Below are 72,089 nucleotides of genomic sequence, written 5' to 3'. Positions count from 1 at the left end.
AATAAGGGCAATTATGAGAGTATGAAAGCCCAACTAGCTAAAGTGGACTGTCAAATTAGATTAAGGGATTTGTCAATAGAGATGCAGTGACAGATGTTTAAAGGGATATTTCGGAATACCCAGAACAGATACATTCCAACGAGAGAAAAATTCCAAGGGGAGGATCACCATCCGTGGTTAACTAAAAAAATTAAAGATAGTATCGAACTTAAAGAAAAAGCATATAATTGCGTAAAGGTGGATGGCAGATCAGAAGATTGGACAGAATATAAAAAAACGGCAAAGAATGACCACAAGATTGATAAGGAAGGAAAAATTAAAGAATGAGAGAAAGCTAGCTAGAAATATAAAAACAGATAGTAAGAGTTTTTATAGACAATTAAAAAAGAAAAGAGTTAACAAAGTGAGCGTTGGTCCTATAGAAAGTGAGTCTGGGGAATTAATAATGGAAAATAAAGAGATGGCAGCTGAATTGAACCTGTATTTTGCATCAGTCTTCACTATAGTGGATACAAATAACATTCCAGAAATAGCTGTAAATCAGGAAATAGAAGGGAGGGAGGAACTTAGGAAAATTACAATCACCAGGGAAGTAGTACTGAGAAAATCTTTGGAGCTGTGGGCTGAAAAGTTCTCAGGTCCTGATGGATTCATCCTAGGGTCATAAAAGAAGTGGCTAGTGAGAGAGTTGATGCATTGGTTTTAATTTTACAAAATTCCTTAGATTCAGGAAAGGTTCCATTAGATTGGAAAATAACAAATGTAACTTCTTTATTCAAACAGGAAGGGAGACAGAAAGCGGGAAACTACAGTCCAAGTTAGCTTAACATCAGTCATAAGGAAAATGTTTGAAGCTATTATTAAATATGTTATAGCAGGGTACTTAGAAAAATTCAAGGCAATCAGGCAGAGTCAACATGGTTTTGTGAAAGGGAAATCGCGTTTGACCAATTTATTGGAGTTCTTTGAAGAAGTAACATATGCTGTGGATAAAGGGGAACTGCTGGGTGTAATATAATTATATTTCAAGTAAGCATTTGATAAAGTGCTACATTAAAGGTTATTGTGAAAAATAAAAGCTCGTGGTGTAGGGGGTAACATATTGGCATGGATAGAAGATTGGATAGCTAACAGGAAACAGAGAGTAGGCATAAATGGATATTTTTCTGGCTGGCAAGATGTAACGAGTGGTGTTCCACAGGGATCTGTGCTGGGCCCTCAACATTTTACAATTTATATAAATGACTTGGATAAAGGGACAGATGGTATGGTTGCTAAATTTGCTGATGACATAGAGGTAGGTAGGATAGTCAGATGTGAAGAGGACACATGAGGGCGACAAAGGGATCTAGATCTGTTGTAGGCAAAGATCTGGCAAATGGACTATAGTGTGTTAAAGTGGGAACTTGTCCATCTTGGCAGGAAAAATAAAAAAAAGAAGCATGTTATCTAAATGGTGAGAGGCTGCAGAGCTCTGAGATGCAGAATGATCTAGTGCATGAATCACAAAAGGCTAGTATGCAGGTATAGTAAATAATTAGGAAAACTAATAGAATGTTATCATTTATTGCAACAGGAATTGAATACAAAAGTAGGGAGGTTATGATTCAGTTATACAGGGCACTAGTGAGACCATATCTGGAGTACTATGTACAGTATTGGACTCATTATTAAGGAAGGATGTAAATGCATTGGAAGCAGTTCAAAGAAGGTTTACTAAATTAATACCTGGAGTGGATGGGTTGTCTTATGAGGAAAGACTGGACAGACTAGGCTTGAATCCACTGGAGTTTAGAAGAGTGAGAGGTGACTTGATTGAAACATATAAGACCCTGAGGGGACTTGACAGGGTGGATGTGGAGAGGATGTTTCCTCTTGTGGGAGGATCTAGAACTAAAAATAAGGGGTTGGCCATTTAGGATAGAGATGAGGAGAATTTTTTTCTCTCAGAGGGTCATGAGTCTTCCGAATTCCCTTCCTCAAGAAGTGGTGGAAGCAGAGTCATTGAATATCTTTAAGGCAGCGTTAGATAGATTCTTGATAAGCAAGGAGGTGAAAGGTTATTGGAGGTATAGGTGAGGTATCAATCAGATCAGCCATGATTTTATTGAATGGTGGAGCAGGCTGAAAGGGCCAAGTGGCCTATTCCTGCCCCAATTCGTGTGTCCGCATGTGTGTTTGACTGTGACCACTGCAGACCCAAATGTATTTAAAGATAAACTCAACAATGCAACAGGTTAGTGTTGAAGAAGAAAGGCAGGAAGGTGTAAGAGGGAAATAAAAAAAATAAAGCAAAGCTCTAAACAGAAAATAGAGAATCTAGTGAATGGTATATTATGCCAATATTATGTTTTCATTGTTAGAACTGAAACATGGTCAGTTTTTATTGCGAAGAGTTGAGCATTATTCTGACTTCTTTGCCAACCGACTATATTCAAGAGATCTGTCTATCCCTCCAGCACAGCAGAAACAGAGGCCGGAATCGTACTAGATTTGCACAAAGTGCGGTACCAGGTGGGAAAAAGAATGTTGTACCCGCCGGCTGCAGTGGTGGGTTTTTCAGGCTGTATTGTCCCATCCCTGGCGCGCTCCGCCTCGTTAATAATTCCCGGGAAACATGCTGGATTGCCTGGTGGGGTGGCCTCTGCTTCACTCGCCTGGCCATCACCTCAGGCTTTCAGTAATACAGGTGCCATATTTAAAGGGCGGCCCTGCACAGAGCTGGCTCTCTCTAAGGCATCGGAAGCTGCTTCAAAGTCATGGCTGCCAAAGGGAGGAAACAAGCTGCTCCCAAATTTAGCCTCCCTCAGGCACCTACTGGAGAGGCCCACCATGAAGTCCTCTACTCCCACTCTGGACTAAGGCCAGCAATCAATATCACCAGTCCAACATGAGCGGTGGTCAGCACCAATGCCCTGCAAAAGTGGACAGCCCCCCAGCGGAGGATGAATGATCTGCTCCGTTCTGCCAGGGTAAGTCACTCTTCTCATCACTCTCAGCTCACACACTCACAAGCCCATCACACACCCACAGGGATCTCACTCACTGCCAGTTCAAGGGACTCCTCCCTTTGATGAGCCAGGCGCCTCCACCATCCTCTTCTTCTTCTTCTCTGCTCTCTGTAAGGTGTGAGGCAGGCTGCTTAAATCACCAGGCCCCATGATCCTGATGTTCTCCTCCTGCAGGATCAAAGAAAGAGGCACGTGGGATAGCAAAGGTGTACTAAAAACCTCCCTTAGTTAAGTCTGAAGGTCCCTTTACGCATGCAGGAAAGTGCTGGCCACCACTTGGATGGCCAGTATGCAGTGCGCTCATTGGCTGTCCAAAACCCCACCCACCTCCGCCCCAATCCTCTTGACTGATTGGCCACTGGACTGCATTCTGTGCTCTCAGCTCAGGCACAGGCATTCTCCTAACCCGCACTGCAAGGCTGCGCTGTTAGTTTAAACCATAATGGATACTGGTCCAAACCTTAATAAAGACATTGCAAGGGGCTGTGAGCGCCTCCCCCAGTGACTTCTCCATGGCCGCCATTTGCAAGGCGATTGTACAACTTGTCCAGTTGGCCAATTGCTCTGCTGGCCCCTAAGATTCACAATAATTTGCAGCCTGTGCCCGAGAGGTTGAAACGTTCTGGAGCATTTGGTGGCACTTTCATGCTTTTGTGTTGCTTGAATGGGCAGAAAAGCTTCAGAGGCCCTGACTCCAACATGTCAATGGAGCTGCAGCTGAATGGTCTCAGCTATGGAAGAATGCTGACTTTTGACAAGCCTTTCCAAGTGCACTTCCCTTCCCTCTCCACCATTGCCCCACCCACCCCGGCACGTGCTTGAGTATTTCCTTCAGTCTGTGCTGCCTTGCCCCTCACTCTCCGGCCTGACCCGCTCTGGAGCCCTTGCCCAAGCACAGCACCGAAAGCCAGCTGGGAGAAAGCGTCTTGCCTGTGCCCCCAGTGAATGTGCGGCGCCTCATGCTCGATGTCCCATGGGCGATGCTTGCGAGGGATGCGCCAGGTTGTGTGCACTCACCTCCGAGTTCCCCTTAAAGTTCAGGTCGCCAGGTGCACGCCTTTTAAAGGGCGCTGTGATTCATGCCGCTCTGAAGTCACGTCAACGTGGGCGGTAAATTTGACATGGGGGATGATTCTGGTCAGCAGAGCTTATAATTAGATGCAAATGTATTAAAGTGATATTACCGACGTCCGGCAGGAGGAGATGCAGCCCGCTATTGATGGGTGGAGTGGAATGGTTTCATGGTGGCGTAAAACCGATTTTTGGCCTTCTCACCATATTGTACCCACCCCCGCCTGCCATATCATCCGATGGGGCTGGAAAATTTCGGCCAGAGCCTTTTTGCGAGACCTGGGCAAAATGGAGGAGGTACATTTGTAGATTGTGTGAAAGAGTTCTTCAGGGTTTGACCTAAACATCTTGAAAGGAAATACCCTGCCCCTCCCACCCTTCCCCACCCCCCCCATTCGTAATGATTTGCTGTTACTCCCGGCACAATAAGAGCACAAAAGATGAGCAGATTCTCCTGGGCACGTTACATTTTCATGCTGAAAATACATTTTCTCAACCTGTTTTATTTGATGTTGAACTCCACTTCCTTCACCTGTCTTCTTCCTCTGCAGGAAAAAGTGATGTGATCATCTACGGATCCTAATTGGTCAGTGTACACAGTTTAAATCAGAGGGTAAAGGAAGCATCAGAATAATGAATTGGAGAGATGCCGATAAATAAAGGAACAATGAAAACCAGTTGTGCTTCATTACATTTTAACTTGTGTATCCCAAGAAACGGTGGGCTGAAATTTAAGGCAGGGGCAGGGTAGGAGATGACGGGGTCGGGAGGGGGGAGGTGTCAGGGTGGGGGGGGGGGGCAAAAAATCGGGAGGGGTGGCGGGGGGAGGGGCGGAGTGCCCATTGGCTTCCCACCCCCGTGGTAATCTGCCAGCGGTGGAGAAAGTGGAGGACACTCTCCTGCTGAGAAGCCGATTGAGTGGCCGGTTAAGGGCCCTTTCTGCCATTGCTGGCATTTTTGTAAGTGGTCGGTAAGGTCTCCGCCATGTGGTAAGACCGCCTGGTGAACTTTGGCAGTCCTCCTGCAGACTTGGGGAGCAGGGGGTTTCCTAATTGGGCACTCTGTGACCCACAGAGGGTCATCGATAGGTTAAATGAGAAGGCAAAAATTTGGCAGATGGTGTATAATGTGGGAAAATTATTTCTCTTGTTCTTTTAAAACGTGAGGTTGTCCATGTTGGCAGGAAGAATGGAAAAGTAGAATATTGTTTAAATGGAGAGAGACTGCAGAATGCTGCAGTGCAAAGAGATCTCGGTGTCCTTGTACACGAATCACAAAACGTTAGCATGGAGAGACAGCAAGTAATTAGGAAGACAAATGAAATGTTGGCAGTTATGCCTATATATAAAAGCACCTCTTCCATAAACATTCATTCCCTCCACCAGTACCAGCAGTGTGTACCATCCACAAGATGCACTGCAGAAACTCAGAAAAGCTCCTTAGACAGCACCTTCCAAACCCATGACCACCACCACCTAGAAGGACAAGGGCAGCAGATGCACAGGAACACCACCACCTGGATGTTCCCCTTCAAGTCACTCACCATCCTGACTTGGAAATATATCGCTTTCCATCACTGCCTCTGGATCAAAATCCTGGAACTCCCTCCCTAACAGCACTGTGGCTGTACCTACACCACATGGACTGCAGCGGTTCAAGAAGGCAGCTCACCACCACCTTCTCAAGGGCAATTTGGAATGGGCAATAAATGCTGACCCAGCCAGTGACATCCACATCCTGTGAATAAATAAACAAAAATAAAATAAGTCTTGCTACAACTATACAGGGCATTGGTGAGACCATAGCTAGAATATTACGTACAGTTTTGGTCTCCTTACTTAAGGAAGGATATACTTACATTGGAAGCAGTTCAGGGAAGGTTCACTAGGCTGATTCCAGGGATGAAAGGTTTGTCTTATGAGGAAAAGTTGAGCGGGACTTATAGTCATTGGAGTTTAGAAGAATGAGAGGTGATCTTATTGAAACAGAAAATATTCTGATGGCACTTGACAGGGTAGATGCAGGGAGGATGTTTCCTCTCATGGGGGAGTCTAGAACTGGGGACACAGTTTCAAAATAAGGGGTATCCCATTACAGACAGAGATGCTGAATAAGTTCTTCTCTCAGAGGGTCATTAGTCTTAGGAATTCTCTTCCCTAGAGAGTAGTGGAAGCTGGGTCATTGAATATAATCAAGGCTGAGTTAGACAGATTTTTGATCCCCAAGGGAGTCAATGGGGGCAGGCAGGAAAGTGGAGTTAAGGCCACAATCAGATCAGCCTTGATCTTCTTAAATGGCAGAGCAGGCCCGAGGGGCCTACTTCTGCTCCTAATTCTTATGGTCTTATGAAAAGTATTGGCTGAAATCCTTTCTCACTATATGCAACATGATGACACCAAACGATTTGCCTGTCTCCAGATTTTCTCAGCAGAAGATTTCAACTGATTTTTAATGTTATTCAATCAAGAACGTGACTTTTTTTGTAGCACATAACAAGCAACAAGAGGTAAAATCTCAAGCAACAGTCTAGAAACAAGACAATCTTGGCGACCATTGAACTTCAAATACCTCAGAACACATGAAACATACACACTGGGTGGACGTGGATCTGATCGCCGCCCGCGATCGGGTCCGCGCCGCCATTTTATGCAGGTGGGCCAATTAAATCCTGCCCAGCGTGAATCGTAGCTCCGGAGGACAGCGGGAGTGGGCGGGCAGCAGCGGGACTGTAATGAGCGCCGGGTCCGATGGCGACCCGGTGGCCTGTTTTAAAAAGCAGCTGCAGCCTTTCCAAGGCTGCGAATTATGGCCAGTGGAAGGGCTTCCCAGGGCGCTGCTGGTGAGCAGGCCAGGCAGGAGGGTAGGGCAGGGAGGGTGGGTGTGCCCCTGGTTTTTCTGATGATTGCCTTGCTGCCCTCCTCCAGGAGGTGGCAGCACAGTGAGAGGTCCTGGTACCCCAGGACGGGAGGAGGAGGCGCCCTCCCCCAGATGACCAAGCGTGCCTGGGAGGAGGTGGTGAAGGTGGTGAACTCCCACGACGTGGTGCGGCACACCTGGGTGCAGTGTCGTAAGCGCTTCAACGACCTGTTGGCATTGGTCACTTAACCCAGCAGGTAGGCTTCCCCCCAGGTTCTGCCCAGCCCCCCCTCAAGTCTGAGTGTAGTGACTGCATTGAATCATTGACGACATGTGTCCTTCGCTGGGTGGGCCAGCAGATATTGCCCATTCTGAGGTCACCCTGCGAGGGTGGTGAAGAGATGGGTTCTACCCCCGCAGCATGTGGCACACTGAGACCCACATGACTGTTTTGGGGGCAACCTGGAGGAGCTGCACCTAGGCGCACAGCTGGAACTCCAGGACATGTCAAAGTCAGGGTGATGAGATGCTGGGAGGGGAGCTTTAAGGTGGCGTTGGCACCAATCGATCTGCTGTCCTCTGCGCTCCACGTGCATGCGCCTCCTTGCTATTGGAAGGTTAGACCGTGTGGTGCCTAATGTGATATAGGCAGCGTTTGGTCAAGGGGGTGGGGAGGTGGGGGAACAGGCCTAGTATCTTTGTGTGATCATTCGACAGCAGCGGGGTGAGGAGGCACTGGAGCCCTGCAATGTCCCACTCTGGTTGGGGTGGGCCGTCCGCGAAGAGAGTCCAGGTACAAGTTGCACTAATCAATGCTCTTCTCTCCTTTCAGGAGAAGAATGCACATAATGCAGCCGAGTGGGTGAGGACTGGCGGAGGGCCAGCCCAGTTAGCGATACTCAGCTGCTTTGAGCAGGAGGCTCTGGATTTGGAGAGGCGCCATGTGCCCAGGTCCACCGGTGTCGGTGAGGCTGGGGTGCCCTGGGCAGGTATGTCTGCCCAGCAGTGAGGTCAGCATTGTTCTCCCAGCAGCCATGGCAGTGCTGAATGTTCAGTGATTGAAGTTTGCAACATGGCTTGACCATTGCTTATGGAAAAATGAGCGCATAATGATCCGGGGGACAGGGATACACATTGTTATTGTCTCCACGTTAACTGATCCAATGTCCGTGTTTTTCCTTTCAGCATCAACAGAGCAGGGCCAGGAGGAGGAGCAGCAGAGGCCCCTCTCACACTTGAGGGTCCCTAAGTCTCACCAGCATCACACCATCTCTGCCAAGCAGGCACCAGCGCAGATACTGGCACCTCGGTGGGAATTAGAATATCGGCTAGTGTCCTGGGGCACAGCAGTGAGGGCACTTCACAGTCGCTGGAGGAGCTGGCAGAGACAGAGTGCCCATGGTGCCAACAGTCGGAGAACTCCTGGGAACCAGGCCCATGTTCAGTTGGTGCCTGATGATGCGCCTCTGGAGTCGTCCGCGATGCAACAAAAGCAGGAAATCCGGCCGGGTGTGCGGGAGCATCTGGTGGAGATACATGATGCTCTGCTTGGCTTGGTGTCCGTGGTGGAGGAGTCTACACAGACTATCGCTGATGCAATGAGCCTCATGGCCGAGCGCCATGCGCCCTCCATGGAGAGAGTGGCGACTCTCATGGAGAGGCACCTCCAGGAGACCCATCAGGGCTTCCTGGGGATGCACTCGGACCTGCAAGCCCTCACATCGGCATTGATCTCAGTTGGTCAGTGCCAGTGTGGGAGATGGCCTGGGCACCAAATTTCCCGGCTCGGTGCCCATCCATTCACGGTGAGCAGGGAGGTCCGAAGCGACCTCACATTGGCGCAGCAGCTGCCTGTCGTCTCTGTGGGCTCCTCTCAGGGCGCTCCGGATGAGGGCAGCAGCTCCTCCGCCCCTCTGTCAGTGACCGTTGCATCTGATGAGGCTGTGGCGACTGGGGAGATGCCAGCTGTGGAACTGGCAGCTCCCTCCCAGGTGGGGCCAGCACAAGCTCCACGGGCCAGAGGTCGGCCGCCAACGTCACCGAGGCCAACAGGACAGCAGAGTCAGCAGGCTGTCTCAGATACCACTCCCAGCGCAGGGCAGCACCAAGACATAGCACCCGGAAATGTAAACATAAGGTACCTTAGGCACACCACGGGTTTATCACTGGTGCTTTTGTGTTGGCCCGAGATGAGGTCTTTATGATTTGCTTTGATTTTGAACATCCTTGTTATTTTGTTTCCTATAGTTTCTTTGCTTGTGATATTAAATTCAGAAATGTCACCATGGCTGAGGGTGCCTCTTTTCTTCTGCAGGTGGGTGGTTTCCAAAACTGTAATGAGTGCTTTGTGGGACATTCAGCTTTATTAACAAGGCCCTTACTTACTGTTCATAATCTGGCAGATTTGGCACTTAGGCATCGATTATGGAGCCCACAGCCCAGGCTTTTCTTGGAGGTCCATCTGTGGTGTTCTAGCTGAAGGTTCATTGGATTAAAGCCTCCCGGGTGTCCCTGCCTCCCTGGAGTATGCCCGGGTCAGCGTCTACCCCCCTCAGCATTTCCCTGTGTGTGCTCATCCTCGGACTCACCGTGTGCAGCCACAGACACTTTGTTGACGTCTTCATCATCCACTGCGTCCGTCCTTTCCAGCACAAGATTGTGGAGAGCACAGCGTGCAACCACTATCACTGAGACATTATCTGGGGGGTACTGGAGTACACCCCCTGAGCGGTCCAGGCATCGGATGCGCATCTTGAGAAGACCGATGGTTCTCTTCACCACAGCCCTTGTGGTGCCGTGGCTCCTATTGTACCGCTGCTCAGCTTCTGTTCTTGGATGGCGGAGTGACGTCATGAGCCACCTTCTGAGGGGATAGCCCTTGTCACCCAGCAGCCATCCATCCAGCCGGGCTGGAGCACTGAAGAGCCCCGGCACTTGGGAGTGACTGAGGATGCAGGCGTCATGGGAGCTGCCTGGGTACCTTGCACAGACTTGTCGAATCAACATCCTGTGGTCACACACTATCTGCACGTTCATGGAGTGGAAGCCCTTCCTGTTGACAAAGGCACCGGGCTCACCTGCTGGTGCCTTGATGGCCACATGTGTACAGTCTATAGCACCATGGACACAGGGGAAGCCAGCAATGGCTGTGAAGCCTCTGGCTCACTGTGTCTGGCTGGCCTGGTCCCAACGGAAGTGGATGAAGGTCAATGCACATCTGAACAGAGCGTCTGTAACCTGCTTGACGCAAGTGTGGACAGCTGACAGGGAGACACTGCAAAGGTCACCCACCGAGCCCTGCAAGGAGCCAGAGGCATAGAAGTGGAGGCTGTGACCTTTAGAGTCACTGGCATGGGGTGTCCGCCCACATAGTTAGCGGAGATCACAGGTCCAATCATCTGACAGATATAGTTGACTGTCTCCCTTGAGAGTCGGAGCCTCCTTCGGCACTGCACCTCAGACATATTGAGGTAACTGTTTCGCCGCCTGTATACCCTGGCAGCAGGATAGTGGCATCTTCTGTGGCCCCTTCCGCCTTGGACTTCCTCTTGGCCCTGCGCCCCTTGTGCCTGCGCCTCCCCTCCCAAAGGTGGCTCCCCTGGATGCTGAATGTGCATTCCTGGCCTCCTCCCCCTTTTAGCCCTCCCTTCCTCCTCAGAGCAGCTGCCTCCAGTGGAGAGTTCAGCTCTCATTCCCAGGCTAAGGGAAGACTTCCTGAAACCTGCAGGCCCCAAAAAGATTCCTCACTGCAGAGTGTTGACCTGAAGGTTAAGAGTCCCGACCAAGCAGCTGGTATGTGTTTTGAAGTATTGCAGATCACACAGGCAAGTATCAGTAACTTTGAAAAATCAATACTTGACTGCACACTCGCGACCCCAGTGAGCCCTCTTATCCCGCCCGTGGATAAGGTTTATACAAATGTGTCCTACCCGCCTGCCCGTTGCACCCGAGCGCCCACCCGAAGATTGCTTGGGTGCCAAAAAATCAGCGTCGATTGGCGCCTCAAGGGCCTTAAGTGGCCCGTTAATTAATGGCGGCGCACATTGGACATCATCGTGCACCCACCCAACAGAAGATCGCGATGGTGCGCGGTGAGGTTGGGACGCTCGCCCAGCATCACCATGCGTCATTATACGCGAGTGTGTGCGGGACCCGACCCCACACGCCAACAGGAAATTTCTGCCCACAGTTCTGCTTTCTTACAATCAGTTTCTTTAAATGCTATCTTCAGGAGTTTATTTTTAAGTATTTTAAATTGGTGTGTCTTATGATCTTAGAAGAAGAAAAGACAGCATACAGTTCAAATGAAGTTTTATAACCCTCATATACGTTGGCATTGATTATTTCGTTTGGTCTGAGATGTCTTGGCATATGAGTTTTAAAAGTTTAACAATAAGTTTAATTGTTAACATTTCTACTTTAGTTCATTATATCATGCATGCCACAACTGAATATAAAGATATTTTATCGTGGAAAAATTTAATATTCATGATAAATAGTCATTTGGTAGTACAGAACTTGAGTATTGCTGAAAAAAGAGACATGTCAAAGCTTTTCATCTTGCACTCATCAGGACACTTCACAAGGATACCAATATAAGGGGAAAACAACAATTTATACTGTATGAGAAGAGAGTGCTGATTGGTTGGCAAGTGGACACTAATTGGTAGAGCTGTTGCCATGGAGAATGCACCAGTGATGATGACTGACAGTTAACTGCCAAGCATTGTTTGAAATTTAAACCAGGCAGCTTGACCCTGATTGGTCAAGGCATTACCCTGAGGAATGAGTCAGTGAGTAGCTGTCACTTATTTTGTTTAGCTTAAACATGCATGTTTCATGAAACATGTTCTTTCTGTCTGCAGAGAACAGGGCCCTGTGTATTAATATATGTAGCTTCCAGTACACACAAATGCACCACATTGCGAGCCTGACTGACAATCTTAAATTGGTTGTCAGCGTTAGTCTAAGCACACTGAGGATTATTTAGCAAATGTTGTCCAATCACGGAATCACATCTAATGTTGGACACTGTGTTTTGAGTTTTGCTGGGTTAGGTATAATCTGTACCCTGCCTGTTACAAACAGCAGCTGGGACATGTTGTTTGATACGATCCGCCAGTCTTTGGGATGTACGGCCTACATACCTAGCATCACACTAGCACTGAAATACACATACCACATTACTCATTTTTGTGATAGGCAGAACGTCTTTTTGGCTTGACGGCAGCGTCCTGTTAGTGGTGAATACCACTCGTGTTGCTACTGAATAGTAGCAGCGTGAAACAGCTAGCTTCACCTGTTGCTCACATTTTCGAGATACCTTGCACCCTTCCAGGGTAATCTAAGGTAGACAGGGCCAAAAGTGACGACCTCAGGCCCGTTCATGAGTTTGGGAGACCCACAGCGCGAAATGATCTGATCAGGGTGGCCATTGTCCTGCAGGGTGCCTTTGATGTGTCCTATTTCAGCATCAAGCTTGCTGCTTTCAGCAATATTCATGATAATTGACATGTGCAGGATAACTGACCTTACAGGTCAACAAAATGTATCATCATTGAAGAAAATGTGAAAAATCACTGTATGCCTCAGCCACAATTACCCCATAGATTATGGATCCATTATAATTGGAGTGAATGGGAAATCATTTGTACTGGATGTAGTTTATTAGGTTAATAGCTATGGAAGTGAGTTAGTGATGTGTATCATGATGTAACAGTGACATCAGCAGTCATGTGCTAGAGACTCTGCAGAACAGATAGAGCAGTCTGCACTCATGAGAGATGTACCTGCTCTGTAGCCCATGTTAAGACAGGAGAGAGACAGACAACCTGCACTGATGTCTTCTTACCACCTGTCGGTAAGCAGAAGGTGTTTTGAATTAGTTCTTAAAAGAATAGGCGATGGCCTGTTTTCCCAATCCCTTTGTTTCTGTGGTCCCAATTTTACTAATAATCCACAACAAACTCGAGTTAGGATTAACTCAGGTTAGTTTATTTTACACATTCAAAACCTGGAAAAAGAGAGGGTTAGCAACATTCCACTCCGCACACACACACACAGAGCGAAGGCTTTGGGGGGCATGGGGGTACAATGGGGTGGCATGGTATGGATAGAAAAAAGGAGTTTTACTGTATAAGGACTGCAGAAAAAATGAATATCAGTTCACGTGAGCTCCAGAGTCCAAAACCAGAGTCCAGAGGGTGTTTCCTTTGTGGTGGGGTTCAGTTCCGATGAGTTTTTGGTTGGTTAAATGATATGAAAATCAGTATTGCTGAAGAAAAGAGACATGTCGAAACTCTTTGTCTTGTACTCATCAGGACATCAAGAATACCAATATAAGGGGAAAACAACAACAATTTATACTGAGATAAAAGCAAAATACTGCGGATGCTGGAAATCTGAAACAAAAACAAAAATAGTTGGAAAAACTCAGCAGGTCTGACAGCATCTGCGGAGAGGAACACAGTTAACGTTTCGAGTCCGTATGACTCTTCATCAGAACTTAATGTCACCATTCGCACATTCCTTAGATAATATCACCACCATCAACACCTCTTTATCCTTTTGTCTCTGACATCTTTGGTAATCTCTTCTTTGCCTCCACCTGTCACTGGCCCTCTATCCAGCTCCACCTGTCCCACCCCCCCTCAACCAGCTTATATTTCACCTCATTTCTATTTCTCCTTAGTTCTGATGAAGAGTCTTACGGACTCAAAACACTAACTGTATTCCTCTCCACAGATGCTGTCAGACCTGCTGAGTTTTTCCAGCTAATTTTGTTTTTGTGAACAATTTACACTGGATGTGGAGAGAGCATAAATTGTTGTTTTCCCCTTACATTGGTATTCTTGTGAAGTGTCCTGATGAGTGCAAGACAAAAATCTTTGACATCTCTTTTTTCAGCGATACCATCGAATGTTTGTTTACAAGTGACCACATGTAAATTTAAATTGATAGGGCATTAACCTTGACACTGTAACTACAAAGGACAATCGCTTGAGCTATTCCTGTACACCATTGAAATCCACAGAGGAGCAGTGGGGGGTGTTCAAAAAGGAAATGGGAAGGGTACAGGCTCAACATGTTCCCTTGAGGGTGATAGGAAGGAACAAGCCCAGAGAACCATGGATGACCAGAGATATTCAGGTTATGATGAGAAGGAAAAGAGGCTTTTAGCAGGTACAAGGGAAACAAATCAGCAGAGGCATTAGTGGAGTACAGAAAGTGCAGGGTGGAGCTTAAGAAAGCAAATAGGAGAGCAAAGAGGGGATATGAGAAAGCTCTGGCTGGTAAAAGTAGGGAAAATCCCAAGATATTCTATAAGTATATCAATGGGAAGAGGATAACCAGGGAAAGAGTAGTGCCCATTAGGGACCAAGGGGGCAATCTATGGGTGGAGCCAGAGGACATCGCTAGAATGTTGAATGAATACTTCACATCTGTCTTCACCCAAGAGAATGAGGATGAAGGTATCGAACTCGGGGAGAGAGACTGCGAGGTTCTTAAGCAAATTGATATAGGGAGTGACAAGGTATTGGAGGCGTTGGCAGGCTTAAAAGTGGACAAATCTCCAGGCCCAGATGATTTGTGTCCCAGACTGCTGAGGGAGGCAAGGGAGGAGATCGCAGGGGCTCTGACCCAAATTTTTAATTCCCCTCTGGCCATGGGAGAGGGGCCAGAGGATGGGAGAACAGCTAATGTGGTTCCGCTATTTAAGAAGGGTTGTAGAGATAAGCCAGGGAACTACGGGCCAGTGAGCCTCACGTCAGTGGTAGGGAAACTATTGGAGAAATTTCTGAAGGAAAGTATCTATCTCCACTTGGAGAGGCAAGGTCTGATCAGGGATAGTCAGCATGGCTTTGTCAGAGGGAGGTCATGCCTAACAAATTTGATTGAATTTTTTGAGGAGGTGACTAGGTGTATAGATGAGGGTCATGCAGTTGATGTAGTTTGTATGGATTTCAGCAAAGCCTTTGACAAGGTCCCACATGGGAGACTTATAAAGAAGGCAAACGCACATGGGATACAGGGTAATTTGATAAGATGGATTCAAAATTGGCTTAGTTGTAGGAGACAGAGGGTGATGACAGAAGGATGCTTTAGTGACTGGAAGCCAGTGTCCAGTGGCGTACCACAGGGATCTGTGCTGGGTCCCCTATTATTCGTCATTTATATAAACGACATAGATGACTATGTGGGGTGTAGGATTAGTAAGTTTGTGAATGACACAAAGATTGGATGGGTGGTTAACAGTGAGGTTGAGTGTCTTGGGCTACAGGAAGATATAGACCGGATGGTCAAATGGGCAGATAAGTGGCAGATGGAATTTAACCCTGAAAAGTGTGAGGTGATACACTTTGGAAGGAGTAATTTGACAAGTATTCAATGAACAGCATGACACTAGGAAGTTCTGAGGAACAAAGGGACCTTGGTGTGTGTGTCTATAAATCTCTGAAGGCAGAGGGGCAGGTTAGTGGGGTGGTGAAAAAGGCATATGGGACACTTGCCTTTATCAATCGAGGCATAGATTACAGAAGTAGGGAGGTCATGTTGGAGTTGTATAGAATCTTGGTGAGGCCACAGCTGGAGTAGTGTGTGCAGTTCTGGTTGCCACATTATAGGAAGGATGCGATTGCACTGGAGGGGGTGCAGAGGAGATTCACCAGGATGTTGCCTGGGATGAAACACTTAAGTTATGAAGAGAAGTTGGATAGACTTGGGTTGTTTTCGTTGGAGCAGATAAGATTGAGGGTCGACCTGATTGAGGTGTACAAGGTTATGAGGGGCATGGACAGGGTGGATAGGGAGCAGCTGTTCCCCTTAGTTGAAGGGTCAGTCACAAGGGGTCATAAATTCAAGGTGAGGGGCAAGAGGTTTAGGGGGGATGTGAGGAAAAACCTTTTTACCCAGAGGGTGGTGACGGTCTGGAATGCACTGCCTGGGAGGGTGGTGGAGGTGGGTTGCCTCACATCGTTTAAAAAGTACCTGGATGAGCACTTGGCACGTCGTAACATTCAAGGCTATGGGCCAAGTGCTGGTAAATGGGATTAGGTAGGTAGGTCAGGTGTTTCTCACGTGTCGGTGCAAACTCGATGGGCCGAAGGGCCTCTTGTGCACTGTGTGATTCTGTGATTTACTTGAGGAGTTAAAGGCTAGTTTCATGCAAATGCAGCAAACTTTGTTAAAAAAACCCTTTCATGAGATTGACTGAAATGCAACAAAAAACTTTTTTTCCTGGGTATTATTTTCTTCCTCATTTTTAAAATCTGGGGATTAGAAATGAATCTCAGCCTTTCTTTTTGGTTGCATGAGCAGGTCTGTTAACTCTGAACATATTCCTGGAGGTGTCATCACCCCCTATTGCCCCTCACCCACACTTCCACCATTGGTTCACCAATGTGTCCATCGTCGTGGTGTATCACCGTTCTCCACCAGTCATAAAGCTTCATTCAGCAAAGGTTCTTCATTACCTGATTGGATGATTCATGTCTGTCAGACAGTCTTTGGATTCCCCACCTGCACTGCCCCTCCTCCCCCAACACCAGTCTGATATTTTTTTTAAAACTAGCAAACTAAAGTGTTCAAAAAAATGTAAAAATAAGACTTTATTGTCCCTCAGATTTTTCTCCTGGGCTGACGGTGGTAGTTTCCTGGAGGTTAGTCTTCGATTTCTAGGGACTCCAGGATCATCCTTGAGTGTTGGCAACCCTGCGTAAGCCTGAAGGAAGGGTTTTAAGGACGGTGAAAAAAATGGTTTTGGGGCCTTTGGGCACTGCTTCACCCCCATAGGCAGCTTCCCCAATGGGATACCCAAATTTCAGGCTGCCTATACCTCGCCAGCATTGGGCCTCAGTTTGCCCTAGGAATTAGTGTTAGTCACGCTTCAGGGGTGTTAGGTGAGAAAAGAGAGGGGACAATTCCGACTCCTTGTGGAGCTGGTGGAGCTCTGCTTCTCCTCCTGGCTCCTCAGAGAGGTGTTATTTTGGTTGGGAGCCACCGGGGCCAGCCACTGATGAATCAAATTTCTCCAAGGGATCCTTTAGCTGACATTAGGCTCCTGATTTACTAGTTGAAGGGTTTTAAGGCCTGTTAGGCCAAATGCCCTGAAAAGGTAGGCCACAAATTTGGCAATGGGAGCAACAGTGCACAGACTGGGCGCAGGCCAATGTTAAATCGGCATGCTTTGCACTCATGTCTGAAAAACAGGGGCAACACGTACTAAATTCTAAGCCATGGTATTTAAGACACATGCCTCAAATCATCTCGCTACCCACTGCATGTAGACAGTATTATTTGAAGTTGAAGGTTAAATATCTTTCTGAAGTATTCCACATGGTGACAGTCTGCAATTGATAAAAAACAAATATTATGTTTCATTTCTTCAGCAATCCAATACTATTTCTGTAGTTTTTTTCTCTCTTTGTGCAGAGGCAGAATTACATGAGAGACAGGACTGAAGAGCTTTAGCAAGATGGCCATTTTTCTTCATGTGGAAATGTAAAATTTCAACCAGCTGGTCTTCAATGTAGTTTGAACATGAGTACACGTTTAATTTTACTATATAAATACATCTTTAAAAGAATAACAGTAATTGAATTGTAGTGTAATGTTAACCTGTTGACTTTTTATTCAACTGGACCTTGTTTTAATTCAAACAGTCTGAAATGATATATTCAATGCCATTTTCTTATGTCTATTGCAAGCCATCAGGGTGAATGGGATTACCGCAGCTACCTGTGTAACCACAGGGAAAGAAACTAATATTTTAAAGCAATGAAATACAGTAGACATTCAGTAATGTTGCATTCGACAAACATAAAATTGTTCTAATTAAGGAAGGGTTTTATGTGGTTTCTCAATTAATTATGAGAAATGTCTGTTGTCAGACGTTCGCTATATCAGGGTGATAAAGTGAGGAACTGCTGCAATACTTTTTAATCTCTTTAGTGAATTTGTGGTAGTTCAATGATTAAGATTTCTACTTTGTTCTTAGTAACCAGCAATCTTTTGGTAAATTATGAAAAGCTCCCTTTTGAATCCTAAATGCTAAAGAGGCCACCTCAGTAAAGCATGAGTTTTCACTTATGGGGCCGAATTTTATGTGCCCCTGGCAGGCATGCATCCTGCAGGGGGAGGGGAAGGGGCACGTAAAATAGTGCGGGTGCCCATCCCACCACCTTTCCGCCCACCCCCAAGTTCACCCCCATTATATGTGGGGTTGGGGGGGAGGGGTGCGGCCCTGAAATTGGGAAATTAAATGAACAATTAAGGGTCAATTAGGCTTCTTATCAAGCCTATTGACCCTCATAACACACTGCCCGTACCACAAAGTGTTTGGTATGGGGAGGAGAGCGGGAGTGAGGAAACCCGATTTTTAAACTTAAATTTTTAAAGGGCGGGAAGGAAGGGGGTGTTGCTCTTCGGTGCTGCCCTTTGCCAATTGCAGGGCCTCCCTTACTTAGATTGAACTGCCCCTTCCTTGCTATCTGCTCCCTCCCTTAAATCCACCCTCTCCCACCGCCCCTCTCCCTAACCTGCCCAAACCCTACCAGCCCAAGATGCTGGACTTACCTGCTTTGGGGGTCCAAGGCCTTGGGGTGCCCTCTTCACCAGCAGACCTGGCAGCAGCCACTGATGCCCCACTGGTGGATCTGCTGGCCAATCAGGTTGGCCAGCAGCTCCAGAGGGTGGGACTTCCGCCCCAACGAGGGGTGCGTGTCTTGTCTGTTCTCCCCACAGATGCTGATCAACCTGGAATCTTTCCAGTACTTCCTGTTTTCGCTTTGGTTTTAATGATTTATTCATTAACAATATTCTCTGCCAGGTGTCATCATTAGCATTCAAGGGGACTTCGAATTGTAATGTTGCTCAGGAGCGTCCGAATTTGCCCCAGTCCTATAGTTAATCACATCTTGTTGCGATTATCAGAATTTGAGCTTGTGTTTGACATCAGCTATTGGCCAGAACAATGGCTGGGGTAGAGAGGCCAATAGGGGATGGTTAAAGGGGAAGGTATGACTTGTGTGGGGAGGGGTGGTGGTGGGGTGATGCCTCTGATGGGCACAGGGAACCCCCAAAGGTGGTACCAGCTTCCTGACCAACAGCAACCCACCCAACTGAAGCTGCTGGGGTACCCACCTTCCCTTTGTCTTCCCCTGCTGTGCTTAAAATTGCTTCAGAGGCCGATGAGGCCCAAGAGGCCATTAACTGAGACTGCCTGCCTAATGTCTTCCCCACCCAATGTAATATGGGAGGCAGGTCGGGGTGGGCAGGAAGACGATGAGTTATTTTCAATGCTTTGCTTTTCTTTGCATTTGAACTGAAGTTGGTCAAGTTTCAGAAATCGTGCTCACCTACACACTTTCCACCCGGACAGCTGTCTTCTGAGGATGGTGGCCAGTCCAAATCACAGTTAGAAACCCTTTTCTATGTCAGCTTATGTAACATTGCCACCAAGATACTGTGGAGAAAGAGCTGCTTTCTCTCATCCATGAACCCTATCATTCTCACCAGCCATCGCTATTTTAAAAAAATTCTTTCACAGGGTGTAAGCGTTGCTGTCTATGCCAGCATTTATTGCCCATACCTAATTGCCCTTGAAGGTGGTGGTGATCCGCTTTCTTAAACTGTTGTAGTCCATGTGGTGTAGGGACACCCACAGTGCTGTTAGGAAGGGAGTTCCAGGATTTTGACCTAGTGACAGTGAAGGAACGGCGATATATTTCCAAGTCAGGATGGTGAGTGGCTTGGAAGGGAACTTCCTGGTGGTGGTGTTCCCATGTGTCTGCTACCCTTGTCCTTCTAGATGGTCACAGTCGCGGGTTTGGGAGATGCTGTCGAAGGAGTCTTTGTGGGTTCTTGCATGCACTTTGTAGATGGTACACCCTGCTGCCACTGTGCGTTGGCGATGGAGGGAGTGAATGTTGGAGGTGGTGGATGGGGTGCCAATCAAGCGGGCTGCTTTGTCCTGGATGGTGTCAAGCTTCTTGAGTGTTGATGGCGCTGCATTCCATACAGGTTAGTGGAGAGTATTCCATCAAACCCCTGACTTGTGCCTTGTAAATGGTGGACAGGCATTGGGGAGTCAGGAGATGAGTTACTCATCACAGAATTCCCAGCTCTGACCTGCTCTTGTAGCCATGTAGTGTTTATCACAGAATCACAGTGCAGAAGAGCCCCTTCCGCCCATCGAGCCTGCACCAACAAGTGAGAAACACTGATGTGTTTACATGGCTAGTCCAGTTCAGTTTCTGGTCAATGGTAACCCCAAGGATGTTGATAGTGGGGGATACAATGATGACAACGCCATTTATTGTCAAGGAGAGATGGTTGGATTCCACTTGCTGGAGATAGTGATTGCCTGGTATTCATATGGTGCGAATGTTCCCTGGATATTGTCCAGGTCTTGCTGCATGTGGGCATGGACTGCTTCAGTATCTGAGGAGTCGCAAATGGTGCTGAACATTGTGTGAATGCCCTCACTTCTGAATTATGATGGAGGGAAGGTCATTGATGAAGCAGCTGAAGATGGTTGGGCCGAGGACACTACCCTGAGGAACTCCTGCAGTGATGTCCTGGAATTGAGATGACTGAATTCCGACAACCACAACCGTCTTCCTTTGTGCTAGGTATGACTCCAACCAGCGGAGAGTTTTTCTCCTGATTCCCATTGACTCCAGCTTTACTCGGGCTCCCTGATCCCACACTTGGTCAAATGTGGCCTTGATGACAAGGGCAGTCACGATCAACTCACATCTGGGGCTGGATTTTCCCCCCGTTGAGGGGGGAAGTTGATGGGCGGGTGTGTGCGGGCACGCTTCCGATCGGCGCCATTTTACATGAGCGGGCCAATTACGGCCCGCCCGGTGTGATGTCCGCTCCCTGTGTGGGGAAGGAGTGGGGGGGGGGGGGAACGCTTAAAGTCGAGAGTGCGCTCTTTCGCGCATGCGCACGTAAGAGCATACATCCCCCTGAGGCTAAGTGCTGCCTCAGGGAGATCGTGTCTACTTTCAAAAATATTAAAAATAGAAAAAAAAAATTCCCTTACATGTCCCCTCATGTGACAACGTCACATGAGTTGGGACATGTTCATAATTTCCAAAAAAACTTTATTAAAATTTTAAAACCCTACATGAAACCTCATCCCAACAGTGGACGAGGTTTCATGTTTTTTCTAATTGCCGCCGGGGCTCCTGGCCGATCCGCCAACCTTAAGGTTGGACGGGCAGGTCCACTAATTAGTTTAATTGCTCTGTCAATGGCCTCAATTGGCCATTGATAGGTCGGCGGGCGGGCAGCTGATTTCGCTGTGCCCCCGCCTTCCTGAATATTTAAATTTGGGGCGGTGACATCGGGAGTTCTGCCCAACGTCACCACCCGGCATTTTACATGTCAGCGAGCGGGCCCCGGCCACGCCCCCGCTCACCGACGGCAAAATCCAACCCCTGGAGTTCAGCTCTTTAGTCCATGTTTGAACCAAGGCTGTAATGGGGTCAGGAACTGAATGGCCCTGGCGGAACCCAAATTGGGCATTGGTGAGCAAGTTATTACTAAGCAAGTGCCGCTTGATAGCACTGTTGATTACCCCTTTCATTGCTTTACTGATGATCAAGGGTAGACTGATGGGGGGGTAACTGGCCGGGTTGGATTTGTCCTGCATTTTTGTGGACAGGACATACCTGGGCAAGTTTCCACATTGCCGGGTAGATGCCAGTGTTGTGGCTGCACTGGAACAGCTTGGCTAGGGGCGCAGCAAATTCTGGAGCACAAGACTTCAATACCATTGCCGGAATATTGTCAGGGCTCATAGACTTTGCAGTATCCAGTGCCTTCAGCTGTTTCTAGGTATCACGTGGAGTGAATGAAATTGGATTTTGCACCAGCAAAAGTGATTGTCAAATTTGGAAATTGCAGGAAATGTACGTGCCCTCTAGCTGCAGTGTGAATATTCTGCCCTGTCGACATTTAAGAACATAGGAGCAGGAGTAGACCACTTGGCTCTTTGAACCTGCTCCACCATTCAATAACATCATGGCTTATCTGGTTGTTGTCTCAGCTCCACTTTCCTGTCTGCCCCCCATAACCCTTGACTCTCTTGCTGAAAAAAAATGTCTGACTCTGTCTTAAATAAACCCGATGACCCAGCCTCCACTACTTTCTCCCCTTTGTAGAGAACGTTTCTCCTCAACACTGTCTTAAAAAGGGGGTGTCTTATTTTTAGACTCTGTCCCCTAGTTTTAGTCTCCCCCACAAGAGGAAACATCCTCCAAGCATCCACCCATCCTATCAAATCCCCTCAGGATCTTATGTGTTTCAATAAGATCACCTCTCATTTCTCTAAACTCCAATAAGCATAGGCCTAACCTGTTCATCCTTTCTTCATAATCCCTCCATCCCAGGAATGAGTCAAGTGAACCCTCTTTGAACTGCTTCTAATGCAATTATGTCTTTTCTTAAATGAGGAAACCAAAACTGCACATAGTATTCCAGATGTGGCCTCACCAATGCCCTGTACAGCTGCCGTAAAACTTCCCTACTCTTATATTCCTTTCTCCTTGCAATAAATGCCAACATTCTATTTGCCTTCCTAATCACTTGCTGTACCTGCTACTAACTTACTGTGATTCATGCACCAGGACACCCAGATCCCTCTGTACCAACGGGTTCTGCAATCTCTCTCTCCATTTAAATTGTACACTGCTTTTCTATTCTTCCTGCCAAAATGAACAAGTTCACTTTTACCCACGTTATGCTCCATCTGCCAAATTTTTGCCAACTCACTTAACCTGCCTCTTCATAGCTTACTTTCCTACCTATCTTAATTTCACCAGCAAATTTAGCTACTATACATTCAGCGCCTTCATTAAAGTCATTGATATGAATTGTGAATAGAAGGGGACCCAGCACTGATCCCTCACCTGGGAGCCGGAGAGGCGGCAGGCTTGCGAGGAAGTAATCCGGAGCGGGAGAGTATAAACCGGGACTGAGGCTTGAGGCCTACACCACTTCCCTGGAATTCAGAGAGGCGGCGGGACCAGTCAGCTGCTCAGAACCAGCCCATGCTGAAAGGAGAGTGAGAAAAAAAATAGTGACATCACAGGAAAACTGTAAGTTCGTTGTTGGTAAGAAACTGCTGATAGGGACTGTCTTTAAATTGCTGTAAATAAGAAAAGTGCATTATTTTTAAAGAAGTAGCTACACTTGGATTTAAGCGAGAAACACCAGGAATAAGGGAAAGTCAGGGCCGGTATAATAAAGTAATATAAATAAACCAAAGTAAAATAAAGTTAAGGCATGGCAGGGCAGCTCGGTTGAGTGGAATGTGTGTCCTGTAATATGTGGGAAGTCATGGGTGCTACTAGTGTCCTAGACAACCACATGTGCAGGAAGTGCTGCCCGCTGCAGAACCTTGAGCTCCGGGTTTCAGAGCTTGAGCGATGGCTGGAGTCACTGCGGCACATCCGTGAGGCTGAGAGCTACATGGATAACACATTCAGAGAGGTGGTCACATCACAGTGTAGGAGCCTGGAGGCAGAAAGTGAATGGGTAACTGCCAGGCAGTCCAAGAGAACTAGACAGGTAGTGCAGGAGTCCCCTAAGGTCCCGCTCACAAATCAGTTTTCCATTTTGGAAGCTGGTGAAGGCACTGGTTCCTCAGAGGAGTGCAGTCAGAGCCAAGTTTGTGGCACCATGAGCGGCTCAGCTGTACAGGAGGGGAGGAAGAAGAAAAGAAGAGCAATAGTGATAGGGGATTCATTAGTTAGGGGAACAGACAGGCGTTCCTGTGGCCATAGATGTGACTCCAGGATGGTATGTTGCCCTCCTTGGTGCCAGGGTTAAGGCTGTCACTGATGGCTGCAGGACATTCTGGGGGAGGGTAGAGTAATGAAGTATATAGTGTGGAAGAGCCAGAAACAACCGCTTCTAACATACAATCCTTATTCAACATGAAAGTTGGGAAGACAGAGCCAATTACTGTCACATTGCAAGTGAATGATAAACCCTCAAAAATGGAAGTAGACACTGGTTCTTCTACCACTGTAGTAGGGGAACACACTTTCAGATATTTAAATAAAGGTGCTCAACAATTAAACAAATCTCTGTGAAGTTGAAAACGGACACAGGTGAAGAAATCCAGATGAAAAGTATCACCAGAGTACCTGTTTATTATAGAAACCAAACAGCACAACTACCAGTGATTGTATTGGAAGGTAGAGGACCAAACCATGTAGGTCGTAATTAGTTGAGGGAGTTAACCTTTAGTTAACCTTAGTTGGCCAGTGAGATTTCAAAAGGAAGCAGGAACAGTCCTGAGTTGGAAAAGGAGCAAGGCAAGGTACTTTAGAAAGAGCCTGGAGAGTCCAAGGACCACAACAGGATGAAAAAGGAGTGTGTAGCCATTCAGCAACCTGAGGAAAAGAAGACTGTCTGAAACAGCGACATGGAAGAACATCAGGAGAAACCCAAGGAGACTCTGCTAAATTACAGAATTCAAGATGAAGCAAAGAAAAGGAAAACCTTTTGAAAGATCTTCACACACCGCAGGTCAAAGTTTGCACCTCTGGAAAATTACAAAGTTAAACAGGAAGAACTTAACGTCACTCTGAACAAACTGAAGAACCAGTTGGCAGAGAAGATGCAGCGATATCCAAGGTTCCAGGAGGAAGCCAACAGATACAAGAAGGAGACAGAAGAGCTGAAGAATAAATGAAGCTCAAGAGGCTTTGAAAGCAAAAGTTGTAGAACTTTCCAAGATACGAGTAGATAATGAAATCATGGGTAGCTCAACTACCGAACTGAGACAAGTTGAGATTTCATCTGAAAGAAGTCTGGCCGACAGTAAAGTCAATAAGAAGGCTGAGACTAAACTCTGGTAGAAAGAAGAAGACATATAGGAAGAGGATGCAGAGTTACTGATGAGGTGTCGTCTTCGAACAAGACTAAGCCTGATATTTCCCAATTTGGAGGGGAAGGTGGAGAAAAGTCAAGGGAACCAAAAAGCGACTCATGATTTGCATAGTCGTGAGTGAGAATTTACTGTTGGTGAAGCAGTATCTGTTAGGAATTTCGGTGGAGGACCAAAGTGGTTACCTGGTAAAGTAAGCTCTGTGACCGGACCATTGTCGTACCACATGGAAGTGGAGGGCCGGATCACCCACAAGCATGTGGATCATTTAAGAAGGGAGATACCCCAACAAAATGATGTTCCACCTGTAACCATTGCCGAACCTGTGGTTCCTGTTGAAGTTGCTCAACCAATGATAGACATGCCCGATGTCTCTGTCGGAGTGGACGACCCTGACTGCCTGATGTTAATGCAGTTCCAGAGAATGTGGTTCCTGTAAAAGAATCGGAAGTTGTGGAGCTATGATGTTCCACTTGGAGCAGGAAACCACTTGAAAGACAACTTGTAATTTCATGACAAAAACAGAATTACCTGGAAAAACTCAGCAGTTTTGGCAGCATCGGTGGAGAAGAAAAGAGCTGACGTTTCGGGTCCACATGACCCTTCAACAGAACTAATTTCATGACTTGTGTAAATATTGTAATGTCATGAGATAAATATCCTTGTAAATACAAAATGTATAGAAAAGTTAAAGGGGGAGGGCTGTAGCAATTGTAGCTTTGATATACTTAGGACTGTAGCTTTAAGAATAATCCTGTGTTGTAAGATCACATGATCTGTGTAAACCAATGCGTTAACAGTGTGGGGACCTCTAGGAGAGAGTTCTTCTCAGTTATAGTGTTAGATACACACATGTAGCTGTTGCTGCTGTCATGTAAATAAAGTTTAATGTTTCCACCAAGAAATGTTGCCTGGAAAATCATCTCTATAATCAGTATTCTTCACTGCTAACTCAGACAATGGGATTAGATGAGACAGGTTGGCAGATAACTATCAATCTTTCCTTTAACACGAGACAGCAGGTAAAGATTGAAAGTCTGGCTGATGACTCCTTGAGGAGATCCTTATAACCCTGTACAAATCGGCTACAACTATTCACATTTCACCACCATATGTGTTATTGAAAAGGGCATTTAACCTCTCAAAAGAATGCTTTTGATATCTTGACACATCTGGTAAAGTATTGCCATGCAGGGAAGAGGAAGTCTGTAGTGTTTTACCAGTATGTTGTATCCTTCACAATGTTGCTGTCTGCTGTGGAAAAGAGCCAGACTTTTTGCTGAGACAAGATTCCCAACAATATCAACAATGATAAGGACCTTACACATCCCTGATCATTCAATCACAGACAATGTCTGGAAGTAACTGATGCAAGATACTGGTGCATTAAGAGTATGTGACTGTACAATTAAGACAGTGATACAAGAAATAGGAGCAGGAGCAGGCCATTTGTCCTCTTGAGCCTGCCCCGCCATTGTATAAGATCCTGGGCTTATGGCATTAACTCCACTTTCCTGCCTGCCTCATAACACTGGACCCTATTGTAGATCAAAAATCTGTCTAACTCAGCCTTCAATAACCCAGCCTCCACTGCTCAATGGGTAGCAGAATTCCAAAAACTAATGACCCACTGAGAGGTGAAATTCCTCCTCATCACCGTCTTAAATGGGAGACCCCTTATTTTGAAACTGTGCCCCTCATTCTAGATTCCCCAATGAGGGGAAACGTCCTCTCAGCATCGACCCTGCTTTTCTATTTTTCCCCACATTTTCCCTCATTATACTTCATCTGCCAAATTTTAACCTACCTATATACCATTTTTCGAACAAAAGAAATTTAACTGTTGAGCTTTCTTTCATTACGCACTACAATGTACAACCCATGAGCAAGTGGTTAGTTTACATATCTGCACCAATTAACAAAACAAAATTAAAAAATCACAGCAATTCTGTGGGAGTGTTAATTAACTTGGGGCTTGTTAGGTCAAATAGATTGGTTCCATTGGGTTTCCCACTGTTTCAGCTGTCCTTTCGGAGAAACCCTATCGGAATCTTATATGTTTCGATACGATCACCTCTTGTTCTTCTAAACTCTAATGACTATAGGTCCAACCTGCTCAACCTTTCCTCATAAGACAACCCCTTCATCCCAGGAATCAACCAGAGTTAACGTTCTCTGAAATGCCTCCAATTCTGGTATATCCCTCCTTAAGTAAGGAGACCAAACTGTACACAATTCTCCAAATGCAGCCTCACCAATGCCCTGTACAGTTGTAGCAAGACTTTCCTACTTTTACATTCCATCCCTCTTGCAATAAAGGTCAACAATCCATTTACCTTTCATTTACTCGCTGTGTTCGCAAACTTGACTTTTTGTGAATCACGTACAGGGACATCCAGATCCCTCTACACCTCAGAATTCTGCAGTCTCTTTCCATTTGAATAATATTCTGCTTTTCTATTTTTCCCCTCATTTTCCCTCATTATAATTCATCTGCCAAAGTTTTGCCTGATTATTTCACCTACCTATATACCATTTTTCGAACAAAAGAAATTTAACTGTTGAGTTTTCTTTCATTACGCACTACAATGTACAACCCACGAGCAAGTGGTTAGTTTACATATCTGCATCAATTAACAAAACAAAATAAAAAAAACACAGCAATTCTGTGGGAGTGTTAATTAACCTGGGGCTTGTTAGGTCAAATAGATTGGTTCCATTGGGTTTCCCACTGTCCTTTCTGAGAGATACCATTATGTGTCTCTGAAGCACCATCTGGTGGGGTATGGGTGAGGTCACCTTCTTCTCTTAATGTTTACTATGACAGACCAATCAGCAGAAGTTAAAAGTGGACTGGAACATGACATCTAACATCCATGATGGGAGTCAACTCCATGGTGCTTTGGCTAGTGCCAATTGAATTACCAGCTTGCACTGAGAATGTCCACCTTCTATTCAAAAAGATAAAGTGAATCCTTGCATCAGCAACTGTTTTTCTGGAATATGAACTGGTCCTCCTTGCAAACTTTTCTAGCTCTACCATTTATCAGATGTCTGGCAAAGCTTTCTTGCCTAGTCCAGGCCAGATTGAACGCCCAGAAAGCAGATGACATTTCCGAAAAATGGGACATGTTGCTGAAACCTTTCATCATTCACTCATCAGGGCTAATGCAAGAATGCCAAATTTCAAAGAATCACAACAGCTTATACTATAGGGGAAAAGGGTGCAGATATATATTTTTAAATTCATTTAAGGGATGTGAGCGTTGCTGACTGGGTCAGCATTTATTGCCCGTCGCTAATTTGCTCTTGAGAAGGTGGTGGTGAGCTGCCTTCTTGAACCACTGCAGTCCATGTGGTGTAGGTACACCCACAGTGCTGTTAGGAAGGGGTTCCAGGATTTTGACCCAGTGACAATGAAGCAGCGGTGATATATTTCCAATTCAGGATGGTGAGTGGCTTGGAGGGGAACTTCCAAATGGTGGTGTTCCCACGTGTATGCTGCACTTGTCCTTCTAGATGGAAGCAGTCGTGGGTTTGTAAGGTGCTGTTTAAGTAGGCTTGTTAAGTTGCTGCAGTGGACCTAGTAGATGGTACACACTGTTGCCACTGTGCATCAGTGGTGGAGGGAGTGAATGTTTGTGGATGGGGTGCCAATCAAGCGGACTGCTTTGTCCTAGATGGTGTCGATCTTGTGTGTTGTTGGAGCTGCACTCATCAGGCAAGTGGGGAGTATTCCATCACACTCCTGACTTGTGCCTTGTAGATGGTGGACAGGCTTTGGGGAGTCAGGAAGTGAGTTACTCACTGCAGGATTCCTGGCCTCCGACCTGCTCTTGTAGCCACAGTATTTATATGGCTAGTCGAGCTCAGCTTCTCGTCAATGGTAACCCCCAGGATGTTGATAGTTGGTAATTCAGCGATGGCAATGCCATTAAACGTCAAGGGGCGATGGTTAGATTCTCTCTTGTTGGAAGTGGTCATTGCCTGGCACTTGTGTGGCACGAATGTTACTTGCGACTTGTCAGCCTAAGCCTGGATATTATCCAGGTCTCGCTGCATTTGGACATGGACTGCTTCAGTATCTGAGGAGTCGCAATTGATGCAGAACATTGTGTAATCATCAGCGAACATCCCAATTTCTGACCTTATGATGGAAGGAAGGTCATTGATGAAGCAGCTGAAGATGGTTGGGCCGAGGACACTACCCTGAGGAACTCCTGCAGTGATGTCCTGGAGCTGAGTTGACTAACCTCCAACAACCACAACCATCTTCCTTTGTGCTAGGAATGACTCCAACCAGTGGAGAGTTTTCCCCCTGATTCCCATTGGCTCTAGCTTTGCTAGGGCTCCTTGATGCCACATTCTGTCAAATGCAACCTTGATGTCAAGGAAAGTCACTCTTAACTCACCCCTGGAGTTCAGCTTTTTTTTCCATGTTTGAACCAAGACTGTAATGAGGCCAGAAGTTGAGTGGCCCTGGCGGAACCCAAGATGAGCATCAGTGAGCAGATTATTGCTAAGCAAGTGCTGCTTGCTGGCACTGTTGACAACACCTTCCATTACTTTACTGATGATGGAGAGTAGACTGATGGGGCGGTAATTGGCTGGGTTGGATTTGTCCTGCTTTTTGTGTACAGGACATACCTGGTCAATTTTCCATACCGCCGGGTAGATGCCAGTGTTGTAGCTGTACTGGAACAGCTTGGCTAGGGGTGTGGCAAGTTCTGGAGCACAAGTCTTCAGTACTATTGCCGGAATATTGTCAGGGCCCATAGCCTTTGCAGTATCCCGTGTCTTCAGCCGTTTGTTGATATCAGGTGGAGTGAATCGAATTGGCTGAAGACTGGCATCTGTGATTCTGGGAACCTCCGGAGGAGGTCGAGATGGATCATCCACTCGGCACTTCTGGCTGAAGATTGTTGCAAATTCTTCAGCTTTATCTTTTGCGCTGAAGCGCTGGGCTCCCCAATTATTGAGGACGGGGATATTTGTGGAGCATCCTCCTCCAGTGAGATGTTGAGTTGTTACGGGCGGATGTGGCAGGACTGCAGAACTCAGACCTGATCTGTTGGCTGTGGATGCGTTTAGCTCTGTCTATTGCTTGCTGCTTATGCTGTTTGGCATGCAAGTGGTCCTGTGTTGTAACTTCGCCAGGTTGACACCTCATTTTTAGGTGTGCCTGGTGCTGCTCCTGGCATGCCCTCCTGCACTCTTCATTGAACCATAGTTGATCCTCTGGCTTGGTGGAAATGGTTGAGTGGGGGATATGCCGGGCCATGAGGTTACAGGTCGTGGTTGAGTACAATTCTGCTGCTGCTGATGGCCCACAGCACCTCATGGTTGCCCAGTCTTGAGTTCCCAGATCTATTCGAAATCTATCCCATTTAGCACGGTGGTAGTGTCACACAACATGATGGAGAGTATCCTCAATGTTAAACGGGACTTTGTTTCCACAAGGACTGTGCGGTGGTCACACCTGCCAATACTGTCATGGACAGATGCATTTGCGGCAGGCAGGTTGGTGAGGATGAGGTCAAGCATGTTTTTCTTCTTGTTGGTTCCCTCACCACCTGCCGCAGACCCAGTCTAGCAGCTATGTCCTTTAGGACTCAGCCAGCTCAGCCTGTCACGGTGCTACCAAGCTACTCTTGTTGATGGACAGTGAAGTCCCCCAACCAGAGTAGATTCTGTGCCCTTGCCACCCTCAGTGCTTCTTCCAAGTGGTGTTCAACATGGAGGAGCAGTGATTCATCAGCTGAGAGACTAACGATTGGTGGCTTGTTGACTCTGATTGGTCTGGCTGTTTCCATGGAGAAAGCAAAAGGGAGTTATTGGCTCCCCATGCTCTCACATAAGGATGAAAATGCTTTGGAAGCAGCTCAGAGAAGGTTTACCAGACTAATACCTGGAATGGGTGGGTTGCCTAATGAGGAAGGTTGGATAGATTAGGCTTCTATCCACTGGTGTTTAGAAGAGTAAGAGGCGACTTGATTGAAACATATAAGATCCTCTTGTTGAAGAATCTAGAGCTAGGGGTCACTGTTTAAAAATAAGGGGTCACCCATTTAAAACAGAGATGCAATGAAATTTTTTTCACTCAGAGGATCGTGAGTCTTTAGAACTCTCTTCCTGAAAAGGTGGTGGAAACAGAGTCTTTGAATATTCTTAAGGCAGAGGTGGATAGATTCTTGGTAAGCAAGGGGGTGATAGGTTATCGGGGGTAGGTGGGATGTAGATTTGAGGTTACTATCAGATTAGCCATAATCTTATTAAATGGCGGCGCAGGCTTGAGGGGCCGAATGGCCTACTCCTGCCCCTTGTTCGTATGATACAAAAAGGTGCAAGGCTTGAACATATTCCTTTTGTTTGTAGAGAATGGGTCCCTGCATATGAATATATATCGCTTCTAGCAAGTGTAAATGAGCCACATTACTAGCTCGACCCTATAATTCCCTGTTGTTTTCTCCATGGGAGTGCCTTGGCTAATCTGAGTTGACTTGCCAAATATTCAGCCCCCTTTTCACCTGTAGTATGGATTGTTGTGATAGTTTAAAATTTGGCATTCTTGTATTTGTCCTGATGAATGCAAGACAAAAAGCTTTAGCAACATGTCTCTCTTTTCAGCAATGTTCAAGTTCTGTGCTACAAGATGGCTGTTTGTAAAACAGGATGATGTCCAGTTTCTCTCTCATACACCTTATTTATCATTCTCAGTTCTGGACAATACCTGCTTTTCACTCTTTCAAACAACTAGGCTTCCATTGGACATTTGTCTCCTCCATGAATGATCCTCCTGTTCACTCTAATGACTAGGTGTATTAATTAGGGGAAGATTCCTCACATATCCCAGCAATTCTTTCTGGGGATTTTGAACCTATCCAATGCTGGGTATTTGTATTCGTCACTAGTACTATTAGTCACAAGGACACTTTAATGCTTTGAGATTATTGCCCTCATGAAAAATCACAATTCTTACACAAAATAAGAGTTTGTGACTAAGTTATGGGGGGCAGGGGGGGAATCAAATCATTGAGGTCTGTGGAGAAATTAAAATATTAGTTAAGTTTAGGAATAAATATTGGCACTTGTGTATATTGTTCTGTAAAATAGTATGTAGAGTTTACTTTTTTAAAATTCACCTGTGTTATACCTCTGACTCAATTGCTCATTTCTATACAAATATAGCATTGCTTTTATTTAAAATATAATTGTTCCAGCTCATATTTATCCAATCAACATATCTGAAGGGTACCTAAACCACAAAGAAGTCGATTCAGTCATTTCAAATAATTGCAATAGCTATTCGTCAAGTAACAGTTAAATGAATTCTGTGAGCTGTGGTTTCAGTTGGAACGTGAAAATCTTTCATGGTTCATATTCTGTTTGAACTTATCATCTGTTTTCGTATAGTCTCAGCCATGGTTGATATTACTACAAGAATGAAGTCACTTTTGGTGCCAACAAGTTGAATTATTTGAGTTTAAAAAAGACTATTCCTTTTCCTCAGAGAGAGTTTTCAGCTCATGCTGGTCCTCACATGGACTGCAGGCTGTCCAGTCCGCGCCTGTATAAATCAGGTTCAAATAAAAACACTTTCACAGATCTGCTTGCCATGTGTGCCGGTTGTTTGCTTTGTGTGGAGCTGACACTTTTTATTCTATTTTCATCCCTGCCACTTCTCTTGTCAGTGTGTTATGTTTGAAATCACTTAACTCTCAAGCATTCCTTCTATATGTTCTACACGTTGCACTCAAATGATTTCTCTCGGGCATACATGTCAGTCTAGAAAATTGATTAATAGCATCAAAAGAGTGGATATGGACTCAAAGAAAAGCTAAAAATGAGTCTTGGTTTGTGACTTTAATTCTGCTTAAGGTGAAAATGACTTCTGTGGAGAAAACAAATATTTTAATTGAGAACAAATGAGCTACAGACTTCAATGCAATTTTACAATTTCTAATTCTTTTCAATGGAATTTGTCTCTATATACATCATGCTGATCTTCGTCAGAGTTAATTTTTTTCTGGCTTAACAAACACTGTTTTTGCTGTTATTTTGGAGGTTGATTATAAGACCATATTTTCTTTATCTGGATTTATTGAACACAGTTACGTTCCACTGCATTTTGACTTGGAAACCAAATAAAATGCCAATTGGAAGGATTCTTGTACATACTATTTAACTATTGCTGAACAGAGAGACATGTTGCCAAAGCTTTTTTGTCTTGCACTCATTGGGACAAATGCAAGAATGCCAAATTTCAAACAATCACAACAACTTATACTACAGGAGAAAAGGGTGCTGATTGGTTGGCAAAATGAAAATCTTCGGCAACATGCCTCTCTTTTCAATAATATTCAAAATCTGTACCAAGAAACTGTTTACATACGATTTGTGTTCTAGACGTTTCCTGATTGAGTTCAGATTTAACCCTGAGAGAATTTGTACTATATTGTAAAGCAAAGGGGGGGTGGGGGGGGGGTAGTCACCAGGTTACTGACAAGCTATAGTGCAATATTGTTGATAAAGGAACAAACAGCTGATTAGAAAGAGCAAGAACGCAGTTTCTGTGATTTTTTTTTCACTCGAGATTGGAGGGTTGCCTTCGGTTCTCCTATGGCCTTGAGTTTTATCCTTCCCAGCCTATATAATTTTTTGCATGATGGCTGAAAAGAGCTTCTCTTCAACCACTGTTCAGCATCAGAAAGAACTGAAACTGCTGCACCTGTGTCTAACTTGAAGTCCGTCTTATTTCCCTCTACTAGGATATCAGCGCTCCAGTAGCTTTTACTTGCTTCCTGGATCTCCCCAAGGAAAAACACCTCAATATCATGGATATCATCTACTTCATGGATCTTGCCGCCTATTGAAGCCTTCCCTCTGTGAGTATTCTGTACAGGCTTCTCACTACGGCACACAACCTGGAAGGGTCCCATCTTCATGGATAAATGGCATTCAGCCTCTTTGGCAGGGCCATTTTCATGCCTGTTTTTTTTCTTACCACCTCAATTACAGTTAGCTGGGGCTGTTATTGTATGCTGTTACTGCCTCCCTTGTTCTCTTACAACAATTTTTCCTTTTCTATATTTGACATACTCTGTTGAGTCAGCTGCTTTTGAGATAGGGTTCTCCCTGCAAGTGGTCAGACAAGGCATCATCCAACGCTCCCATGACGATTCTGTCTCTGATCAGTTCGTATTTCAAGCTGCAATATTCAAGGTCCTCTGCAAATCTATACAGGTAACTTATGAATGCATCAACCCTTTCCCCTTGATATTGGGTATTCTCGTTAAATTTATCCAACTCAACAGTGGTATTCTTTCTCAGATTGAAATATACATCAAGTGCTTTGATAACTTCATTGTACGTGGCTCTTTCTAATCTATAACCTGCCTGATGAGGATATCATCCACATGGTCACCCATTACATATAACAGTGTACTGACCTTCTCACTGCACGCCTTCACAGAGAAACCTGACGTGATGCAATCTCTGGCAAATCTCTGATACGATTTCGGCCATGTTTCTGCTTCATTAAGGCCTGTGACTTTCTTGAAGCTTTTCAGTAAAGGTAGAGACTTTTCCATAACTGCTCATTCATGCTCTGCCACCATATAAAATTCTTGGTATTGTTTGACTAATATGGAATATATAATGAGTCTGCAGAGATATGTAAAACAGGAGCTGTATTGGAAAATGCCTTACTGATCTGGCTACTTTTTCCTCAACGATTCCCCTGAGTCTATCTCGCTCATTAACCAGTTTTCCATTTTGGATACTGGTGAGGACAATGGTTCCTCAGACGAGTGTAGCAGGAGCCAAATTCCTGCGCAAAAGACAAAATCATGTGATATTATATTATTTCCCATGATGATGTACACAAGTATCTGATTATAATATTGAACAGTTGGACTTAACCCATTATACTGCAGGAATCTGCCACTGATCAGGAGCCTCCGTCATGGAATAGGTTGAGTGAAAAAATAAGTGGGATAAAAAACATGCTTGAGAAGTAATTAATGTGCTTGTGTGAAATGTCTCTGGCTGCTATTTTAATAAGGTTAGCAAATAGCTCATCCGAAACCGAATTAAAGACAGAACCATTTATCAAACAGAAAGGATTCAAAGCCTAAATGTGAAAAAAAAAAGGCACAGGAAAATAGGAACCAATGTGCTAGAGGTTAAGAAGCTATACAAAAATACATGTGTATTTTTTTTTGTTGCTTATTGATTCTAGCAAGGATTGTCTCACCGGGAGACCATTCAAGATCAAGAATTTATTTTTCCTGCATACCTAGAATGTGAAACCACAGCCCAAAAAAGCCAATACACAAAATAGCACTGAGAACAAACCATCTAAAAGTGATATTAAAAAAAACTCAGTAGCTTTTAGCTTTTTGTTTTAAAAAAAACTCGTCTGATTCACTCCCTCCCAGTCAGGGAAAACGTAAGGAGTTCGACCAACTGTTTGTAAGTTGGCGGCACATATCCACAGAATAAAAAATATCTATTAGTGCTCTGGTCACATACTGCATATAGTTTATTTTCTCATTTCAGAGGGACAAATGTGAATAATTCAAAGTTTGAATTTTGTAACGGCAATTTCATTTGGACCTCTTTTTTTTTTAAACTTAAACTTTAAAAATGTGTTGTTCCCCCAGTGTTATAATTATTCTCTCATTCTTCCACCAAGCCCCAACATCCCCTCCCCCCCATGACCAAAATGTGCAATTGAGTGACATGTTTCTACGCCTCTGTCAATTTTAAAAAACTCATTTATGGGATGTGGGCATCGCTGGCCAGGCCAGCATTTATTGCCCATCCCTCATTGACCTTGTTCAGGGGGCATTTAAGAGTCAACCACATTGCTGTGGGTCTGGAGTCACATGTTGGCCAGACAAGGTAAGGACAGCAGATTTCCTTCCTTAAAGGGCATTGGTGAACCAGATGGGTTTTTATGACAATTGACAGTGGCTTCATGGTCATCATCAGACTTTTAATTCCAGATTTTTTATTGAATTCAAATTCCACCATCTGCCTTGGAGGGATTCAAACCCAGGTCCCCAGAGCATTACCCTGGGTCTCTGGATTACTAGTCCAGTAACAATACCACTATGCCACCACATGATGGATATTGAAGTGGGTGCTAAGAGGTTCACCAGAAGAAACCTTATCATTTTATCTCTCCCTCCATTGAGGAAGTACTTCATGTCTCAATAGATCACATCATATGGAGAATTGTGAAAGATGATATCATTTTAAAAATTCTTTCATGGGATGTGAGCATCGCTGGCAAGGCCAGAATTTGAAGAGTGAAAGAAAACAGTGACATCACAGTTAAGTTGTAAATTGATTGGTCATTGAGTGTCTACTCGAAAGGCCTGGGTGCAAATAGCTAGACTAATTCACTGCTTTTAGGAAAGGTGTGGATTATAGAAAATCATAGAAGTTTTACATTACCCTTAGGCTACCTTACAGGCACTGGAGAAGGAACTCATTGGCAACTAAGTGTGTGTAGTTCTATTTTTTACTTTCTAGTCTCCAGTTTAAAGCAAATAGTTTGAAAGTAAGCTTAACGTATGGCAAGGCAGCTTGGCAGTGTGGAATGTGCATCCTGTGGCACGTGGGAAGTCATGGACACTTCATGTGTCCTAGATGAACACATGTTGTTATGATCCCAGCTGATAGTAATACTGGACAAGTCGGATCCCAGAGTGAAATCTGGCTTGATAGGTCCTAACTTTCTTTTAGAAAACGTTGAGGAAAGTTACTGAGCAATTTCACAGGAGTCTGCTGATGAACATTTAACACAAAGAATAAAATATTAATTAAACAAGAAAAATGAACTATATTACACCAGGCAAAAAGATTGGAAAGATCTCAATACAAGCACAAACACTATTCCCTCATTTCGGCCGTATCTTTACAGACACACACAAATTCAGAAAGATGAAACAATTTACCATATCTATCTTATAGCCTAATATTCAGGGTAAGTATGACCTACATGTGAATCAACTGGTGAACTGTGGACAGATGCACCACACTCCAAAGTAAATGACAGACGCAACCAAAACAGATTCTACGGATTTCTCAACAACTCACCCAGATGCTTGAGCCAGCCGGTCTCACTGGAACTCTATCTTTCTCACAAGGATTTCCAAACTCCACATTTGAAGGACTTGCCTTGGAATTCTCTCCAAACATCACTCCTACTCGGACGGCTCCGACAAGAATCCACCTGCAGGGTTTCAATCTCACCTTGTGAGATTCCTTTCCCCTGGATCTCTGAGCACACTGCAGCTTCACCTTCCGAGCACACTGCAGCTTCACCTTCCAAGCACACTTTCAGACCTTTAGCCGTGTCAAGCAGGACACCACTGCTCCAAAAAGGCCTGCAGTAAGGAGCTGCCTCCTGCAAATGAAAGCAAGAGCTACAGGTAGCAGATCTGAAGCCCTTGAGAGAAGCCCCTCAGGGCTTCAAGTCTGCTCCCCGCAATTTAGAGTGTTTCTCTCTGCTCCTGTCATTTATCTTGAATCAATGGGATCTCTCCCTGATCCCTATCTTTGTCCCTGCCTCAGACTTTATTCTGGGACCTCTTTCTGTCCCACTCCCTGCTTTGGGACCTTCTCCTTGGTTTGGGACCTTCTCCTTGGTTAGGGACCTTCTTCTTGGTTTGGGACCATCTCCCTGCCCACCCCACCCCACCCCACCCCACCCTCCCCCTCCCTTCCCACCCACCCACCCTTCCCCTCCCTTCCCACCCCCCCACCCTTCCCTCCCCCCCCACCCTTCCCCTCCCCCCCCACCCTTCCCCTCCCCCCCCACCCTTCCCCTCCCCCCCACCCTTCCCACCCACCCTTCCCCTCCCTTCCCACCCACCCTTCCCCTCCCCCTCCCTTCCCACCCACCCTTCCCCTCCCCCTCCCTTCCCCACCCACCCTTCCCCTCCCCCTCCCCACCCACCCCTCCCCCTCCCCACCCACCCTTCCCCCTCCCCACCCACCCTTCCCCTCCCCCTCCCCACCCACCCTTCCCCTCCCCCTCCCCACCCACCCTTCCCCCTCCCCACCCACCCTTCCCCTCCCCACCCACCCTTCCCCTCCCCCTCCCCACCCACCCTTCCCCTCCCCCTCCCTACCCACCCTCCCCTCCCTACCCACCCTTCCCCTCCCCCTCCCCACCCTCCCTTCCCCTCCCCCTCCCTACCCACCCTTCCCCTCCCTACCCACCCTTCCCCTCCCCCTCCCCACCCTCCCTTCCCCTCCCCCTCCCCACCCACCCTTCCCCTCCCCCTCCCCACCCACCCTTCCCCTCCCCCTCCCCACCCACCCTTCCCCTCCCCCTCCCCACCCACCCTTCCCCTCCCCCTCCCCACCCACCCTTCCCCTCCCCCTCCCTACCCACCCTTCCCCTCCCCCTCCCTACCCACCCTCCCCCTCCCTACCCACCCTCCCCCTCCCTACCCACCCTCCCCCTCCCTACCCACCCTTCCCCTCCCCCACCCTTCCCCCCCTTCCCCTCCCCCACCCTTCCCCCCCCTTCCCCCCCTTCCCCTCCCCCACCCTTCCCCCCCTTCCCCTCCCCCACCCTTCCCCCCCCCACCCTTCCCCCCCTTCCCCTCCCCCCCTTCCCCTCCCCCACCCTTCCCCCCCCCACCCTTCCCCCCCTTCCCCTCCCCCCCTTCCCCTCCCCCCCTTCCCCTCCCCCACCCTTCCCCCCCTTCCCCTCCCTTCTCCCCCTTCCCCTCCCCCTCCCTTCCCCTCCCCCACCCTTCCCCCCCTTCCCCTCCCCCTCCCTTCCCCCCCTTCCCTCCCTTCCCCCCCTTCCCCTCCCCCACCCTTCCCCCCCTTCCCCTCCCCCACCCTTCCCCCCCTTCCCCTCCCCCTCCCTTCCCCTCCCCCTCCCTTCCCCCCCTTCCCTCCCTTCCCCCCCTTCCCCTCCCCCACCCTTCCCCCCCTTCCCCTCCCCCACCCTTCCCCCCCTTCCCCTCCCCCACCCTTCCCCCCCTTCCCCTCCCCCACCCTTCCCCCCCTTCTCCTCCCCCACCCTTCCCCCCCTTCTCCTCCCCCACCCTTCCCCCCCTTCCCCTCCCCCACCCTTCCCCCCCTTCCCCTCCCCCACCCTTCCCCCCCTTCCCCTCCCCCCCCCTTCCCCCCCCCACCCTTCCCCCTTCCCCCCCTTCCCCTCCCCCACCCTTCCCCCCCCCCACCCTTCCCCCCTTCCCCCCCCCCACCCTTCCCCCCTTCCCCCCCCCCACCCTCCCCCCCCCCCACCCTCCCCCCCCTTCCCCCCCCCCACCCTCCCCCCCCTTCCCCCCCCCACCCTCCCCCCCCTTCCCCCCCCCACCCTCCCCCACCCTTCCCCCCCCTCCCCCCCCCACCCTTCCCCCCCTCCCCCTCCCACCCTTCCCCCCTTCCCCTCCCTTCCCCCCCTTCCCCTCCCTTCCCCCCCTTCCCCTCCCCCACCCTTCCCCCACCCTTCCCCCCCTCTTCCCACCCTTCCCCTGCTCCCTGGGACCCTTCTCTGGAATGGCGCCCTGGCTCAGGTAACCTGACCTGCAGTTGCACGCCGCTTCGCTTCTTGTCTCCCATTTCCTTCTGCGCATGCGCGCAGGGCCGTTTTCCCGGCCGAAAGAACGAGAAGTCAACAACAAAAAAAAACACGGCGCACGTGCGGCTTAAGCTCCTGGCTGACGCATGCGCAGGAGGCCCGAGGCGCGTCAAATTAAAAACCCAACCGCGCGCGCGCGCGCGCGCGCAGCCATTTTCCTGCGCGGCAAAGTCCCGAGGCCCCCTGGGAACTGTAGTTTCCCCAAACTTTAGCTTTGAAATGCTGATTCAAAACCCAGGTAAGTGTTCGCATTTGGGTCAGAACGTACAGGAAGTGTCAGCAGCTCGAGCTCCAGGTTTCAGAGCTCGAGCGATGGCTGGAGTCACTGTGGTGCATCCATGAAGCTGGGGACTGGCAGGGAGAGCACCTTCAGGGAGGTGGGTCACACTGCAGGTTAGGAGCTTGCAGGCAGAGAGGGGCTGGGTGATGCCAGATCATCCAGGAGTAACCAGGCAGGTGGTGCAAGGAAGTCCCCCCCCTGAGCCTACCTCACTCACTCACCAGTTTTCCACCTGGGATGCCGGCGAGGACGCTGGTTCCTCAGGCAGAAAGACCAAAAAAACTGCGGACGCTGGAAATCCAGAACAAAAACAGAATTACCTGGAAAAACTCAGCAGGTCCGGCGGCGTCGGCGGAGAAGAAAAGAGTCGACGTTTCGAGTCCTCACGACCCTTCGGCAGAACTGGATGTTCTTCTGTTGAAGGGTCATGAGGGCTCGAAACGTCAACTCGGCTCCTCAGACAGTTCAGCTGCTGTGAAGTCGCTTACCTTGCCTCCGCAACTACTCATGAATTGGTCAACGGTCTCGGCCAGTTGTTGCCTAAAGGACATGAATTCCATTCCGGCAAATGGAGTGCCGCTGACTAACTAATGGAGTGAAGACTTGGAGTTTGGTGAGAGGGGAGTTTTTAAGTGTTAATTTTATTCTTAAATTTTGCTCTTAAAATCTAATCTAGCCTGTAATTAGCAGTAACTGGAAAGCACTGTGTAAGCGGGCTAAGTCCTTTCTTCCTTGCAGTTTAGAAAGGGTAAGCTCACTCCCAATTGTAAGAGCTGAGTAGTTACTTAGCTAACTGGTTGAATCTGGTTATTGTAGCCCCAGTTCAGTTTACTATAAATCCAGGGTTCTTTAGTGCAGCCGTGGCAAACGGAGCGCAGCTGACTAACTGAATGAGGACTTGGAGTTTGGTGAGAGGAGAGCTCGGAAGAGCAGTTAGATAAAAGCAAAATACTGCGGATGCTGGAAATCTGAAACAAAAACAAAAATTGCTGGAAAAACTCAGCAGGTCTGACAGCATCTGTGGAGAGAAAGACAGAGTTAATGTTTTGAGTCCGTATGACTCTTCTTCAGAACTAAAGAAAAATAGAAATGTGGTGAAATATCTACTGTTTAAAAGGGATGGGACAGGTGAAGCTGGATAGAAGGCCAGCGATAGGTGGAGGCAAAGGAGAGATTGCAAAAGATGGCATAGACAAAAGGTCAAAAGGGTGATGACGGTGGTGATGTTAGCTAAAGGAGGTGCTAATGGTGACATTAGGAATAGAAAGAAGGATGAGCCAGTGACAGATGGCCCTAGTGGGAGTGGGGTGAGGGGAGGAGACGGTGTGGGGAAAAAAGATTGAGATAGGTTAAAAGCTAGGGATAAAACAATGAATGGAAATAAATTTTTAAAATAATAATAGAAATAGGTGGGGAAAATAAATATATATATAAATAAATAATAAATGTTGAAAAAAGGGAATCAAAAAGGGGTGAGGATGGAGGAGAGAGTTCATGATCTGAAGTTGTTGAACTCAGTGTTAAGTCCGGAAGGCTGTGAAGTGCCTAGTCGGAAGATGAGGTGCTGTTCCTCCAGTTTGCGTTGAGCTTCACTGGAACATTGCAGCAGGCCAAGGACGGACATGTGGGCATGAGAGCAGGCTGGAGTGTTGAAATGGCAAATGACAGGAAGGTCTGGGTCATGCTTGCGCTCTCTTGCCCACACATTTGTCCTCGGCCTGCTGCAATGTTCCAGTGAAGCTCAACACAAACTGGAGGAACTGCACCTCATCTTCCGACTAGGCACTTTACAGCCTTCCGGACTGAATATTGAGTTCAACAACTTTAGATCATGAGCTCTCTCCTCCATCCTCACCCCCTTTTTGATTCCCTTTTTTCAATATTTATTTTTTATTTTTGTATATATATATTTTTTCCCCACCTCTTTCTATTATTATTTTAAAAATGTATTTCCATTCATTGTTTTATCCCCAGGTTTTAGCCTATCTCGATCTTTTTTCCCACACCGTCCCCTCCCCCCTCCCCACCCCCACTAGGGCCATCTGTCACTTTCTCTCCACAAATGCTGTCAGACCTGCTGAGATTTTCCAGCAATTTTTGTTTTTGTGGGAGAAGCAGTTATTCGGTTCCTCTTTCTATCTTTCCCGCCCCATAATAATTGGTTCTTGCTCTACTGCAGGGAAAGGAGCTAACTGTTTGGAGAGTATCTGGTAAGTTTGTAAGGTCTGTTCTATCCCTAAGGTTTAAAATAGTACATAATTTGGTGGTAAAATTAATAAAATATATAAGAAGGCAACATTAAATAAGTGATTAATATAATTAAGTAATTATTTGAAACACATTAAAGATGGCAGGACAGGTGATGTGTCAAGGCTGCAGCATGTGGGAGCTCCTGGATAACATGGTGAATCAGGGCAAACACGTCTACAGTAAATGTTTGCGGCTTGAGGAAATTCAGCTCAGAGTCATTGAGCTGGAGGCTGAGCTGCAGACACTGTGACACATCAGGGAGGGGGAAAGTTACCTGGATGCTTTATACCAGGAGGCAGTCACTACTTAGGATAGTCTTCTGATTTGGTCAGTGGCCAGGGACAGTGAGGTGTGACTGTGAGTGAGGTAGGTAAGGGACCCAGAGGGCAGGAGTGCAGGAGTGTGAGTCTCTGCAATTGTCCAACAGGTTTGGGTTTTTCTCAGCTTGTTTGGATGAGAGTGGGGGCTGCAGAGTGGCTAAGCAAACTGACCATGGCACGTGGTACAGGGAGCCATTCAAGAGGGGGGAGCAAAAAGGAATGTAGTGGGAATAGGGGGACAGTATAATGAGGGGGCTTGATGCTGTTCTCTGTAGCAAAGAGCGAGAGTCCAGACGGCTGTGTTGCCTGCCCGGTACCAGGGTGTGGGACATCTGCTCAGGGCTGGAGGGGAACTTGCAGTGGGAGGGGGAGGATCCAGTGATTGTGGTCCATGTAGGTACTAACGACATAGGCAGGATGAGGAAGGAGGCTCTGCATTGTCAGTATGAGGAACTAGGCACCAAATTAAGGAGTAGAACCTCAAAGGTAATAATTTCTGGATTGTTACCTGAGGCACGTGAAAATTGGCATAGGACAAATGAGATTAGAGAAATGGATGCGTGGCTCAAAGACTGGTGTGGGAGAAGTGGGTTCCAGTTTGTGGGGCACTGGCACCAGCATTGGGGAAAGTGGGATCTGTACCATTGGGACGGTCTACACCTGAACTGTGCTGGCCTGGTGTCCTCGTGAGCCACATAACTAGGGAAGTAGAGAGGGTTTTAAGCTGAATAGTTGGGGCAAAGGATCAAATTTGGGAAGATGTGGTAAACCAAAGAGTAGATACAAGGCAAGGGAGAAAGGTATTAATATGGGAAATGATGAACAGACTGTGACAGGAAGGAACAGAGTACAATTCTAAGAGTAAATCAGCAGATAAGGCTAAACGTTACAAAAATAATAAAAGGACAAAACTAAAGGCTCTGTATCTAAATGCATGTAGCATTTGAAACAAAACAGATGAACTAATAGTGCAAATAGAAATAAATAAGTAGGATTTGACATCCATTACAGAGACATAGCTACAGGATGACATAGATTGGGACCTGAATATTGAAGGGCACCTGACATTTAGGAAGGACAGGAAGTTAAGAAAAGTTGGAGGGGTGGCTCTGTTATTTAATGATGGTATTAGCACATTAGAGGGGGATGACCTAAGTTCAGAAAACCAGGATGTAGAAGGGATTTGGGTTGAGATGTGGAATGATAAAGGCAAGGAGTCACTTGTGGGAGTGGTGTACAGGCCCCCTAATTGTAACTACACAGTAGGACAGAGAATAAAAGAAGAGATAATGGGAGCTTGCCAGAAAGGTAAAGCAATAATCATGGGGGATTTTAATCTACATATAGACTGTAAAAATCAGATGAGCAAAGGTAGTGTAGATGAGTTCATAGAATGTTTTCAGGATAGTTTCTTAGAACAGCACATTCTGGAGCCAACCAGAGAGCAGGTGATACTAGACCTGGTATTGAGCAACGAGATAGGATTAATTGATAACTTCCTGGTAAAGGCACCCCCGAGATAGCAGCGATTATAATATGATATAATTTTACATTCATTTTGAGGGAGAGACGAGTGCATCGAAGACTAGTATTTTAAACTTAAATAAGGGTAATTATGAGGGCATAAAAGCAGAGCTAGCTAAAGTGAGCTGGCAAATGAGGTTAAGGGATATGTCAATAGAGGTTCAGTGGCAGACATTTAAAGGGATATTTCAGAATACACAGAATAGATACATTCCAATGAAAAAGAAAAATGCCAAGGGAAGGGCCCACCATCCGTGGTTAACTAAAAAAGTATCCAACTTAAAGAAAAAGCATATAATTACTCAAAGACAGGTGACAGGCCAGAAGATCGGAAAGAATATAAAGAACAGCAAAGAATGACAAAAAGGTTAAGGAAGAAAAACTAAAGCGTTAGAGAAAGCTAGCCAAAGATGGATAGTAAGAGTTTCTATAGATATTTAAATAAGAAAAGAGTTAACAAAGTGAGCATTGGTCCTGTAGAGGGTGCATCTGGGGAATTGATAATGGAAAGTAGGGAGATGGTGGATGAATTAAACAGGCATTTTGCTTCAGTCTTCACTATAGAGGACACAAGTAACACCCCTGAAATAGCTAATAAAAGAAATAAAAGGAAATGGGAGGGAGGAACTCGGGGACAATTACAATCACCAGGGAAGTGATATTGAACAAATTGTTGGAGCTCTGGGGGGCTGACAAACCCCCAGGTCCGGATGGACTTCACCCTAAGGTCTTGAAAGAAGTGGCTAGTGAGATAGTTGATGCATTAGTTTTAATTTTCCAAAATTTTCTAGATTCGGGGAAGGTTCCATTAGATTGGAAAATAGCAAATGTAACTCCTTTATTCAAAAAGGAAGGGAGACAGAAAGCAGGAAACTATAGCCCAGTTAGCCTAACATCTGTCATCGGGAAAATGTTAGAAGCTATTATTAAAGATGTTATAGCAGAGCACTTGGAAAAAATCAAGGCAAATAGGCAGAGCCAACATGGTTTCGTAAAAGGGAAATCATGTTTAACCAGTTATAGAAATGCAATGTAAATAGTTGAAGATATAGTTTCATGGTCTTGTTGAAAATCAAATAGTACACTTGGGGGAGGTATAGTATAAAGGGTTAACAGCTGGGACATGCTAATATATGACGTAAATGATGATGTAACATCAGTCAGTCATGTGTTAGACTCTCTCGAAAGAGGTTGGAACCATGCCTAGGAACAATGTGCCTACTCTGTAACCTGTTTAGATGTAGAACTAACAAACCAGTGTTAAACAGATACCAGAGTATATCTACAGTCTGTCTACCAACCAAGTCCCAAGCCAAGAGTTCAGGATAGAAGAACACATCTTAGAACATTAACATATACAAATATTGTGAGTGCATATTAACAGAAATTTGAACTTTATGAACTTAACGGTAGCACAAACTATTTGAGCAGTTGGAGCAAAAAATGGATTCGTTATTGTTCATTACTGACAGCACGTTTTTGTTACAATATATACATTAAAGCTTTATTGTTATGACAACTTGCATTTACATAGCACCTTTGAAACAGAAGAATATTCCAAGCATTTCCCGGAGGTGTAAACTAAAGAAGGTGTTATTCAGGAGGTGTCACTCAAAGCCTTGTCAAAGAGGTGGGGTTTAAAAATGGTCTTAAAAGGAGAAGGGAGGAGATGCAGAGGTAGAGGATTTAGGGGAGTGTTCTAGAGTGTGGGATTTGGCTGGCTGAAGGCACTGCTCTCAATGGGGAGAAGGTAGGACGTGCTTGAGGGCAAACTCCAGAGAATGAGATATTGGGGACTGGGGGTCAGGGGGGAGGTTTTTAGGGCTGAGGTGGGGTCATAGCAATAGAGAAGGAAAAGCCCATGAGGGATTTAAAAACAAGGCTAACAATTTCAACCTTTAGATACATTCTGAAAAGCCCACAATCAGTGGGGAAGGTGATGCATTGTCTGGCTTTGGAGTTACAAAACTGGATGGTTCGATATTGTGCACTGTGGGCACACCAAATAAAAATGCTTAAATTGACTATTCCTCGGAGAAAATCTACGGCAGACCCTCAACTTTCAGGCTTCCATTTGACGTTTTGGTCGCAAATGGAGCAGCCATGATTCAAAAGGGTTTGCAAAAGTAAAAGAACATAATCAGCCAAATCCAGAGGGAGTGGCAATCACCGTCGGATTGCCACGCCGCTCCTAATTGTTTTACACAGCGCCAGATCTCCGTATTTCTCGCCCGGACTTCTGACCTTGGCTACTTCAGAAATTCGGAGTGTAGTTTTTTTGGGATCCTTCTTCAAAAAAGGTAATAATCTCCAGATTACTACCTGAGCCACGAGCTAATTGGCACAGGGTTAATAAGATTAAAGAGGTAAATGCGTGGCTTAAAGGTTGGTGTGGGAGAAATGGGTTCGAATTCATGGGACATTAGCACCAGTACTGGGGAAAGAGGGAGCTATTCCGTTCGGACGGGCTCCACTTGAATCAGGCTGGGACCAGTGTCCTGGCGAATCGCATGACCAGGGTTGTAGATAGGGCTTTAAACTAAATAGTGGGGGGGGGGAAGGTTCAGTTGCATGGAAATATAAAAAATCAAAGTTTAGGGAGAGGGTAAGAGTGCAGGTTAGTGACGAGGCTGATAGTTACCAAAAAGTGAAAGGAAGGGACAGATTGTGTGAATGCCATATTGCACCAAAGAATCATATAAGACTAGGGAAAATTGATAATATGGCAAACTTAAAGGCTTTGTATCTGAATGCGCGTAGTATTTGGAATAAAACTAATGAGTTAACAGTGCAAATAGAGATAAATAGGTATGATTTGGTGGCGATTACTGAGACATGGTTATGGGGAGAACAGGTTTGGGAGTTGAATATCCAAGGGTACTCAGTGTTTCGGAAGGATAGGCAGGAAGGAAAAGGAGGTGATGTAGCTTTGTGAGTAAAGAAAGAGATCAGTGCTATAGTGAGGAATGATATAGGCACTGGAGAGCAAGATGTAGAGTCAGTCTGGGGAGAAATAAGAAATAGCAAGGGAAAGAAGTCCCTGGTGGGAGTAATCTATAGGTCCCCAGTTTAGCAGTAGGGCAGAGTATAAACCAGGAAATACTGGGAGCATGTAAGAAAGGCACAGCAATAATCATGGGTGATTTTAATATGCACATAGACTAGACTAATTAAATTGGCAAGGGTAGCCTCGAGGGAGAGTTCATAGAGTGTATTAGAGATTGTTTCTGTGAGCAATATGTTGTAGAACCAACCAGGGAGCAGGCTATTCTGGACTTGGTTTTGTGTAATGGGATTAATTAATGATCTCATAGTAAAGAACCTTCTAGGAAAGAGTGATCATAGCATGATAGGATTTCAAGCTCAGTTTGAGAGCGAGAAACTTGACTCCCACACTAGTGTTCTGGAGTTAAACAAAGGTAACTACATAGGCATGAGGGCAGATTTGGCCCGAGTGGACTGGGCAGGAAGACTACAAGGTAGGACAGATGATGAACAGTGACAGATATTTAAGGAGATGTTCAATTCCTCCCAAGTAAAATATATTCCAAAGAGGAAGAAAGATGGTAAGAGGGGGAAAAGCATCCATGGCTAAGCAAGGAAGTTAAAGATAACATAAAGGCAAAAACTAAGGCATTCGAAATTGCAAAGGTCAGTGGCAGGCTGGAAAATTGGGAAACTTTTAAAGATCAACAAAGGGTTAGTAAAAAAATAATAAAAAGAGCAAAGGTAAATTATGAAAGAAAATTAGCGCAAAATGTAAAAACTGATAACAAAAGCTTCCACAAGTATATAAGAGGAAAGAGCGTAGCTAAAGTGAATGTTGGTCCCTTGGAGGATGAGACTGGGGGGTTAATAGTGGAGAATGCAGTAATGGCAGAGACACTTAGTCAATATTTTGCTTCAGTTTTCACGGTGGAGGACACTAGTACCACCCCAATAGTAACAGGTAGACCAGAGGAAGGAGAAACTTAGAACAATCACCAGCACTAGAGAAAAAGTACTGAGCAATCTATTGGGATTAAAGGGTGATAAGTCCCCAGGGCCTGATGGCCTACATCCCAGGGTCTTAAAGGAAGTGACAGCAGAGATAGTGGATGCATTGGTAATAATATTCCAAAATTCCCTGGATTCTGGAAAGGTTCCAGTGGATTGGAAAAATGCTAATATAACACCCTTAATCAAAAAGGGGAGGAGGCAGAAAGTAGGAAACTATATACTATAGTTAGTATAATGTCTATTGTTGGGAAATTGTTGGAATCCATTATTAAGGAAGTAGTAATGGGTCAAAATGCAATCCATCAGAGTCAGCATGGTTTTATGAAAAGTAAATAGTGTTTGATTAATTTGCTAGAGTTCTTTGAAGATGTGACAAGCAAAGTGGATAATGGGGATCCTGTAGATGTAGTATATCTGGACTTCCAGAAGGCCTTTGATAAGGTGCCGCACAAAAGATTAATACACAGGATAAGATCACAAAGAGTTATTAGCTTGGAGAGAGGATTGGCTAACCAACAGAAAGCAGAGAGTCTGGATAAATGGGTCTTTTTCTGGATGGCAAGCTGTAACTAGTGGGGTGCCACAGGGTTCGGTCCTTGGGGCCCCAACTATTTACAATCTATATTAATGACTTGGATTCAGGGATAGAAGGTACTATAGCTAAATTTGCAGATGACACCAAAATAGGTGGGAAAGTAAGTTGCAGTGAAGAAATAAGAAATTTACAAATGGATATGGATAGGTTAGGTGAATGGGCTAAAATTTGGCAGATGGAGTTTAACGTGGGTAAGTGTGAGGTTATCCATTTTGGTCGGAAGGATAAAAAGGTGACTTATTATTTAAATGGAGAGAAACTTCAGAATGCTTCAGTGCAGAGGGATCTGGGTGTCCTCATGCATGAATCGCTGAAAGCTAGTATGCAGGAACAGCAGGTAATAAGGAAGGCAAATGGAATTTTGGCATTTATTGCTAAAGGAATAGAGTATAAAAATAGGAAAGTGTTGTTGCAACTGTACAAGGCATTGGTGAGACTGTACCTGGAGTACCGTGCACAGTTTTGGTCCCCTTACTCGAAGGATGTAGTTGCATTGGAGGCGGTTCAGAGGAGGTTCACTAGATTGATTCCAGAGATACGGGGCTTGTCTTATGAGGAGAGATTGAGCAGTTTAGGTCTATACTCGCTAGAGTTTAGAAGGATGAGAGGAGATCTAATTGAGGTATATAAGATGCTAAAGGGGATAGACAAAGTAGACGTGGATCCGATGTTTCCCTTTCTGGGGCATTCTAGAATGGGAGGCCTTGGTTTTAGGCTAAAGGGTTTTAGATTTAAGTCAGAGATGAGGAGGAATTACTTTACTCAAAGGGTCGTGAATCTGTGGGATTCACTACCTCAGAGTGCAGTGGAAGCCGGGAAGCTGAATAAATTTAAGGAGGAGATAGACAGATTTTTAATTAGTAACGGGTTTAAAGGTTATGGGGAGAGGGTGCGAAATTGGAGTTGAGGCCGAAATGAGATCAGCCATGATCATATTGAATGGCAGAATGGCAGGGCAGGCTCGAGGAGCTGAATTGCCTACTCCTGCTCCTAGTTCTTATGATCTTATAGAACAGGATTGTGGGGGGAAGCCAAGCTACGCACCCCCCTCCCCATTTAACGCTGTATTTTGGTAAGTCTCCATTCACTAACACAGTGAAAAGCTTTGGGACATTTAAATAGCTTTCACTTTGTTAGTGAATGAGTGTGAGTGAGGTAAATGGGTAGGGCGGGTAGGGTGACAGGGAGCCAGCTGGGTAGGGTGGCAGGTGGTAGGGTGGGAATGGGGTAGGGTGGTAGGGCAGGTAGGGTGGTAGGGTGCCATCTGGTAAGGTGGCAGGCTGGTGCAGTGGGTAAGCTGCCAGGTAGCTAGGGTGGCAGGTGGGAGGGTGGGTAAGGTCGGAGGGCCTGGAAGCAGCCACCCAAAAAAGTTAGCTAAAATTTTTTTGTTAGCTTTTTGTGGAGCGAGGAGGGCCCAGATTGTTCCTCCTCTGGGCCACTTCCGATTGCTTCCCACTCTGGATCCTCCTGAAGACCTCATAAGCATCACACCCTTGAACAAAGATTTGGAATGGGAATCACTACAGCAAAGGAGGGAGAAAGGTAGACAGGCCGTGTTCTGTAAAATAGGGAATGGGCTGGTGGGAATGGTGGGAACAAGTAGCTGGTGCCCTTCAGCAATGACAAGACACGAGGTAGCCCATCCACACAAACTACAAAGACCATTTGTTTCCAAGACAGTCTATCAAGAACCTTTCTTCCCAAGGACAATCCCACAATGGAACAAGCTGACAAAGTAAAGTGCTGGAAAAACCCAGCATGTCTGACAGCATCTGTGGAGAGAAAGACAGAGTTAACATTTTGAGTCCTTCGGACTGTCAGACCTGCTGAGTTTTTCCAGCACTTTTTTGTTTTTGTTTCAGATTTCCAGCAGCCACAGTATTTTGCCTTAAGCTGACAAAGTAAATAGTCACAGCCCCATCGCTGGAAATCTTCAAGGCCCATCTTTAGATTATTTCCATTCAGGACGACCATCTCAACAGCTCAAGCCTAGTTTAGCTAACGCAAACCATACAAATGCTGGTGGAATGCAGATAATAGTCTGTGATGCCGACACACATTAGGCAGAAGAAGAAGCAGAACGAGACGTATCCCCCTTCACCTTCCCACCCACTGAGCTGATTCTGGACCAGCTAAAGGCCGGCAGCTTGCAGCTACTAAACTAATTTGAGGCAACTTGCTGTGGCCCTTAGCCGACCTTATTAGGTGCACGCACTGTGGGCTGCACCTGCGCAACATCTCAGCTCAAGTGAAATCACATTACTAGACCAAGGAGCTGATCTGTTAAGTGAAGTTCAAAATTAAAATTCCACTGTGTGATATTTCTGATGGATTGCCTAATGGATCACTACATCATTCTCTTGTTCACTATTTTGACAGCTTTGCTAATTGAAAAGTGTTAAGATATTTTCATTAAAATAGTGAATAGCCAAATGAGTTATGAGCTACTGACTAATGAGATACAAATACAACACAGTAGAATTTCAACTAATTTGTGGTTAAACACACACTGGAGCGCAAAATAGGATTGTAACCAATTCAAATGGGCACTAATAAGACCATAAGAAATAGGAGCAGGAGTAGGCCATTCAGCCCTTTGAACCCGCTCCACCATTTTTTATTATTCATTCCCGGGATGTGGGCTTCGCTGGCTGGGCCAGCATTTATTGCCCATCCCTACTTGCCCTTGAGAAGGTGGTGGTGAGCTGCCTTCTTGAACCGCTGCGGCCCATGTGGTGTAGGTACACCCACAGTGCTGTTGGGAAGGGAGTTCCAGGATTTTGACCCCAGCGACAGTGAAGGAACGGCGATATATTTCCAAGTCAGGGTGGTGAGTGGCTTGGAGGGGAGCTACCAGGTGGTGGCATTCCCATCTATCTGCTGCCCTTGCCCTTCTAGATGGTACTAGTTGTGGGTTTGGAAGGCGCTGTCGAAGGAGCCTTGGTGAATTCCTGCAGTTCATCTTATAGATGGCACACACTGCTGTGCATCGGTGCTGGAGGAAGTGAATGTTTGTGGATGTGGTGCCAATCAAGCGGGCTGCTTTGTCCTGGATGGTGTCAAGCTTCTTGAGTGTTGTGGGAGCTGCACTTATCCAGGCAAGTGGAGAGTATTCCATCACACTCCTGATTTGTGCCTTGTAGATGGTGGACAGGCTTTGAGGAGTCAGGTGGTGAGTTACTCGTTGCATAATTCCTAGCTTCTGACCTGCTCTTGTAGCCACAGTATTTATATAGCTAGAACAGTTCAGTTTCTGGCCAATGGTAACCCCCAGGATGTTGATAGTGTGGGATTCAGTGATGGTAATGCCATTGAATGTCAAGGGGCGATGGTTAGATTCTCTCTTGTTGGAGATTGCCTAACACCTGTGTGGCGTGAATGTTACTTGCAGCTTGTCAGCCCAAGCCTGGATATTGTCCAGGTCTTGCTGCATTTTGACATGGACTGCTTCAGTATCTGAGGAGTTGAGAATGGTGCTGAACATTGTGCAATCATCAGCGAACATCCCCACTTCTGACCTTATGATGGAAGGAAGGTCATTGATGAAGCAGCTGAAGATGGTTGGGCCGAGGACACTACCCTGAGGAACTCCTGCAGTGATGTCCTGGAGCTGAGTTGACTAACCTCCAACAACCACAACCATCTTCCTTTGTGCTAGGAATGACTCCAACCAGTGGAGAGTTTTCCCCCTGATTCCCATTGGCTCTAGCTTTGCTAGGGCTCCTTGATGCCACATTCTGTCAAATGCAACTTTGATGTCAAGGACAGTCAATCTCACCTCACATCAGGAGTTCATGTCTTTTTGTCCATGTTCAAACCAAGGCTGTAATGAGGTCAGGAGTTGAGTGGCCCTGGCTGAACCAAACTGGGTGTCAGTGAGCAGGTTATTGCTAAGCAAGTGCCGCTTGATAGCACTGTTGGTGACTCCTTCCATCACGTCACTGATGATGGAGAGTAGGCTGATGGGGTGGTAATTGGCTGGGTTGGATTTGTCCTGCTTTTTGTGTACTGGACATACCTGGGCAATTTTCCACATACCCGGGTAGATGCCAGTGTTGTAGCTGTGCTGGAACGGCTTGGTTAGGGGCACGGCAAGTTCTGGAGCACAAGTCTTCAGTACTATTGCCAGATTATTGTCAAGGGCCATAGTCTTTGCACTATCCAATGCCTTAAGCCATTTCTTGATATAACGTGGAGTGAATCAAATTGGCTGAAGACTGGCATCTGTGATGCTGGAGACCTCCAGAGGAGGCTGAGATGGATCATCCACTCGGCACTTCTGGCTGAAGATTGTCGCAAATTCTTCAGCCTTATCTTTTGCACTGATGTGCTGGGCTCCCCTATCGTTGAGGATGGAGATATTCATGAAGCCTCCTCCTCCACTGAGTTGTTTAATTGTCCACCACCATTCCTGACTGGATGTGGCAGGACTGCAGAGCTTAGATCTGATCTATTGGCTGTGGGATCACTTAGCTCTGTCTACCCTTGCTGCTTATGCTGTTTGGCATGCAAATAGTCTTGTGTTATAGCTTCTCCAGGCTGACACCTCATTTTTAGGTATGCCTGGTGCTGCTCTTGGTATGCCTTCCTGCACTCTGGTAATAGTAGAATGGGGGATATGGCGGGGCATGAGATTACAGATTGTGTTCGAGTACAATTCTGCTGCTGCTGATGGCCCACAGTACCTCATGGATGCCCAGTCTTGAGCTGCTAGATCTGTTCGAAATCTATCCCATTTAGCATGGTGGAGGGTATCCTCAATGTGACGGCAGGACTTCATCTCCATGACTATGCAGTGGTCACTCCTACTGATACTGTCATGGACAGATGCATCTGTGGCAGGCAGGTTGGTGAGGATGAGGTCAAGAATGTTTTTCCCTCTTGTTGGTTCCCTCATCACCTGCCGCAGACCCAGTCTAGCAGCTATGTCATTTAGGACTCGGCCAGCTCGGTCAGTAGTGGTGGGTGCTACCGAGACACTCTCAGTGATGGACATTGGAGCCCCCCACCCAGAGTACATTCTGCGCCCTTGCCACCCTCAGTGCTTCCTCCAGGTTTTCAACATGGAGGAGCACTGATTCATCAGCTGAGGGATGGTGGTAAGTGGTAATCAGCAGGAGGTTTCCTTGCCCATGTTTGACCTGATGCTATGAGACTTCATGGGGTCCAGAATTTAATGAGATCATGGCTGATCATCTACTTCAGCACAATGTTTCTGCACTATCCCCATATCGATTGATGTTTTTAATATTAGAAATCTACCACAGTATTTTTACAGTACAGAAGGAGGCCATTCAGTTTATCGAGAATACACTGGCTCTCTGAAAGAGCATTCCACCTAGTCCCATTCCCCTGCCTTATCTCTGTAATCTTGCACATTCTTTCTTTTCTGTAGGAATCCAATTCCTTTTTGAATACCTCAACTGAACCTGCCTCTACCACCATTTCAGGGAGTTTGTTCCACCTTAGTTCCAGACTCCAACCACCTCATGGGTGAAAAAAAAAATCCTCACATCACATTTACTCCTTTTGCCAATTATTTTGAAACTGTGCCCTCTAGTTCTTGATGTTCTCATAGAGAATAATACAGCACAGAACTCTCGAGTTCTGCAGCACTCTTGAGAGGAAACAGTTTCTCACTATTTACCCTGTCCATACCCTTCAGGGTCTTGAACACCTCTATCAAGCCTCCTCTCAGCCTTCTTTTCTCCAAGGAAAACAGTCCCAATCTATCCTCATAGCTACAGTTCTTCATCCCGGGAATCATTCTTGTGAATCTCCTCTGTACTCTCTCCAATGCCTTCACGTCCTTCCTCAAGTATGACGCCCAAACCTGGACGCAGTACTCCATATGAAGCCTAACTAGTGCCTTTTACAGGTTCAACATGACCTTCTTACTCTTTTACTCAATGCCCCTATTAATAAAGCCTAAGATACTATATGCTTTATTAACTGCTCTCAACATGCCCTGCCATCTTCAATGACCTATGTACATATACACCGAGGTCCCTCTGTTCCTGCACCTCCTTTAGAGTTTCTCCATTTATTTTATCCTGTCTCTCCATATTTTTCCTGCCAAAATGAATCACTTCACACTTCTCTGCATTGAACTTCATCTGCCACTTGTCTACCCAATCCACCAATATGTCAATGTCCTTTTGAAGTTCAAGACTGTCCCCACCACAGTTGACAATGTTTTCAATCTTTGTATCATCTGCAAATTTTGAAATTGTGCCCTGCACACCACAGTCTAGGTCATTAATATATAGCAGGAAGAGCAAGGGTCCCAACACTGACCCCTGAGGAACTCCACTTTCCCCCAATCTGAAAAACAATCATTTATCACTACTCTCTGTTTCCTGTCACTCAGCCAATTTCTTATCTGGGTGCCTACTTTCCCTTTTATCCCATGTCCTAGAATTTTGCTCACAAGTCTGTTGTGCGATATTGTATCAAATGCCTTTTGAAAATCCATATACACCACATCAACAGCGTTTCCTTACGGTTGGCGGGCAGGCGAATAAGCCAGGCTGCCTTTGAATGTTTTAGGAAACCTCATCCAAAGGTGGGATGAGGTTTCCAACGGTAATTTAAAAAATGAAAAATTTTAAACGTCATTTTTTAATCTGCCCCTGTTCATGTGACTGAGTCACACGTGGGGATGTGTTTCCCTTATTTTTCATTGTAAACTTTTTCAGCTCCCCGGGGCAGCTCTGTGCCTTCAGGGAGATTTCAGTGCGTGCTCCCCCCGCTGCGCATGCGCAGACTTTAGTGCTCGCTCTCCTCCCGCACCCTCCCACCCTGGCAGCGCTGAGGTTCTCAGCGCGCATTTCCCGCTGGCTGGCCAGCATGAAATCGCTGTCCGGGACCCGATTGCGGGCGACGGTCCATTTTGCGGCCATTCCCGGGCCCACCCGACAAGGGGAAAATCCTGCCTGTGGTTGTGGACTATCAGAAAGACTAGTTTGTGTAGTTGCTTTTATCTGACTATAATGATTACAGTTTTGAGCGTTTATTTTAACTTGGGATTTGGAATAAAACGTTTTTGACTCTTTGAAATATATTATCACTGCCAGCTGCATTAATGCAAGTACGGAGTCTGCACATAGTCAGTTTGTACATATAAACCAATACCTTGGAAAAGCATGAGCTTAAACCCCTCCAACACGTGGCAGTCATCCTCATTGCGGGGGCACCTCCGAGGCTGCAGTACCGGTGTTATCGCAGGGGTAGCCACTGTCACTGGGCCCTGCTGCACAGATTGTCCCTCAATCAAAGAGGCTGATGATAATGATGGTGCCCTGTGTGGGGTGGCACCTGTTATCTCCTTGGTCACTGCCTCAGGCCTTGGCTTCCACCCTGGGTCGCTGGATTGGAGCACCAGCTTGGGAACAACACGATTGACACCCCCTCCAAACATCCTTGTGCCATCAGCACCACTGACAGGGCCTTGCTAGATCGCGTGGAATGGATCCTGGGTATGTCAGGGCGCTGTTTCTGGCTCTACTCCCAAGTGTTGCTGCATTTGGCTTTTCATGAGGTTGGCCACTCTCTCCATGGAGGAGCTCATTCCTACAAAGCTCCAAACCACAATGGCGCACATGAGCTGGATGAATTCCTCCACTCTTTGCCTGTGACTCCCCACTGCCTCAGGGAACTCTGACATGGGGGAGCACGTCGGCTGCTGCTGGTCTAGGTAGAGCCTCCTTTCCAGTGACTCCTGAGGCCCTGTATCTGTGCCCAGCTGAGCAGGACTGTGGTTGCCCTCCCTCCTCCTAGTGGGGATTGCCCATTGCTGCCTCTGCCTCCCTCACCTCCTCTGCACACTCATGATGTGCTCATCACCGAGTGCCCACCCTATCTATGTGTGCGCAAGAATCCACCAAGGTGATTGTTTATCAGCTGCATGCTCTTGTATGATATGAGGGTGCTTTCTCAGAGGTGTTAGCTGGCAGCACTTGCCTTGATACAGGCACAGGAATCTGCAACGTTTGAACCTGTGCAAGATACAAGAAGAGATCCAACCTTGGAGAGTAGAAGCCTCTGCAGTGCTGAGGCTTGCCAATGGCATGTTGTCAGAAGGCGTGGAAGGCGCTGCACCCCCTTCACCTACACACTACAGTTTCTAGTCATCCTCTCCACCAGGGATGCCCATATCACCTTCCTGGACTTCCTCATGGTCAGCTGCCATTGCTCCCTCCTCCATGGCGATCACAATGTGCGAGTTCTGTAGGGAAGACCTCCCTTTGATCCCTCACTGCCTCAGGGAGTCCCTCCAGGTCTGCGTCTGTGAACCGAGGGGAAGCTTTGCCCCAGGTTCCAGCCCTCTGCCTTTCCTGCTCCACAGCTGCTAATGCAATTGAGTCAGTGAGATGACAGCCACAGTAATGGCTGCCATGGTCTGTTTAAATCTGGCCTGCACTCTTTCAATCCCACCTCCAACCCTGTCTCTGTGGCTGTTAAATAGCAACCTCCAGCCAATTCACAGACTGCCCTCGTGAAATGCGGAGCCAGTGACTTCTTCTCTTTGGGATCTGGAAACAGTCATCCCAACATCCCTTTCCTGATCCCTTGAGGAAAATTGGCCCCGCGTCTTTATCACCTTGAGGTTTGAGTTTCCCAACACAATTCTTCTGGCCTCCATTTACCTCCAGTCCTGAAGGCTGATGCTAACGTCCTCTGACGAATTCCCAGTTTCCACTGGCTTCCTCTGGCCAAATGGATTAATTATAAGATCCTCATGCTCTTAATAAATTCCTTGGCTTTGCTTCACCCTATCTTTGGAATCTCCTCCAGCTCTGCGTCCCTGAATGCACTTTCTATTTCTCTGCTATTGGTTCACTCCTCATTCTCTGTTCTTTCTATTTCATTCCCAAAGGTCCTTTCTTCAGCCACTCTCTCTCCTTGCATGGTTATATAAAGAGATAGGCTCCCACGACCAGACTTTCAGTTATAAAAATAAAAGCACTTAAGTCAGTATAATAACAACAACTTGGATTTATGTAGCACATTTCATGTAATAAAAACGTCTCAATGTGCTTCACAGGATCATTCTAAAACAAAATTTGACACTGAGCCACATGAGAAAATATTAGTGCAGCTCAAGCAAAAAGAGGTAAGTTTTAAGGAGTGCCTTTGTGGTAATCTGATATGTAATATACCTTTAAGAAGAATGTTATAATGAAAGATCACATGATCCTGGTATCCAGTAGCAGTGTAGCGCAGGCTACCTCTGTAGTCAGTAGTCAGTCGTCGGTAGTAGTAGCAGCAGGAGTACACAGATAGAGTTTGAAGTGTAATCACATGTTTAGTTGCTGCTGAGCTACCTTTGTACATAAACACAGAGTTTCTACCTATGAAATGTTTGCTACTCAACTCTATCAAATCAGCCACCCCTTACAACAAGCGTGCGAGCAGGATCCAACAAACTGGCGACGAGGATTAAACATGTTAAACAGAAGCAAACAAAAGAAACGAAATCGGCCCTGTACCTCGCACAGCAATTGTAAGTAGAAGTTCGGTTCAAATCGTCGAAGTAATCCACTCACAGAATGCCGCAATTCGGAAGAATTGATCCTTTCGATCCAGCAATGGACGATTGGTCCCACTATATTGAGCGTCTCTCATTCTTTTTCCAAGCAAATCACGTTTCGGGGAAAGGGAAGAGGTGGGCAATCCTCTTAACCACATGTGGGAATAAAAGTTACAGTTTGATTTGAAGTTTGACGGCACCCAGTGCCCCAGACTGGAGGAATTTGGTTGAATTAGTGGACCTGGTGAGGGGCTGTTACCAACCAAAGCCCTCAGTGACGATGCAAAGGTTCAAGTTTAATTCAAGAATTAGAGCCCCAGGGGAGACAGTTACAAGCTACATGGCAAGCTTGAAGAAATTAACAGAGCATTATGAGCTTAGTATATTCCTAACGATATACTTAAAGATCGTTTAGTCTGTGGTGTGAATGCGGACACGATTCAGAAGGAATTTGGTTTCCGAAACAAGTTTGGATTTTAAGAAGGCGCTAAAGATTGCACTGGCAATGGAAAGTGCAGTTAGTGATTTGGAAGCCATACAAGGAACACGCAATGGCACCATCCTCCACATCGGACGGGAACCCCAGCCAAAGAGGGCGTGAAAATGCAAGACTCTACTGAAAGGCAGGAAATAGGCTAGCAGGAAAATGAGAAACGACTCAGCAGCGAAAACAAGGAGTAATATCAATAGAGGTGGAAACAAACAATCTTTTAACAATTGGCACTTAAAAAAAATAGAATGTTTTTATAGTCATAAAAACGGTCACATAATGAAGTGCAAGGAAAGAGTCAAGCAGACTATTAAACAAAAGAAAAAGCCAGTGAGATCTACAATGTAGAAGAGCCTGAAACAACAAATTCAGATATTTATAATTTGTATAACTTGAAGGTTGGAAGAACAGAACCAATCTATCTAGCAGTGAAAGTGAATGGTAGACCTGTCTGAATGGAAATGGACACAGGAGCTTCCACTACAGTAATTGGGGAACATACCTTCAAATACCTGAGTAATGGGGAACACGGGTAAAGATATCCAAGTCAAAGGCATAAGTAGAGTAATTGTTAATTATCAGAGCCGATTGGTAAAACTACCCTTGATGGTAGTAGCAGGTGAGGGTGAAACTGGCTAAAGGAGATCAAGTTGGAATGGGCTGAAATTTTCCAATTAAGAGCAAGTGGGTTAACAGAGCTACTACAGAAGTATGCCACAGTCTTCAGGGATGAACTTGAGAAGATCCAAGGGCTGCAGGCAAACATTCATGTGGATCCAGAGGCAAGCCCCCGATTCATGAAGGCCAGACCAGTACCTTGTGCACTGAGAGGAAAGGTCGACACCAAACTGGACAGAGTAGAAAAACTGGGCATTATACAAACTGTGAAGTTCTCAGAATGGGCAGTGTCCATAGTCCCCGCCCTTAAAACCGGACCAGAGCTTCCGTATTTGTGGAGATTACAAACTGATGATTAATAAAGCAGCTAAGCTGGACAGACACCCCATACCAAAAATCAAAGATGTATGCAAAGCTGGGAGGTGGAACCACCTACACGAAGCTTGATATGAGTCATGCTCATCAACAATTAGAGTTAGATAATGTCTCACGGGAACTTGTCACAACTAATACCCACATAGGGTTGTACCAGTGCACCCGATTGCCTTTCGGTGTCTCCTCAGCTTGTACCATCTTCCAAAGAACAATGGAAAGTTTACTGCAGGGACTGCCCCATGTCGTAGTCTATTTAGATGATATTTTGATCACAGGGTTCATTGAAAAAGAGCACATGGTAAACTTAGATGAAGTCTTAAAATGTTTCTTACAGGCTGGAGTATGATTAAAAAAAGAAAAGTGCACATTCCAAGCAAGGAAGGTAATCTATTTGGGTCATCGGGTAGATTCACAGGGCCTCCACATGGCTGAGAAAGTGAGAGCCATAAGAGGGGGCACCTGCGCCAAAGAACACCTCAGAGCTCAAATCATTGCTGGGAATGATCAATTATTATGGACAGTTCTTACCCAATTTGTCTACAGAGCTGGCACCCCTACACTATCTACTCAAAAAGGACCAACGCTAGTCTTGGGAGACGCCTCAGAAAGAAGCTTTCAAGAAGGTCAAACAATTGTTGCTCTCACCCAACCAATGAATACATTATGACCAGAGGAAAGGATTAGTGTTGACTTGTGATGCATCCTCCTACGGCGTGGGAGCAGTGCTCTCCCATCGGATGGATGATGGCGCGGAATGGCCTATTGGTTACGTATCAAGAACACTCACCAAAGCAGAAAAGGGTTACTCACAGATAGATAAAGAAGGCCTGTCAATCATCTTTGGTGTTAAGGAATTTCCCCAGTACGTACACAGCCGCCATTTTACTACTGTTTCTCCCACGGTAAATTTCCTCTTGTGACTATGCCAGTCGTGTCTAGTTTTCTGACTTCCCTGACTTCTGATGTGCTTAGCCGTTTGCCTTTACAAGAAAGGGATGTGGAAGTCCCAGTTCCACAAGAACTTATTTTGTTGTTACTTTTCTTGGATTCATCGCTGGTATGTGCTTGACAGATCAGAGGCTGGACAGGTAGGGACCCAGTGCTATCTCAAGTACGAGAACAAATACTTTATGGTTGGTCACAAGAGCCTGTATTTGATGAAATGAAACTGTCCTTCAACAGAAGGCATGAAATACCAGCCAGCATGGTATCTTATTGTGGGGAGCGCGAGTGATAGTTTCTCCAAAGGATAGAGAGCCATTGCTAATTGAACTACACAGCGCATGCCCAGGAATATCCCAAATGAAGACCATAGCATGCAGCTACCTATGGAGGCCTGGGATGGATGGTGAAAGAGAGAATTTAGTGAAGAATTGCAATGTGCAATGTCAGCAACTACAAAAGTTACCTTCAACAGCTCCATTACACTATTGGGAGTGGCCAGGAAGACCATGGGCGTGGTTACACATTGACTATGTGGAACCTTTCATGGGAACAATGTTTCTCCTCATTATTGATGTCCACTCAAAATGGATGGACATATATGAATGAGGTGAAATAACCAACGTCGACAGCTACAACTGAGAAGTTATGTCAGAGTTTTGCCATTGACGAATTACCAGAAGTAGTTGTTTCTGATTACAGCATGGCATTTATGGGTGCTGAGTTTCAACAGTTTATCAGCCTCAACAGTTTCACTCATGTAAAAACCTCACCGTACCACCCTACCTTAAATGGACTGGCTGAAAGGGTGGTTCAAACATTCAAGGCAGGCATGAAGAAATTAACTGGAGATTCCTTAACAACCAAGCTAGCACGCTTTCTCTTCCATTACAGGACCACCCCTCACACAACAACAGGTGTCACACCTGTGGAATTATTGATGAAACACCAACTCAGGACGAGATTGAGCTTAATAATGCCGAATTTAGGGGGGAAGGTGGAAAGGAGTCAAGGAAGTCAGGAAACTAGACACGACTGGCATAGTCGTGAGAAGAAATTTACCGTGGGAGAGATGGTATAGACGAAGAACTTTGGAGAAGGACCAAAGTGGTAACCGGGTGAAATAAGGACCTCTCTCTTCCCATGTGGAGGTGGAAGGCCGAATCATATGGAGACATGTGGATCATCTAAAGAAGAGACAAACTATGCACCAAGAAATTATTCCGCCAGTGTTCATGACCAGGTTAGCGTTTCCTGTTGAGAGAACTCAACCCAGTACAGACACATCTGATGTTCCCGTAAGAGTTGAGGGTACAGAACTGCAGGAGCCCATCGAAGCACCTGACGTTCAGGCAACTCCGGAAAAGGAGGTTCCTGACAAGGCATCTGAAGTTGTGGAACTGAGATGCTCTATATGCATAAGGAAACCCCCAGAAAGAATGAATTTGTGAATTACTTATCAGTATAAATATTTTGTTACTTTGAGAGATTGTAATTGTAAATATAAAATGTATTTCTGAGTAAAGGCAGAGGGATATTGTAATCTGATGTGTAAATACCTTTAAGAAGAATGTTATAATGGAAGATCACATGACCTTAGTATTCAATAGCAGAGTAACGTGGGCTTCCTCTGTAGCAGCAGTAGCCTAGAGATAGAGTTTGAAGTGTAAGCACATGTTTAGTTGCTGCTGAGTATTTTTGTAAATGAACACAGAGTCTCTACCAATGGAGCAGAATTTTCCCGTTGGTGTGCAGGGGCAGGACCCGCATACCGACACGTAAAATGATGCGCGGTGATGTCGGGCCAGCATCCCGATGTCACCACGTGCCATCACGATATTTCGTTGGGCGGGTGCGGGATGGTATCCGATGCGCGCTCGCCATTAATTAACGGGCCACTTAAGGCCCTTGAGGCGTCAATCGATGGCGCTTTTTTCGGGGCCTGTGCAATCTTCAGTTTGGCGCACGGGCGCAACGGGCAGGCGGGTAGGACACATTTGTATAAACCTCATCCACGGGCGGGATAATAGGGCTCACTGGGGTTGTGAGTGTGCCCTGTCAAATATTGATGTTTCAAAGTTACTGATACTTGCCTGTGTATCTGCAATACTTCAAAACGCATACCAGCTGCTTGGTCTGGACTCACAACCTTCAGATCAGCACTCTGCAGTGAGGAATCTTTTTTGGGCCTGCAGGTTTCAGGAAGCCTTTCCTTAGCCTGGGAATGGGAGTTGAACTCTCCACTGGAGGCACCTCCTCTGAGGAGGAAGGGAGGGCTAGAAGGGGGAGGAGGCCAGGAGTACACATTCAGCCTCCAGGGGAGCCACCTCTGGGAGGACAGGCGCAGGCACAAGGGGTGCAGGCCAAGAGGTAGCCCAAGGCGGAAGGGGCCACAGAAGACGCCACTATCCTGCTGCCAGGGTTTACAGGCGATCAAGCAGCTACCTCAATATGTCTGAGGTGCAGTGCCGAAGGAGGCTCCGTCTCTCAAGGGAGACCGTCAACTATATCTGTCAGATGATTGGGCCTGAGATCTCCCCTAACTGTGTGGATGGACACCCCATGTCAGTGGCTCTAAAGGTCACATTGCCCTCAACTTCTATGCCTCTGGCTCCTTCCAGGGCTCGGTGGGTGATCTTTGCAGAGTCTCCCAATCAGCTGTCCACATTTATGTCAAGCAGGTCACAGATGCTCTGTTCAGATGGGCATTGACCTTCATCCACTAACATTGAGACCAGGCTAGCCAGACACGGCGAGCCAGAGGCTTCGCGGCCATTGCTGGCTTCCCCCATGTCCAGGGTGCCATAGACTGTACACATGTGGCCATCAAGGCGCCAGCAGGTGAGCCCGGTGCCTTTGTCAACAGGAAGGGCTTCCACTCCATGAACGTGCAGATAGTGTGTGATCACAGGATGCTGATTCTACAAGTCTGTGCAAGGTACCCAGGCAGCTCCCACGACGTCTACATCCTCAGACACTCCCAGGTGCCGGGGCTCTTCAGTGCTCCAGCCCGGCTGGATGGATGGCTGCTGGGTGACAAGGGCTATCCCCTCAGAAGGTGGCTCATGACGCCTCTCCGCCATCCAAGAACAGAAGCTGAGCAGCGGTACAATAGGAGCCACGGCACCACAAGGGCTGTGGTGGAGAGAACCATCGGTCTTCTCAAGATGCGCATCCGATGCCTGGACCGTTCAGGGGGCGCACTCCAGTACCCACTAGATCATGTTTCGGTAATAGTGGTTGCATGCTGCGCTCTCCATAATCTTGTGCTGGAAAGGGGGGATGCTGTGGATGAAGAAGATGTAGACACAGTTGCTGTGGCTGCACATGATGAGTCCAGCAGTGAGTCCAAGGATGAGCATGCACAGGGAAATGCTGAGGGGGTAGACGCTGACCCGGGCATACTCCAGGGAGGCAGGGACTTTAATCCACCGAACCTTCAGCTAGCACACCACATATGGACCTCCAGGACAAGCCTGGTCTGCAGGCTCCATACACGATACCTGGGTGCAAAACCTGCCAGGTTAGGAACATTAACTAAGGGCCTTGTTAATAAAGCTGAATTCCACACAAAACACTCATAACATTATTGGTAACCATCACCTGCAGAAGAAAAGAGGCACCCTCAGCCATGGCGACATATCTGAAGTTAATATTATAACAAAAGGAACTTAACAAAACAAAATGACAAAGGTGTTAAACATCACACCAACTGATAAAGGACTCATCTCGGGCCAACACAAAAGCACCAGTGATAAACCCATGCTGTGCCTAAGGTACCTTATGTTTACGTTTTCAGGTGCTACGTCTTGGTGCTGCCCCCTCACTGGGACTGGTATCTGAGCCAGCCTGCTGACTCTGCTGCCCTGTTTGCCTTGATGACCTTGGCGGCCGTCCTCTGGCCCATGGAGCCTGTGCTGGCCCCGCCTGGGAGGGAGCTGCCAGTTCCACAGCTGGCATCTCCCCAGTCGCCACAGCCTCATCAGATGCAATGGTCACTGGAAGAGGGGCTCAGGAGCTGCTGCGCCAATGTGAGGTCGCTTCGGACCTCCCTGCTCACCGTGGATGGTTGGGCACCGAGCCGGGAAACTTGGTGCCCAGACCATCACCCACACTGGCACTGACCAGCTGAGGTCAATGCCGATGTGAGGGCTTGCTGGTCCGAGTGCATCCCCATGAAGCCCTGGCGGGTCTCCTGGAGGAGCCTCTCCACAAGGGTCACCACTCTCTCCATGGAGGGAGCATGGCGCTCAGCCATGAAGCTCATTGCATCAGCCACGGTCCACATAGACTCCTCCACCACAGACACCAAACTAAGCAGAGCATCATGTATCTCCCCGAGATGCTCCCGCACACCCGGCCGCATTTCCTGCATTTGCTGCGTCGCGGACGACTCCAGAGGCACATCATCAGGCACCAACTGAGCATGTGCCTGATCCCCTGCTGTCCTCCGACTGCTGGTGCTATGGACACTCTCTGTCTTTGCCAGCTCCTCCAGTGACTGTGAAGTGCCCTCACCGCTGTGCCCTGGGACACTAGCTGATGTTCTAATTCCCACCGAGGTGCTAGTATCTGCGCTGGTGCCTGCTTGGCAGAGATGGTCTGACACTGGTGAGACTTAGGGACCCTCAGGTGTGAGAGGGGCCTCTGCTGCTCCTCCTCCCGGCCCTGGTCCACTGATGCTGAAAGGAAGAACAAGGACATTGGATCAGTTAACGTGGAGTCAATGTCAATGTGTATCCCTGTCCCCCGGATCATTATGTGCTCATCCTTCCATAAGCAATGGTCAAGCCATGTTACAAACTCCAATCACTGAACATTCAGCACTGCCATGGCTGTTGGGAGAACAATGGTGACCTCACTGCAGGGAAAACATACCTGCACGTGGCACTCCCACCTCACCAACACCGGTGGACCTGGGTGCATGGCGCCTCTCCAAATCCAGGGCCTCCTGTTCAAACCAGGTAAGCGTCCCCACCTGGGCCGGCCCTACGCCAGTCCTCACCCGCTCGGCGGCATTATGTGCATCCTTCTCCTGAAAAGGAGAGAAGAGCATTGGTTAGTGCAACTTGTACCTGGAATCTCTTCGCGCACGGCCCCCCCCAACCAGAGTGGGACATATCAGGGCTCCAGTGCCTCCTCACCCCGCTGCTGCCGAACACTCACAGAAAAATGCTAGGCCCGCCCCCCACCTCCCCACCCCTTTGGCCAAATGCTGCCTACATCACATCAGGCACCACACGGTCTAACCTTCCATAGCATGGAGGTGCATGCACGTAGAGCGCAGAGGACAGCAGATCGATCGGTGCCACTCCACCTTGAAGCTCCCCTCCCAGCATCTCATCACCCTGACTTTGACATGTCCTGGAGTTCCAGCACTGTGCCCAGGTGCAGCTTCTCCAGGTTGCCCCCAAAACAGTCATGTGGGTCTCAGTGTACCACATGCTGCGGGAGTAGAACCCATCTCTTCACCACCCTCGCAGGGTGATCTCGGCATGGGCAATATCTGCTGGCCCACCCAGCGAAGGACACATGTCGTCAATGATTCAATGCAGTCTCTACACTCAGACTTGAGCAAGGGTGGGGAGAACCTGGGGGGAAAGCCTACCTGCTGAGCTAAGTGATCAATGCCAACATGGTGCTCATCCTTCCCGAGCTTAACAGGTTGTTGAAGTGCTTGCGACACTGCACCCAGATGTGCTGCATCATGTCGCGGGAGCTCACTACCTCCTCCCAGGCACGCTTGGTCATATGGGGGGGGCCTCCTCCTCCCGTCCTGGGGTACCAGGAGCTCCCGCTGTGCTGCCACCTCCTCTAGGAGGGCAGCAGGGCAATCATCAGAAAAACCAGGGGCACACCCACCCTCCCTGCCCTACCCTCCTGCCTGGCCTGCTCACCAGCAGCGCCCTGGGAAGCCCTTCCACTGGCCGTGATTCACAGCCTTGGAAAGGCTGCAGCAACTTTTTAATACAGGCCACCAGGTCGCCATTGGACCAAGCGGCCATAGCAGTCCTGCTGCCGCCCGCCCACTCCCGCTGTCCTCTGGAGCCGCGATTCACGCTGGGCAGGTCTTATTTGGTCTGCATGCATTAAATGGCGGCGCTTGACTGGGAGCCAGTGTAAGTCAGTGAGTGACAGGTAAATGGGACTTGGTCCAAGTTAGGACACGGGGACCAGAGTGTTGGATGACCTCAAATGGATGAGGAGTGCATTTGGATAGTTAAGTCTAGAGGCATCAAAGGTATGGATAAAGGTTTCAGAGCTGAATAGGGTTACAGTTGGATGATGTTATGGAGGTGGAAGTAGGTGATCTTAGTGCTGACATGGCTTCATGGGCAGAAGTTCACCCTGGGGTCAGGAATGACACAAGGTTACCAACAATTTAGCTCAACCTCAGGCATTTGCCAGGGAGAGAGGTTGATAGCTATGAAACAAATTTTATGGTGGGGATTGAAGACAATGGCTTTGGTCTTCCCAATATTTAGCTGGAGGAATCTTCTACTTATCCAGTACTACATGATGGACAAGCAGTCTGATAACTTAGCGACTGTGCGTTGGTCGAGAGCGGTGGGGGTGAGGTAGAGCTGGGTGTTAGCAATGTACATGTGAATGTTGACACTAAGTTTTCAGATGAAGTTGTCAAGGAGTGCATGCAGATGAGAAGTAGGAGGGGCCAAGGATAGATCCTTGGGGGGACTCCGAAGGTAATGTTGTGAGAGTGGCAGGAGAAGCCATTGAAGATGATTCTCTGGCTACGATTGGATTGATAAGAATGAAACCGTCAGAGCAGTCACACCCCGCTGACAGCAGCGGAGAGGTGTTGGAGGAGGATGGTGTGGTCAACCTGCTCAAAGGTCAAGTCGAGAAGGACAAAGAGGGAAAGATTTAACATTTGGTTAACAATGGTGGCATAACGGTGACCTTTAAAACGCTGCATCTCTTACGTAGGAACATTCTACAGCTGAAAATCCATTTTAATGCTAAACTAATTTGGCAGTTATGAGTGTTGGTTTGTATTTTACACATTTGGTTCCCCTGGTTTAAAAGTTACACAAGGTAATTAAATGGCGATTAAGAGAAAGAACAATTATGACAATTAAGCAGAAAAAACTTCAAGCCTCCAGGGCATAAAATCTGCCTAGCAGTATAACTTCTGCATTGGATTTTATGGTAATTACAATGTTTACACCAGCATTTTGTGAATTAATGACACAACAGCGTTTTAAATTAAATCACATCCCTTGCAGTGTGATGAGAAATAATGTGATAGATGCTTAACAGATGAAAGTGCTCCATAGTTTTGCTTGAGTGAACATATAACGGGGAAATTGTAAGACTATTGCTAGCACAAAATTATCCTTGTAACGTGCAGGCTTGCCCAGAATATGTTGTTTTTGTGTTCTGTTGAATCATCCTGTAGGGGTTGCCAACAGGTTATTGTGGAGAATCTATTGAGTGGACTGTAGATACTGGCAAAAATAAAATGCTTAAATGTAACAGGCTCTGACCTAGGTGTTGACAGGTGTGGGGAGATGATGGCCTTGTGGTAATGTTACTGGACTAGTAATCCAGAGGCCCAGGTTAATGCCCTGGGGACAAGGGTTCAAATCCCACCATTGCCAACTTGTGGAATTTAAACTCAATTAATAAATCTAGTCTCAGTAAGACTATACTTGACCATAGTAACTATCATCAATGGTTGTTAAAAACCCACCTGATTTACTAATGCCCTTTAAGGAAGGAAATCTGCCATCTTTACCTAGCCTGGCCTACATGTAACTCCTGACACACAGCAATGTGATTGACTCTTAATTGTGCTTTGAAATGGTCTCACAAGCCAATCAGTCCAAGGGCACTGAGGGACGGGCAGCCAATACTGGCCTTACCAGTGATGCTTGCATGTCATGGAGGAATAAAGGATAAAAAAACTGAAAAATCAGTAGACAGCTCACTCTGACACTATTTGTTGGTGTTATCTTTTTCCCAGAAGGTTGACCGACGCTATTATCACTTCTATTATTCTCCTCTTCTCCCCCTAATAATGTTTCAGCTCATTGTTTTTCCCATCCCACTTTCTTTTCTTTGCCCTGTTACTTCTTAGAAGCTGTTCATCTGTAATATTGTTCCAAAGTGAAGAGTTATGCCTGACTTTTCACCATTCGAAACAGTTGCTGCCTACTGCTGAGGATTTCCAACATTTTCACTTTTTATTTCAGGGAGCAGAACTGGACGGTGAAATGTACAGTGGATACCTGACCAAAATCTGAAGGGTCACATTTCAGCCCACAAAAAGGCATGCTTGTCCATAATTAAATCACCACTAAAGAAGACACCAATATGGTTGTTAATGCTTGAAGCTAGTGCAAGACTAACTAAAACAAGCCGCTAATTGTAAGAAGCCTTTTCATTTCCTATTTTTAATTTAGGTTGAGTTCCCGTTAAAAAAAAATTGATGGTGTAATATTGCAATCCAAATCAGAAGGTCAAAAAGTAAAATACAATTCTTGTCTGGCATGGACTAACAGGAGGGCTTCTGTTGGATCTTGATTATCCATTAGATGGAGCACTTTATGCACTAGTGCAGCCCATCTGAAAGAAAAATTGTCAGAACCCATTATATGCAGCAGATAGACTAATAATGGAGCAACATTGATAGCTATAGTGAGGTTTGCAGTTTATCATCCTCAATCTCCTTGTTGGCAAAAGGAGTGTGGTGGCCGAAGAGGGAATTATACCATGAAATGTTTGAATTTATTTTTACATTCTTTCTAGGTCTATGTTCCTATATTAGGTGATACCTCAGCTTGAAAGGGAAGAGTTAGTGCGGCAGGCTTGTATGGATGGAATCACAGCTGAACTCTAGGGATTCCTTTTGGAGGAAAGCCATAGCTGGAACTACCTCCACATGACCATGCGCAACTTCAGAGGGAGTTTGCTTTGACTGACATCCTAAGGAAACTAGAGTGGAGGCCCCAGATGTTGTATATACAACACTTGAAGTAGACCGCTGTGCATTTTCTAAACTGAAATAGGCACCTTTAATCAGTCACAGTGAATTGTGGAAGCATATCCACTGAGGCCCCATGCAAACCCTGGAATGTACATTTTCTGGAGATTTTCCCAAGTTCCAAGTTTCATTTTACCTGTGGCTATTTTTAGTCTGTTTGCCCAGGCAGCTAAAGTTTTCTTTTGTCCCAAGTATGCAGAGCTTAAATCTGCTTTTGAAGTTCCCTAAAGCAAATGAAATCTATACAGTGCTGCTTAAAGTAATGTTGCTTTCAGTGACAGACAAGTGAACTGAGGTATTCCAATAATAGCTGCTGGTAGGAACGAGGAAATTATGAACCAAACTGACCCAAAGAAAACAAGGTATAATTGCATTTCTTTTCATACCAATACTGGATGTGAGTGCTACGTGAGGGGTAAATTCATAACATGCAACATACAGTTTCATATCCTGTCATGGTCAAAGGTTGAAAGCCAAACTACTTTGTAGCGCTCGGTTTGCTATGGTTTGGGGTCAGACCCTGCTGCAATGTCAACAAGACTGAGTGAGAGAACGTAAGACAAATAGAGACACCATATGACTGAGCACCAGTATTGAGAGATTAGAGTCTGCCAATTATACAGAAATAGAGAGAGAGAGAGAGAGGGAGAGAGAAAGTGACAGGAGAGGAATGTTCAGAACACTATAGGCTCGATTTTAATGGTGCATGAACTGAATTGGCAGCACTGAGGCAAGTGGCAAACTCTCCTGACCTCAGCAATGTAAGGGGCTTGGGCAAATTTAACTCCTGACCCCTGCCTGCCTGACCCAAGTCAGTTGCCCTGCCTGAAACTATTAGAAGTGGCAGCTTTCAGAGGGAAAACACAAGGGCAACAGGGAAAGGGCAAGGGAATGGGAGCAGATGGTCTGGCAACAGGAGGCTGCTGGCAGGGGCTCAAAGAATAATCCTCTGTACGTCACAGGGAGAAAGAGTTTCCAGAGTCCTCACAATCAGGGTGTGAGGGCAGCCTGGGCCTGGGAAGGCCTGAAGTTTCCTTTTGAAGCCTGGAGGAAATCTCTGCTCAGTCGGCACGCACAAGCCAAGTTCTTAACAAAAAAAAATGTTTATTACTTGGCCTGTTTGGACCTCGTCTGATCCCAACTCTTTTTTTCCATGATGTCTACCTGGCTGGAAAGCCAGGGCAGCCTCACCATTCTGGCTACTGGTCAAAACAGCAGACGTGCCCTACTGACATCATGGAGGCCTGGTCCGCATACTTAAAGGTGGTCTTTTGAGGGTGTCTTTCTTGCCTGCTCAGAGGAGCATGCTAAAATAGAAGACTGCTAAATAAATGTTCATTATCACTATATTTGGAAATATACACATTCAATTATTGATAAGTGGCTTAATATATAACTAGATCAAGTCTATGTTGTACATTGCAGTAGACACCAATCCAGCATTTAGCTCCATGAGGCCTTGTGTTCTTCAAAGATTAAGGATCATACCTCTTGTCATAACATTGAATTAGAAATTGCACATTCAGTGCCCATTGAGAACAGAAGGTCCGATTTTAACCATGGGCCATTTTGGGGGGGATGGAAAACTCATCTAAAAGAAAAGCAAAATACTGCGGATGCTGGAAATCTGAAATAAAAATAGAAAGTGTTGGAAAAACTGAGCAGGTCTGACAGCACCTTTGGAGAGAGAAACAGAGTGAACGTTTCTAGTCCAATATGACTCCAATATGGACTCGGAATGTTAACTCTGTTTCTTTCTCCATAGATGCTGCCAGACCTGCTGAGTTTTTCCAGCATTTTCTATTTTTATTTTTGACATAAATATTTCTTATGCCAAAGGATGATTTTTTTTAGCTGGAAGCCTGAACTGAACTTTTAAAAACAGACTTTTTAAAAACACGGTCTAAAGCAATTTGAACTCAATCCAAGATGGCTAACTCCCATCTGCATTAATATATGTTCCCCATTCCAATTCATTGGAGTGGAGTCATTCTGTCTGCAAAACCCATCAAAGACAATGACTTCAGGGGAGTGTGAAGGACCCATATCTCCTGTCTCATTTGCAAGGCACCTATCACAATCTGAGGGATTCAAATGTTGGAGACGGGCCATTAATCCATTGGAAAGTAGGACCATGGCTAAGTTAGTTTCCAGACATGAGCTAATCAAGCCACCTTTGATATACATGGACAATGTCTTTTTTGAATCCCCCTAGCAATTGGAGAAGGAAAGCCACATAACAAGCCAACCGTTTTGACTGTTTTAAGCACATGTTTTCTCAACAGAGCTGAGGACAAGCAGTTAAGGAAGAAGACCTAAGCGGGTTGCTTTCTTTAGCTCACCTGGCAAAACCCCATTTGCTGACTGTGATCATCCAGGAAAACCCTGCTGCGGGCAGAGATTTCTTAAATGAATCCAACCCATCTCCCAAAGAACAACCAACTCAGTCATCGACATTTGTAAATCAGGAGCACCAAGGCCATCGAATTCAGACTGAGGCTAGCTGAGTCACCAAACTACAGACTGTACATGCTTTTACTTTTTTTATGGAGTCTAATTTGGCCAACCTATCCTTCCCCTCTGTAACCTGTGTGTGTGTGTGTGGGGATGTGTGTGTTACTTAGATCGGTTTAAGTATAAGAGAGCTAACCTCTTTCTTTGTTAAGCTCAAAAGAACTTTGTCCTTTTGATTCT

This window comes from Cetorhinus maximus, chromosome 9 (assembly GCF_964194155.1).
Source record: "Cetorhinus maximus chromosome 9, sCetMax3.hap1.1, whole genome shotgun sequence".
Taxonomy (NCBI): Eukaryota; Metazoa; Chordata; class Chondrichthyes; order Lamniformes; family Cetorhinidae; genus Cetorhinus; species Cetorhinus maximus.
The sequence above is the reverse complement of the archived record's forward strand: the minus strand, read 5'-3'. Positions refer to the sequence as shown.